The sequence below is a fragment of the Canis aureus genome, chromosome 12 (genome assembly GCF_053574225.1).
Source record: "Canis aureus isolate CA01 chromosome 12, VMU_Caureus_v.1.0, whole genome shotgun sequence".
NCBI lineage: Eukaryota > Metazoa > Chordata > Mammalia > Carnivora > Canidae > Canis > Canis aureus.
This window is the reverse complement of record NC_135622.1, coordinates 16,801,253-16,873,341: the sequence shown is the minus strand read 5'-3', so window position 1 is coordinate 16,873,341 and position 72,089 is coordinate 16,801,253. Positions and strand designations below refer to the sequence as shown.

Below are 72,089 nucleotides of genomic sequence, written 5' to 3'. Positions count from 1 at the left end.
TGTGGTAATGGGGGGAATACATCATTACAAGTGCCTCAAAAATCACCCCTTGCTTTGCAGAGATAAAGCAGCATGGATTTTCTGACACTCACCTGGAGCTTTCCAATCAAGACACAGACCATGGAGGAAAGAGGCCACATTTTTCTCCCTTTATTTATTTATTTTTTATGTTGCCAGCAGTTCTGCTCTATTTCTGATGACAAAGCTTGTGTGGGCTGCCCCATCCAATTCTATTCCTCTAAGATCTTTGTGATAGATTGATTTTCAATTCTAGCTGATGAAATTTTGTCTTTTTTTTCCCCCAGTGTCCTCATAGGCCTTTAAGGAAAGTTGAAATAGGACCGCATTCAGGCCATATCATGTTAAATTGAAACTCCTAGATGTAACTTTCAAAGGGCTGTTTGTTCTCTTTGATTTTCCTCCCCGGTGTTTGTCTATTTAGAGAAGCTCACTTTATGGATTGTAGAACAGAGCTAAGTGGAAGTGGTTATTATGATGGAGAATGAGGAGCTTCATTCAGTATTTATCTTTTCTTTTTTTTAAAAAAAATTAATATGAATGGGAAGCCCAGAAGCTCTTAGCTTTTACATTTATGTACTTGCTGGATTTTGGTGCCAATTTTTCTTTCCTTTGGAAGAGAGGTAGGTAATTTGTAGTTCATTGTACATTTGTAATGCAGTGCCTAATGTCTGATTAGCAACAAAACAATAAATTGCATCACATGTGAGTTAATGACATATCCTCTCCCACAGTGTATGACAATTCTTGAATACTGAGAACTTGTTTTAAAATCTGAAGTGTTTTCTTTTGAAATCTAGCTTCTACCCTATTTCTCTGTTCCCCTTCAGTCTTGAGTTTTGAAATAGATATCTGCACTTGCTGCCACATTCTCACACCCTAGTCAGTCCTTTGGTCCCTGGATTCTGGGCCACCATCTTCCCATGACAGCTCATGTCAAAGATCACCATTGAATTCCTAATGGTCAAATTCAACTTCCAAAATTTTCGGCCTTTTTCTCACCTGATTGTAACATCTGATTTTACAATCAATTTCATAGGGAAAATATATGTGAACCAGACTGAACTTTCTCAACTTACTATTCTAAAATTAAGCCTATCTTTTGTTCAAAGTGCCATTCTTGATACTATTCCCTTCTCTTTCCCCTAGAATGGTATTCAATCAATAGTTCCTCTCTTGTATATCAGTGTTCCTCCATCTACTGGCTCCTTCCAAATCAACATGTTCAAGTGCATCTCATGTTACACACACTTCACCCTTGATCTTGTATTCTCTTTCAATTATTAGACCATGTGCCTTTTCTTGAACAACAAATTGGTTGACATAAAGAGTTTCCACAGAGGAGGGGCAAGATGGCAGAAGAGTAGGGTCCCCAAATCACCTGTCCCCACCAACTTACCTAGATAACCTTCAAATCATCCTGAAAATCTACGAATTCGGCCTGAGATTTAAAGAGAGAACAGCTGGAATGCTAGAGTGAGAAGAGTTCGTGCTTCTATCAAGGTAGGAAGACGGGGGGGAAAAAAATAAAGAAACAAAAGGCCTCCAAGGGGGAGGGGCCCCGCGAGGAGCTGGGCTGAGGCCGGGGCGAGTGTCCCCAGGACAGGAGAGCCCCGTCCCGGAGAAGCAGGAGCTGCACCGACCTTCCCGGGCGGAAAGGGGCTCGCAGGGAGTTGGAGCAGGACCCAGGAGGGCGGGGATGCCCTCGGGCTCCCGGGGACACTAACAGACACCTGCGCCCCGGGAGAGCCCCACACCCCGCGGGCGAGCTCCCTAAAGGGCTGCAGCACCCATGGCGGGACCCGGAGCAGCTCGGAGGGGCTCAGGCGGGGCTCCGCGGAGGGGGCTGCGGGGCAGGAGCGCGGCGCGAATCCAACAGTGCAGGCCCCGGAGCACAGGGCGCCGGGACACAGCCCAGGATCCGGCCTCCCCCAGGGACAGGAAGAGGCCGGGAGGGCCCAGGACAGCGAGGACGCTCCTGCCCTGAGCTGAGCAGATCAGCGGCCCCGCCCCGGAGCCTCCAGGCCCTGCAGACGGAGAGCTCCCGAGCTACTGCGGGGGCTAACTCCAGGGCTCCAGAGCTGGCCCCGCCACTGGGGCTGTTGCTCCTGGGGCCTCACGGGGTAAACAACCCCCACTGAGCCCTGCACCAGGCAGGGGCAGAGCAGCTCCCCCAAGTGCTAACACCTGAAAATCAGCACTACAGGCCCCTCCCCCAGAACACCAGCTAGAAGGACCAGTTCCAGGGGAAGTCAAGGGACTTACAGTATACAGAATCAGAGGATACTACCCCGTGTTCTTTTTTTTTTTTCTTTTTGATTTCTGTTTGCTTCCCACACCCCCTTATTTCCTTTCTTTCTTTTTCTTTCTCTTTTTCTTCTCTCTTTTTTTTCTCTTCCTTTTTTTCTTTTTTCTTTTTCTCTTTTCTTTCCTTCTTTCTCTCCTCTCTTTTTCTTCTTTTCCCAGTACAACTTGTTTTTGGCCACTCTGCACTGAGCAAAATGACTAGAAGGAAAACCTCACCTCAAAAGAATCAGAAACAGTCCTGTCTCTCACAGAGTTACAAAATCTGGATTACAATTCAATGTCAGAAAGCCAATTCAGAAGCACTATTACACAGCTACACAGCTCCTGGTGGCTCTAGAAAAAAAGCATAAAGGACTCAAGAGACTTCATGACTGCAGAATTTAGATCTAATCAGGCAGAAATTAAAAATCAATTGAATGAGATGCAATCCAAACTAGACGTCCTAACGAGGAGGGTTAACGAGGTGGAAGAACGAGTGAGTGACATAGAATACAAGTTGATGGCAAAGAGGGAAACTGAGGAAAAAAGAGACAAACAATTAAAAGACCATGAGGATAGATTAAGGGAAATAAATGACAGCCTGAGGAAGAAAAACCTACGTTTAATTGGAGTTCCCGAGGGCGCTGAAAGGGACAGAGGTCCAGAATATGTATTTGAACAAATCATAGCTGAAAACTTTCCTAATCTGGGAAGGGAAACAGGCATTCAGATCTAGGAAATAGAGAGATCCCCCCCTAAAATCAATAAAACCCGTTCAACACCTCGACATTTAATAGTGAAGCTTGCAAATTCCAAAGATAAAGAGAAGATCCTTAAAGCAGCAAGAGACAAGAAATCCCTGACTTTTATGGGGAGGAGTATTAGGGTAACAGCAGACCTCTCCACAGAGACCTGGCAGGCCACAAAGGGCTGGCAGGATATATTCAGGGTCCTAAATGAGAAAAACATGCAACCCAAGAATACTTTATCCAGCAAGGCTCTCATTCAGAATAGAAGGAGAGATAAAGAGCTTCCAAGACAGGCAGGAACTGAAAGAGTATGTGACCTCTAAAACAGCTCTGCAAGAAATTTTAAGGGGGACTCTTAAAATTCCCCTTTAAGAAAAAGTCCAGTGGAACAATCCACAAAAACAAGGACTGAATAGATATCATGATGACACTAAACTCATACCTTTCAATAGTAACTCTGAACGTGAACAGGCTTAATGACCCCATCAAAAGGTGCAGGGTGTCAGACTGGAAAAAAAGCAGGACCCATCTATTTGCTGTCTACAAGAGGCTCATTTTAGACAGAAGGACACCTACGGCCTGAAAATAAAGGTTGGAAAACCATTTACCATTCAAATGGCCCTCAAAAGAAAGCAGGGGTAGCCATCCTTATATAAGATAACTAAAATTTACCCCGAAGACTGTAGTGAGAGATGAAGAGGGTCACTATGTCATACTTAAAGGATCTATCCAACAAGAAGACTTAACAATCCTCAATATATATGCCCCGAATGTGGGAGCTGCCAAATATATCAATCAATTAATAACCAAAGTTAAGACATACTTAGATAATAATACACTTATACTTGGTGACTTCAATCTAGTGCTTTCTACACTCGATAGATCTTCTAAGCACAACATCTCCAAAGAAACGAGAGCTTTAAATGACACACTGGACCAGATGAATTTCACAGATATCTACAGAACTTTACATCCAAACTCAACTGAATACACATTCTTCTCACGTGCACATGGAACTTTCTCCAGAATACACCACATACTGGGTCACAAATCAGATCTGAACCAATACCAAAAGATTGGGATCGTCCCCTGCATATTCTCAGACCATAATGCCTTGAAATTAGAACTAAATCACAACAAGAAGTTTGGAAGGACTTCAAACATGTGGAGGTTAAGGACCATCCTGCTAAAAGATGAAAGGGTCAACCAGGAAATTAAGGAAGAATTAAAAAGATTCATGGAAACTAATGAGAATGAAGATACAACCGTTCATCTCTTTGGGATGCAGCAAAAGCAGTCCTGAGGGGGAAATACATCGCAATACAAGCATCCATCCAAAAACTGGAAAGAACTCAAATACAAAAGCTAACCTTACACCTAAAGGAGCTAGAGAAAAAACAGCAAATAGATCCTACATCCAGCAGAAGAGAGTTAATAAAGATTCGAGCAGAACTCAACAAAATCAAGACCAGAAAAACTGTGGAACAGATCAACAAAACCGGGAGCTGGTTCTTTGAAAGAATTAATAAGATAGATAAACCATTAGCCAGCCTTATTAAAAAGAAGAGAGAGAAGACTCAAATTAATAAAATCATGAACGAGAGAGGAGGGATCACCACCAACACGAAGGAAATACAAACGATTTTAAAAACATATTATCAGCAGCTATACGCCAATAAATTAGGCAATCTAGAAATCTAGGCAATTCTAGGACGTAGAATCTACATCCTAGAATCTAGGACGTATTTCTGGAAAGCCACAAACTACCAAAACTGGAACAGGAAGAAATAGAAAACCTGAACAGGCCAATAACCAGGGAGGAAATTGAAGCAGTCATCAAAAACCTCCCAAGACACAAAGGTCCAGGGCCACATGGCTTCCCAGGGGAATTCTATCAAACGTTTAAAGAAGAAACCATACCTATTCTCCTAAAGCTGTTTGGAAAGATAGAAAGAGATGGAGTACTTCCAAATTTGTTCTATGAGGCCAGCATCACATTAATTCCAAAACCAGACAAAGACCTCACCAAAAATGAGAATTATAGACCAATATCCCTGATGAACATGGATGCAAAAATTCTCAACAAGATATTAGCCAATAGGATCCAACAGTACATTAAGAAAATTATTCACCATGACCAAGTAGGATTTATTCCCTGGACACGAGGCTGGTTCAACACTCATAAAACAATCAGTGTGATTCATTATATCAGCAAGAGAAAAAACAAGAACCATATGATCCTCTCAATAGATGCAGAGAAGCATTTGACAAAATAGAGCATCCATTCCTGATCAAAACTCTTCAGAGTGTAAGGATAGAGGGAGCATTCCTCAGCATCTGAAAAGCCATCTACGAAAAGCCCACAGCAAATATCATTCTCAATGGGGAAGCAGTGGGAGCTTTTCCCCTAAGATCAGGAACAAGACAGGGATGTCCACTCTCACCACTGCTATTCAACATAGTACTGGAAGTCCTAGCCTCAGCAATCAGACAACAAAAAGACATTAAAGGCATTAGAATTGCCAAAGAAGAAGTCAAACTCTCCCTCTTCGCCTATGACATGATACTCTACATAGAAGACCCAAAAGACTCCACCCCAAGATTGCTAGAACTCATACAGCAATTAGGTAGCGTGGCAGGATACAAAATCAATGCCCAGAAGTCAGTGGCATTTCTATACACTAACAATGAAACTGAAGAAAGAGAAATTAAGGAGTCAATCCCATTTACAATTGCACCCAAAAGCATAAGATACCTAGGAATAAACCTAACCAAAGATGTAAAGGATCTATACCCTAAAAACTACAGAACACTTCTGAAAGAAATCGAGGAAGACACAAAGAGATGGAAAAATATTCCATGCTCATGGATTGGAAGAATTGATATTGTGAAAATGTCAATGTTACCCAGGGCAATGTACACGTTTAATGCAATCCCTATCATAATATCATGGACTTTCTTCAGAGAGTTAGAACAAACTATTTTAAGATTTGTGTGGAATCAGAAAAGACCCCGAATAGCCAGGGGAATTTTAAAAAAGAAAACCATATCTGGGGGCATCACAATGCCAGATTTCAGGTTGTACTACAAAGCTGTAGTCATCAAGACATTGTGGTACTGGCACAAAAACAGACACATAGATCAATGGAACAGAAAAGAGAATCCAGAAGTGGACCCTCAACTTTATGGTCAACTAATATTCAGTAAAGGAGGGAAGACTATCCACTGGAAGAAAGACAGTCTCTTCAATAAATGGTGCTGGGAAAATTGGACATCCACATGCAGAAGAATGAAACTAGACCACTCTCTTTCACCATACACAAAGATAAACTCAAAATGGATGAAAGATCAAATGTGAGACAAGATTCCATCAAAATCTTAGGCCTCAAAAAGGCAACACCCTTTTTGAACTCGGCCACAGTAACTTCTTGCAATATACATCCACGAAGGCAAAAGAAACAAAAGCAAAAATGAACTATTGGGACTTCATCAAGATAAGAAGCTTTTGCACAGCAAAGGATACAGTCAACAAAACTAAAAGACAACCTACAGAATGGGAGAAGATATTTGCAAATGACGTATCAGATAAAGGGCTAGTTTCCAAGATCTATAAAGAACTTCTTAAACTCCACACCAAAGAAACAAACAATCCAATCATGAAATGGGCAAAAGACATGAAGAGAAATCTCACAGAGGAAGACATAGACATGGCCAACACACACATGAGAAAATGTTCTGCATCACTTGCCATCAGGGAAATACAAATCAAAACCATGATGAGATACCACCTCACACCAGTGAGAATGGGGAAAATTAACAAGGCAGGAAACCACAAATGTTGGAGAGGATGCGGAGAAAAGGGAACCCTCTTGCACTGTTGGTGGGAATGTGAACTGGTGCAGCTACTCTGGAAAACCGTGTGGAGGTTCCTCAAAGAGTTAAAATAGACCTGCCCTACGACCCAGCAACTGCACTGTTAGGGATTTACCCCAAAGATTCAGATGCAATGAAACGCCGGGACACCTGCATCCCGATGTTTCCAGCAGCAATGTCCACAATAGCCAAACTGTGGAAGGAGCCTCGGTGTCCATCGAAAGATGAATGGATAAGGAAGATGTGGTTTATGTATACAATGGAATATTACTCAGCCATTAGAAACGACAAATACCCACCATTTGCTTCAACGTGGATGGAACTGGAGGGTATTATGCTGAGTGAAGTAAGCCAGTCGGAGAAGGACAAACATTATATGTTCTCATTCATTTGGGGAATATAAATAATAGTGAACGGGAATAGAAGGGAAGGGAGAAGAAATGGGTAGGAACTATCAGAAAGGGAGACAGAACATAAAGACTCCTAAATCTGGGAAATGAACTAGGGGTGGTGGAAGGGGAGGGTGTCGGGGGGTGCGGGTGATAGGGTGACAGACACTGAGGGGGGCACTTGACGGGATGAGCCCTGGGCGTTATTCTGTATGTTGGCAAATTGAACACGAATAAAAAATAAATTTATTATTAAATAAAAAAAGAGTTTCCACTAGCAAACTCCAAATTCTCACCTATTTTTTTTGAAAGTTTTAAGTGACTTTTTTGGATCTATTTATGGTATTGTTTTTTCCTCATTTGATTCTTAGAGTTTTTTTTTAAAAAAATTCAATTTTGCTAATGTTTACTGACATTTTGCATGTTACAACAACTTACTCATATTTTCTTCTATGTATTTTATAGTTTCAGCTTCTACATTCAGGTTTTTGGCCCTCAATTTATTCTTAAGTCAAAGTTGGAAATTTATATTTTCCTATATAAGTGATTTTGAAAGTATTGTTCCCAGGCCAGCGGCATCAGCACCTACAGAAACTTTTTAGAAATACAATGTGTCAGGCCTCAACCCCAGACCACTGAATCAGAAACTTTGGGAGGGGGACCATATAATCTGTGTTTAACAATCTTTCCAGGAAATTTAGATATGCCCTCAAATTTGAGAATCGTTATTCTAGAAATGCATCTTTTTCATATAAACTTTTAAGTTAATTGGTATAAAGTGTTACTTGTTCTTTTTTGCTAATATTCTTTTTTTTTTTGCTAATATTCTTTGACTATGAAGTTACTTCTCTCTCATTGATTGCTAAACTCATTTTTTTCTCTCCTCCTTGATGTTTATTATATATGCCAAAAGTTTGAATATATTATTGGTTGTTTTAAGGAACACAATTTTTTTTATTGATCATCTTTTCTGTTTTTAAATTTAATATTTGCTCTTTATCTTCATTGCTCCCTTTACTTTGTTTTATCTTGTGGTTCTTATCTAACTTTTTGAATTGAATGCTATATGCTCATTTTTAATCTTTTGTATTTTCTGATATAGTGCATGGTATCCTGTGTTTACACTTTGGACTTATTCTCATAAATTTGACTTGTAATATTTTTATATTATTATTTCTCACTTCTGAATAGTTTGTCATTTCAATTTTGATTTACTTTTTTTATATAGGAATTTCTTTGAGAGATTTAAAATTTTTTGAAGAAAGTTTTCTTTTTCTGAAACAATATATAATATACTATATATATTTGTATAAATGAACATTTGTTTTGTTAGTTGTTCTAATATGGTCAGAGAATTTGGCCCTTTTGGGATTTACTGAGATTTCCTTGTGCCTAACAACTGACCATTTTTTGTGAATATTTAGTGTGTTGGTACAGAATGTGTGCAACACACTAAATATATGTGTATATGTATACATATATATACATGTGTGTATAGTCACACACCTATTTATCGGTTAGATTTAGTTTTTTAAATAGAGTTTAGTTTTTAGTTTGGTTTTAGATTTAAAGAAAAATTGAGAAGATAGTACAGGGAGTTCTCATATACTCTGCACCTAGTTTCTCCTACTGTTAACATCTAATACCATTTTGACATGTTTGTTATTAATGAACCAATATTGATACATTATTATTAATTAAAATCTTGTTTCATACTATTAAAAACAATAGAAAGTCTCCTATATAATTTCCAAAATCTAGCAAATTTATAGTATCAATTGAGATTCTGTTCAGCCTAGTATATACAGTAACTTAAAGAAATTAGGGGCAATAGTGAACAATACTTTCAATATATACTTGAAAATTGCTAAGATAGTAGATCATAAATATTTTATCACAAAAATATAAATGGTAATTATTCGATGTGATGGAAGTGTTAACTAACTCTATCATGGTTGTTATTTTGCAATACATACATATATCAAATCATCACTTTGTAACCTTCAACTTACACAATGTTATATGTCAACCATATCTATCTCAATAAAAGTGGGAAAAAATAAACATTGGTCATAAAAAACATAAGAGCAGCCAAAAAACAAAAGAAAGATGTTTTTAAAAACCCCAAACCAGTAGAAGGGAGGAAATAATAAAGATTAGAGCAGAAATAAATAAAATAGAAACTAAAAAAATAGAACAAATCCATGAAACTAGGAGCTAGTTCTTTGAAAAGATCAACAAAATCAATAAACCATTAGCCAGATTCATCTTAAAAAAAGAGAGAGGGGACCCAAACAAGATTAGAAATGGAAGAAGAGAAGTAACAATCAACAGCACAGAAATAAAAAGGATTATAAGAACATATTATGAAAAATTATATGCCAACAAATTGGACAACCTAGAAGAAATGGAAAAATCTCTAGAAACATATAACCTCTCAAACTTGAATCAGAAAGAAATAGAAAACCTGAACAGACAAATTGCCAACAATGAAATTGAATCAGTAATCAAAAACCTCCCCAAAACAAAAGTCCAGGACCAGCACACTTCACAGGTGAATTATACCAAACATTTAAAGAAGAGTGAATACCTATTCTTCTCAAACTATTCTAAAAAATAAAAGGGGAAAGAAAACTTCCAAATATATTCTATTAGACTGGCATTATCCTGATAGCAAAACCAGAAAAAAACACTACAAAAAAGGAGAATCTATAAGCCAATATTTCTGATTAGCATAGATGCAAAAATCTTCAACAAAATATTAGCACACTGAATCCAACAATCCATTAAAAAAATAAACCATTCACCATGATCAAGTAGGATTTATCCCTGGGATGCAAGTGTGGTTCAATATTCACAAATCAATCAATGTGATACATTACATCAATAAGAGAAAGGATAAAAACCATATGACCATTTCAACAGATGCATAGATAGTATTTGACAAGTACAATATATATTCATGATAAAATTTTTCAACAAAGTGTTTATTTTTTTATTTTTTTAAAAAGATTTTATCTATTTATTCATGAGAGACAAAAAGAGAGAGACAGAGGCAGAGACACAGGCAGAGGGAGAAGCGGGCTCCATGCAGGGAGCCCAACGTGGGACTCAATCCTGGGTCTCCAGGATCAGGCCCTGGGCAGAAGGCTAAACCACTGAGCCACCTGGGCTGCCCAAAAAGTGTGTTTAGAGGGAACATACCTCAACATAATAAAGGCCATATATGACAAAACCCACAGTTAACATCATCCTCAATAGGGAAAAACTGACAGTTTTGCCCCTAAGGTTAGGAACAAGACGATATATCCACTCTCACCACTTTTATTCAACATAGTATAGGAATTAATACTTACAGCAATCAGATAACAAAAAGAAATAAAAGCCATCCAAATCAGTAAGGAAGAAATAAAAATTCCATTATTTTGCAATGATGATGCAATATTTTGCAATGGCATGATACTACACATATAGAAAGCTCCACCAAAAAATGACTAGAACTGATAAATGAATTCAGTAACATCATAGGATATAAAATCAATGTGCAGAAATCTGTTGCATTTCTACATTAAAAATGAAGCAACAGAAAGAGAAATTAAGAAAGAAATCCATTTATAGTTGTACCAAAAACAATATCTAAGAGTAAACTTGACTAAAGAGGTGGAAGACTCTGAAAACTATAAAACATTGATGAAAGAAATTGAAGACAGCACAAACAAATGGAAAGATATTCCATGCCTGTGGATTGGAAGAACAAATATTGTTAAAATGTCTATACAACCCAAAGAAATCTATAGATGTAGTGCAATCCCTATCAAAGTACCAACAGCATTTTTCACAAAATTAGAAGAAATAATCCTAAAATTTGTATAAAAACACAATAGACTCTAAATATTCAAAACAATCTTGAAAAAGAAAAATAAAGTTTGAGGTATCATCACCCTAGATTTCAAGTTACACTACAAAGTTATAGTAATCAAAACAGTATGACATTAGAACAAAACTAGACATATAGATCAGTAGAACAGAATATAAAACACAGAAATAAACCCACAACTATATGGTCAATTAGTCTTTGACAAAGCAGGAAAGAATATTATTGGGAAAAGGACAATCTCTTCAACAAATGGTGTTGGGAAAACTGGTCAGCTACATGCGAAAGAATGAAACTGGAGCACTGTCTTACACACAAATGTAAATTCAAAATGGATTAAAGACCTAAATGTGAAACCTTAAATCATAAAAATCCTAGAAGAGAGCACAGGCAGTAATTTCTCTGACATCAGCCATATCAACATTCTTCTATACTATGTCTCTTGAGGCAAGGAAAACAAAAGTAAAAATAAACCATTTAGGACTATGTCAAAATAAGAAAGCTTCTGCACAGCAAAGGAAACAATCAACAACACTAAAAGGCAACCTATGGAATGGGAGGAGATATTTGCAAATGACTTATCTGATAAAGGGTATCCAAAATATATAAAGAACTTATATAAACCAACATTCAAAAAAGGAATAATACAATTAAAAAATGGGCAGAAGACATGAATAGACATTTATCCAAAGAAGACTTCAGATGGCTAACAGACACATGTAAAGATGCTCATCATCAGGGAAATGCAAATCGAAACTATAATGAGATATCACCTTACACTTGTCAGAATGGTTAAAATCAATAACACAAGAAACAACAGTGTTGGTGAGGATGTGGAGAAGGGTCAACCCTCTTTGCACTGTTGGTGAGAATGCAAACTTTTGTGGCCACTGTGAAGACAGTATGGAGCTTCCTCAGAAAGCTAAAAATAGGACTATCCCATGACCCCGCAATCACACTACTAGGTATTTACCCAAAGGATAATGCCAAAAAATACTAATTTGAAGGGATACATACACCCCGATATTTATAGCAGCATTATCTACAATAGCCAAATTATGGAAACAGCCCAGTGTCCATCAACTGATGAATGAACAATGAAGAGGTGGTATATATACACAATGGAATATTACTCAGCCATAAAAAGAAGGAAATCTTGCCATTTACAATATATGGATGAAGCTAGAAAGTGTTATAATGTTAAGTGAAATAAGCCAGTCAGAGAAAGAAAAATGCCATATGATTTCACTCATATTGGAATTTAAGAGATGAAATAAATGATTAAAGGAAAGAAAAAGAAAGAGAGACAAGCCAAAAAACAGACTCTTAACTATAAGGAACGAACTGATGGTTGCAGAGAGGAGGTAGGCAGGGGATGGGTGAAATCAGTGAAGGAGGTTAAGACTACACATCATGATGAGCACTGAGTAATGTATAGAATTGTTGACTCACTATATTGTACACCTGAAACTAATATAGCACCATGTATTAACTACACTAGAAATAAACAACTTAAAAAAGAAATTAAAAAACAAATGAATAGGTGTCCATATAACTTAAAATTAATTTCTGACAGAAGTCTTTTTAGAAATAAGATGATACGTGTTTTGTTTTTTTATTTTCATTTTTTTTAAAGTGAGAAACATGCACACACTATTGTGAAATAGTGGTAGATTCTCATTAAAGACATGCATAGAAGAAGGATGGCTGTTGTGACCAGTATTGATTAACACTTTTCTGGAAGTTTCATTGAAAACAATGGGCCATTAAAAATAACTAAGTTGGGGTATCTACTGGAAATGACAAACGACATTATAATTCCCATGTGATACTTGTCTAGATAACCAACAGAAATGAACTAATAAAAATTTACTTAGATGAACAGTTAAAAATGGCATATACAACATTCAGGATTTTGCACATATTCAACAATGCAGAATGTAGTATTGTAAAAAGAGCCCATTTATGATAGAATTAGAATATGTAAGATTAAGCTTAATAAGAAATATTCAGGACCTACTAAGATAAAGAAAAAAAAAAGAAAAAGAATTTGAAAGAAAGATATCATGCTTTCTAGATAAAGATTACCCAATATCATAAATGTCTCCAAATAGATTGATACATTTGGTGAAATTAGTAACACAGTTATAGTACATGATACTGACCTTCTAAAGTTCACATGGTAAATAAAGATAAACAGCTAATAAAATTTCAAAACTAATCTTGCTGTAGGAGATCCATAATGTGAGATATTGAAATAGATAAATTTCTAATAATTAGAGTGGAGGCTTTGACTTGCAGCTATGGTGGAAGACCTTGCTATAGACCAATTCTCCAGCCAAGAAAACAAGAAAAGCTCAATAAAATACAAAAAATACCCATTTGATGGCAGATGTAAGCTGCTGAGGCAGAGAGGATAATAGATGACATCTTAAGTGTTGAAAAAAAAAATAACTGGAATTCTATACTGAGAAAATAATTAACAGTAAAAGAACTGAAATAAGCAGATATTTCCATACAGCTGACTAGAAGCCTGAGACCTTTTAATCTACTTAAAGGCTTCCTGACTAGAATTATGATCCGTAGGGCCTCAGGCTTAAACCATTTTCAAAACTCCTCCTCAGGGTTGGGTAAAGAAGGAGATGGGCAGGAGAAATGTGAATATCTCTTCTACATTTTCCCTATAGAAGCCAACATTTCTTCCATTTTTGTTCTTTCCCTAGTTAATCCCAAATACTTTACACTGAAGGTGGTAGTCTCTGGGTTGTGGCCATGTCCCTATTCGGGGACATCCTCAGAGAATCAGGAAAATGCTGCTGGCTCATGTGTCTACTTCCTTAGTTCTTGTCTCTGTGTCTTCATATTCTCCTGGGGTGAATAACAAGAGTACTTCAGTAGCTCAAAGTTTGGAATCACTCTCTACATTTTATTAATTAATTACATTGAATTAATTAATAATTTTAAATTCAATTAGCCAACACATAGTACGTCACTAGTTTCAGATGTAGGGTTCAGTAATTTCATCAGTTACATATAACACCCAGTAAAATAGGTCAGTCAAGGGCATGACTTACCTTTACCCAACTTCTGGCACTAGGTGAGAATTCATTCAGTATTCCTCTTTCTGTCTTGAATGAGGGTCAATGACCTTTACTAGCCAAAGTTACAGACCATCTGATATATATACACTACATAACACTATGGCCCTAATTACACAGCGCCAGAACTATGAAATGCCCCACTTGGGTGGCATCTCTCCAAAGCGGCCTCTATATCTCTCCTCAGGTCCCCTCCACATTCCTCCCACTAAGGATGATTCAAGAACAAGCTGCTCCTTCCACTCACTCTTCAATCTTCAATGGAAGATTTCCCACCCCCAAAGAGAATCAGTTAAAAAGTCTTGCATATTTCAAAGCTCTCTTAATTTAATTTCTTCAAAAAAGTTAATGTCTGAGAAAAAACACTTTGGCTTGAAATGACAGTGCTTCTCCTGGCTGATTGAACATATGCATTTACCCCTTGAGTTGGCAATCTCAACTCTAGGAATCTATCCCAAACATAAAATTGCAAAACTATAAAAACATAAAAGCACAAGGCTATTCCTTTATAGCATTTTTAATGGCAAAAGACTGGAAATGACACAAATGTCTATTAATAAGTGACTGGCTGACTCTTGAGAGGGAATTAATATGGGGAAATTATTACAAGGATATTAGAAGAACTAAAGGACAAATGGGATCATGGGAAACAGAGATAAGCAACAGCAGGCAACTACTACCATGTCCAGGGTTAAGAGGACAAAAAGAAAATATGGCTTTATCTGCTGGAGCTTCCCATGTGGGGCTAGAATGTTGTTGTACGTGATGTAGCCAGACAGCCCAAAGCAGAGGAGATGAGATGCCTCTCCTTCCCTTCCGCCCATCTATCTCCTACAGGTACCTACCCCTGGCTGAACCTGATTGAAGCCAGTTAGTAAGAAAGCCTAGGTTTGCAAAGGTCAGTCAGAGAGAACCAGGAAGGCAGAGAATGCAACTCAGACTATGGTAGTGTGTGTTACACTTTCCTTTTATTTGTATATCTCATAATTTTTTATTGAAAGCTAGAAATTTTATAGTACATTGTATTGTAATACTATAAGACGTTTTATAATATATTGTAGCACCTCTAATATATTGTAGCACTTCTGGGTCATGATTTTTCTCTCCTGATATTTGTTTTTGTTGCTTTGTTTAGTAACTTGCCTGGGCTAGGTCTATGAAATTAATCTCCTTGATGACTGTGTATGTCTGCTCCTTTAAAAAATCATTATTATAGTTGTTTTTATTTTTAAGCCTGACTTGCTAGGGGTTGCTCCTCTTTCTGTGTAGTTTAGTGGTCAGCAGTGATTGGACGGAGGCTGTCCTCCAACTTCTTGAGCCAGTGAGGTTTCTGTTCTCTGCTGATGGATGGTCTGTTTGGAGAGGGCACCACATTCAATGTTCAAGCTGTTTTAAATTCTGATTTTTTAACCCCTCTTGGCCTCTTTTGCATCTATTTTGTGCAGGTACAGTCTCAGTATCGGTCAGGAGTATGTGGAGGGCTTCGGCCCTCCCTGGCCTGAATGTGGATGTATGTTGTCTCAGCTAATTTTAGGCTTGTCTGAAGCACAACCTCAGGCTAGCAGAGGCACTGGCCCTTTCCACTGGCCCACTGCTGAGATTGTCATTTCCTCGGACAATATTGCCTGGGCATGGCCCATCTCCCCGAAACAAGTCTGTCAATATGCCACAATAGCAAAATTGCTCATTGTCACACCTTGTCATAGCATCCATGTCAACCATGCTGGGTGGAGGATGGGAGCAATGCCAGTAATGAACACCATAGGCTTCCACTAGTCTTAAAAACTCTACAGCTTTTCAAACATAAATGCTTCTATAATAATGGCACACCTTTCATAGATTTCCAGAACATGGGAATGGGTGTTTTTGTGATTTTTTGATCCAGTTTTATAACTGTTTTTTGAGGAAAAGATTTGCTAACCTCCTAACCAAGTTATACTCTGAAGTAAGTTCTGCTTCATTCATCCAATAAATATATATGTAGCATTTTCATGTGAGAGATATTTTTCTGGGCACTGAGGATATCTACATAAAAAATACAGATCTAGTTCCTCTTCTTATGGAACTTCTATTTTAGCAGGGAAGATAACAAGTGACTATAAAATGTATTATTTAGTTACAAACGTAGTGAGTGCTACAAAGGAAAAGCACTTATAACCTTTATTTTTGTATCATGCCTCATTGAATAAGTCATAACTTCTACGAAAGCTTTCTTAGTAATGGTGATGATGTATATAATTTTCTTGGTCCTGATTTCAGTAGATATGGCTTTAATATGTAATCACTAAGATATATTTTTTTTAGAAATCATGTTGAAGAATTACATACACTAAAAGTTATCATATACTTTTTAGTGTCTCTTAAAATTTTCATATACATTTCCATATTAGACCTATTTGTATCATACTTTATGTCTCAAGATATTCTAATAGTAAAGTACCTTGCATAATCAAAGTACAATACACTAGATGGAGGTGGGTAATAATTTAAATTTACCTGGACTTAAATTGCTGCTACTTTATCTAGCATTTTATAAAAAATGAGATTGTGTCATTATTTCCACCATTTTTCAGTTTTTGATTATGTTTTTCTATGTTTTGCAGTTGTTAACATGTTTCTTGAAAGTGGAACAATTTAAAACAAAGGGAGAAAAACAAACTAGGCGGTTTTCACATACTGCAGGAATAGGACCTAGACCCTGGACTCACAAAAACCAAAGCATTTTATTAATATATCTTGAAAGGGCATTTTTTAAAATTTAAAAATAAATAATTGTCTCAATTCTCCCCACCAAAAGGAAAGGACTTTAAAGATTTTCTAGTTGAAATTATCAAGTTCTCTAGCCCTTGAAAAACCCTATGTTCTTAGAAGTTACTGGCTGGCTTTTGCTCAGTGACTTTAAATAGAGTTCTCAGTCATAATAATGACAACTTCTTAGGAAGGGAAAAGCAGAGAAGTCCCACTAAGGAGAAAGTTAGATTCCCATAGCACCAGTAAATATCTTTTTTACAGTGTTTACCACATTGAATTAAAATATTTATTTATATGTAGATAATCCCCACTAGCTCACAAAACCATTAAGAGCAATGACAATTTTTTTTTTTGAACCGAGTCTCAGTCTGCATATCCTGGTGGCAGTATCCCAGTACATAGAGCTCTTTTTTTTTTTTTCATACAGCTCTTGATATAAATTTTTATTATATAAAGAAATGAATGGGCTATAGAGGGCACATCTCAATCTAAAAGCCAATTCTCACCGTTCCAATGTCCCAATAAAAGACTTAAGTAAGAGATTTTATAGGGGCACCGAGATGATTTAAAGATAAGGGTAAAAGGAAAAGGACGTGCAAATGTCAAGGACTTTCACCAATGGATGAACACTTATTAAAATATATCCAGTGCTTCTGCTAAGATTTCTTACCAAGAAAAAAGGCTGCCTGTTTTCATGCAGATGTCGGTTAGCTCAGAGACCTGTCACAAACTATGTGTTCTCATTAGGGTCCACATCTAGCTCTGTGAGCTCAAGTGAGCTGGTTTTCTGGAGTTTCTGGACCCCTGTCTTCTTGGCTGTAGCAGATGAGGGTGAGTAGGTCTTTTTAGAGTCTCTTTTATACTGCACATCTTTTGATTCCAACATGAATGAAAAACAAGCAGTTGGTTTTCTGAAAGATTTTTTTTTTAAGTAAAAAAATCTTATCTAAAAATCTTTTCTAAAAATCACATATTTTGCAAGAATAAAGGTGAATTGGAGACTGCCAAGCCACTGAGTTTCCTACTCATTCCCATGAGGAAATTTTTACTAAAGGCAACAGAAACTCAATTCAGTCCCCAAATGTCAAGATTTTATACCTGTCAGGAGGAAAAATTATTGTTTGCTCTTTGTGCTGTCAGACAGTTATCAAGTCAAATAAGTTAAATAGATTTGTCTTCCCAATATTTGAGACATGGATCTTGCTTTCTTATTTCTGCTCTGGGAGTGTTTGATTTGGTGTTTACCAAAGTGGGGGAGAGAAAGAGAGAAAGACTGAGAGAGAGAGAGAGAGAGAGAGAGAAAGAGAAAGAGAGAGAGAGAATGAATAAGCAAATTGCAGCCACTTTTCTTCCACAGCCACAGGCTGTGATGTCAAGACGTAAATGATAGAAGATGTCAGCTCTGCTATCTGTAACCTCATGCTTTGCAATTTCCCTGAGGCCCCCATTCACTCTCACAGTGTCTTAAGCAAGAAGTAGACTGACAAAAAATGTGAATGCATTTTGCATTGGTTATACCACAGACTCACATACAGTAGTTCTAAACAGAAGACTTGACAGAAAATTCTAAATTTTTTTTTTTTTTTTTTTTGGCCAGAAAACAGTGTCTCCTTCAAAAATGTTGACCTCGGGATCATGGATATTCTCCCTAGTAATTCTCTGTTGGAAGGAGAAAACTGGTGCCTTGTTTACACACTCCCCCACCCCATAGCAATTAATAAGGGACAGCATGCCCCACAAACAAGTACAGTTAGAGTGTGGAGTGGGGAGGAGGGAAGAAGGTTAGAGGAGGAGGAGTCAGGGAGGAGAGGTGCAGTAGAGAGACCAGAACAGCCAGGAAGCACTTGAAAGCCCTGGGTCATAGGAGGACCTTCAGGAAGGGCAAGCAGAGGTGATAAGCTCCCAATGAGAAATCCTGCTTACTCCATATCTTTGCCTATTATAGAGAGTTGGGGATTTGTACTAACTGTGTGTTCTCATGGGAATCCAGAGCTGACTGCTCTGAGCATTTTATGGTGCAAATTGTGGGACGTTGACTAATGCTGGCAAAGTTCTTTAATTTCTTCCAAGGAATGGCGTATACAGGAATTTTTTTATTACACAGATCAATCATTAGAAACAGCTTAGATGATATTATTCATGCAGTTAACCTGAAATAAGTATGGTAATAGTTGTAGGAAACAAGCAAGAATTACCCTCATAAACTTGGAGATTAAATTAAATCTTTTTGTTAAACTCATTTGTTGAAAAAATTATCGGTTCTCCCAGTAATAATGCAATTTTGTGAATTGAATTTTATGTTATTTAGGGACTTCAGAGTAAAATTATTCCAAGGCTTATTTCTCTTGGATGAGGGGCGGTGGAATCTCATTTAAGATGTAGAATATCATAATTGCATAAATTACTCAGGCTCATGATATGAGATTTTTAAGACAAACAAATAGATCTTTTGCTTTTAAAAATTCAGGGAGTATGTGGCTCCTTGAAGAGATCACTTTCTTTTCAACCTCAAATTGGCTTTATTTCTTGGCTCTTCCTCCCTGTGCTACAAGTATTTCTAAGGGAAACCATGTCATGTGCTTTCCGATTCTGCCAAGAAAAAGTATTCCATTGCTCACAGATGCATTGATATTATACAGATAGCTCATATAATGAAACATAGCTAAGGGAAGAGGACAATGCTGACTTCTTACTGTTGTGAATCTTAACTCTAGCTGGATTGGTCTTAGAAACAAATAGAGTAGGCAGCCAAATTAATGTCTGAAATTCTTTTTTTTTTTTAAAAGTGGATAAAGTCTCTCATAAGTAGAAATTGTCTTAGTCTAGATGTCCCAAATATGTCAAGTCTAACACAAGATCTTTTATGTCAATAGTTTATTTGGGGAAATGATCCCAAGGATCGAAATAAGAACTGCTTAGAGAGAATTTCTCCTTGTGTGGCTGTACAATTGATGCATTGCCAGAGGAGGAGAACTCAGGAGGCTCCTGTGTACCTTCTTGGTCAACTCTGCCTACTGCTCTATTAAAATTGAAAGGAGAGTCAGCTATTGTCAAATTTTTGAGAAAATCTCTAAATTATCTATTTTTTCTATCTTTTTATTAAAAAATGCCATGATGACAGCAACATTTTTGCTATAAGTCATCTCTTGTCCTGTGAAGTCCCCTTCAAAACATTTGAGTCAGTTTATTGTTGCTCTGGTGTAAGGCCTTGGTCTTTAGTCCCTTAAAAATATTTGTATTCCTTTTACAAGCCAGTCCTCCTCTCCCTGTCTTCCTCAAATCTCCCAAATGACAGGTTTCTTCATTCTGATGTTCATAGAGCCTTGGAACTGCTTCTTGGTTTATGAAAGACCCAATTCTTGCTGTATGTTGCTTGACTTCAGCCTGGTTGTTTCACTGGGTATTTTATAGGGTTGATATTTTTTGTTCCTCTCACATTGTATTCCACTGTTGTCATCTTACTGTGATATATATATATATATATATATATATATATATATATATATACACTTGTTATTTTATTCTCAGAAAAAATTCAATATATATATTAATTATAATTATAATTGAGCTTAAAGTAAGTCAAATCCCTAACCCATTATAGCTAGCTGTATTTTGTTCATTTTATTTCATAGGTACTAAAAACCAGTCGTGACATCTTATCCACTGCCACCTTCTATTAAGGTCAAGAAGACTTGAAAATTTCATGTCACTAGTTTACTTTTGGATGTAATATGGTAGCTGAGAGAATTGGGTTCTTTGATAAATTAAATGTTAATATAATTTTAAAGGCTCAGTAAAGCATATAAATTTGTACCTATTCTAGGCTTTAAGAGAAAAAGAAAACTTTCCACAAACTTCAAAACATTATCAAGAGCTCTTTTTAATGTACATTTAAATGCAGTTAAAAGTTTCAGTTTTCTTTCTTTCTTTCTTTCTTTCTTTCTTTCTTTCTTTCTATTAATTTAATGAAAGAAAGAAAATGGAAGAGGATGTGTGAAAGAGATGCAGCTGGGGGCAGAGCATCACCATAGGAAGGATTTTCCTGCGCCCAAGGATAAGAAAGAAGCCTCATACACTGAAAGCATGTTTTCATCAGACTTATGAACTATAGAACTACTGTTGTATGAGTCTCAAAATATAAATCTTTCTTTATGATGAAGAGGCAGGTAGTAATGAATTGTTGGTACAGAAAAGAGAGGAAGAAACGAAAAGCAACTTCAATATTATGCACATTTATGCAAATTTAACTTCTAAAATGAAAGGGTTTACTCTAAAATGAAAGTGACTGAAATGAATGGGTGAGAGGCAGAGAGATTGTGTAGGTTGTTTAACTCTTTGCCTGTAGAATTCTTTTGAAAGGCTGACTATAGCACAAAAGGCTGATCCATCTTTTACAGGTGCCACACTATTGTGAGTTCAGGCTGACATCCCAGATAGTAAGAATAAAAGGTAGATGTATTTTGTGAAGACCCAAGTGGAATAAAATGTCAAGTTCAGAAGAGAAGCCTCACATGGCTGGGAGTAGGTGATAAATAATCAAGGAATACAATTGGAATGGGCTGTAGGAACCTTTAGTAACCTTGACAACACTCAGAACTCTCCTATAATGTAGAATGCCATCAGGATCCTAGGTGAATTTGAAATGACAAAGCGCAATTATAGCAACTTAGTAAATATATTGCTATGGCAAGGGCAAGGACAAGAGACTCCCGAGGAATGGGTAATGAGAGATCTTAAGTTCATCTCAATGTATCTCATTTTGACCTCGGTTTACATAGACACAAAATCTCAAACACACATTTTAGCTTTTCTGGAGCCAAGGTGATCATCTTCTGCAGATCCTAATGTGTTTAACTTTTCCATAAAATGAAATCTGATATGAGTTTTCATAAGAGCCAAAAGAACACAAGTAAGAGAGATATGGTAATTAATGGGTATTCTACAACAATTATCTAGAAAAATTGTAAAACATAAAAGGAAAACTTACATGCAGATAAGCACTTTAATGATTTTGCCTGAAGATGGTGTTAAAACCCTTGGGGCAAAATGGAGGATGGATAGATGGAATTTGAATATATTTCTGCTTGTTTATATATAGTTTACTTCATTTTATTTTAATAATAATCCTCTAGGGCAGCCTGGGTGGCTCAGCGGTTTAGCACTGCCTTCAGCCCAGGGCGTGATCCTGGAGACCCGGGATTGAGTCTCACGTCAGGCTCCCTGCATGGAGTCTGCTTCTCCCTCTGCCTGTGTCTCTGCTTCTCTCTCTCTCTCTGTCTCTCATGAATAAATAAATAAAATCTTTAAAAAAATAATAATCCTCTATAATTACACTGTATGTAATAGTAACATTTGGAAAACTCAGGGCAGGGCAGGTAGCCAATGAAAAGTAACTTGAATCAAGACAAAGGGAGATTTAAAGAAAGGAAGAAGAAAGGTAGTTTGTTAGATAGAGCTTGTAAGATATACATACTCAAGGGAAAGGGTCATGACCCAAATAAGAAGACTGAAGAGTATGTCCTAGCCTAGTAAAAACAGAAAGTCTATATTTCAAATGAAAGATAGAAACAGAGAGAGAGAGAGAGAGAGACAGAGAAAGAAGAAAGATTCCGGACAGATGGAAGCTCTTTACCTGTCTAGTACAGTAAAATTGTGCAAGCAAATGTGACAATCAGAAGCATCTAAAAAACTGATATTTGATGCCTTAGTGAAAGGGTCATACAGCTTCTCTCTGGGCAGAAATTTCTTTCATCTGTTCTTTTGGGTTTTTAAAAAAGATCTTATTTGTTTATTTATGAGAAACACACACACACACACACACACACACACACACACAGAGGCAGAGACATAGACAGAGGGAGAAACAGGCTCCCTGCAGGGAGCCTGATGAGGGACTGGATCCCAGGACCCCAGGATCATGACCTGAGCCAAAGGCAGATGCTCAACCACTGAGCCACCCAGATACCCCCCTTTCATCTGTTCTGTAGCAATTTCTCCTGCCTTCAGAGACATTGCTTAGTCAGTGATAGACAATCCTTTTGCAAGGATTTTCTTTTTAAAAATTTATTTTTAAAAATTCAACTAGCCAACATACAGTACATCATTAGTTTCAAATATAGAGTTCAATAATTCACCAGTTGGATATAACACTCAGTACTCATGACATCACATGCACATAGATCTTAATAATAAAACATAACAGAGCCTTACCTACTAGTGGATGTCATCCTTTCTTAGGCCCTATAAAACATTTAGTTGTTGTTTTGTATGAAAATATAAAAATGTAGCTATCATTACAATAGTGTTTGCCTTACTAATATCAAATTCATGTTCTGATATACTCTGTCCATACCTGTGTATTTAATAACATTTTGTTTCAATGCCAAATCAGAGTATATTCTTTTTGAGAACATTTGACATGTCAGTTAAATTCAATGCATAGAGGTCCAACAATGCACATAACTCTACTGAAATGATGACACTGTGAACAACTATGTTCAAGTTTATGCATACACAGGTAATGAAGACCATGTCACAATACCTATAGCAATTATATGATTCCATTGATTATAAAATATAGTCTAATTTCATATATATTATTATGTGAATAAAAACTTTAGAACAATTGGAGTATGGCAATATGATATGTAAGATACACTTCCACATTTCATTTCATTATCACTTTTCATGTGTTTAGACAGCTGTAAGGAATTTTGGAAATTTATTTCACTAGGCCAAAAGTTCTATTTGCTTGGAAGCTTGCTTAGTACAATATACAAAGTAACTTCAGTTTTAATGAAGAACCAGTGGAAGGCAGAATTCTCCAAAAAAAAAGGGCAGTCAAGGGTACACTCAGCAGGATAGATAAAAACAGCATGTGCTAATTTAAACCAAGGATTCTGAGGTCTATTTAAAGGAACTTCCATGGATGCGCTTTATGCCACAAAATGGCAGAGAATACCTAGCTGGATGTGGAGATGTAAATATATACCATATATGCAAGAAACCAAACTGTTAGTCACACAGCATGGAACAAAAATGAAAATGTCATGCTTTGCAGATGCTAATTTCTATGCAATGAGGAAAGCAAAACCTAACCATACAAGCCCAACACTATTAATTAAACCAAAACACTGGCTTAGTTGTCTCCCACATGAACTTCCTAATAACTGTTCCAGGAAGATGAGTAATAGTAATAATGAACCCGTATCAGAGCTACAAAAGATATTATAAAATGGTAGGAGAGGAACAAAAAGAATCCTCATGTTGTAAATGAAAATATCACCAAAAGTAAAAATATTAAGAAAATATTATCTTTTGGGACGTGTGGATGGCTCAGTGGTTGAGCGTCTGCCTTTGACTCAGGTGGTGATCCTGGGGTCCTGGGATGGAGTCCCACATCAGACTCCCTTCAGAGAGCCTGCTTCTCCCTCTGCCTATGTCTCTGCTTCTTTCTATGTCTGTCATGAATAAATAAATAAAATCTTTAAAAAAAAAAAGAAAAAATATTATCTTTCTAAAACAAGAGCTAAGAGTAGAAGTAAAAGAGCTCAAAGAAGAAATGAGGAGACAATCAAATAAGATTAAAAATAAGAGCAGAGCTCAGGTGGAAAAGTGGAAGAGACAATCAAAGTATCATAGGTTACAGGCTAAATAAGAAGCAGCACAAAGAAAAAAGCTGAAAGCAATGCTATAGGTTGAACTGTATCTCCCCAAAATTCATATGTTGAAGTCCTAAACCCCTATACCTCAGGATGAAATCTATTTGGAAGTAGTGTTATTGCCATTCAATAAAACTAAATATTAATAGCAAAGCACTGCAAACAAAAGAGAACAACAATATGAGACTTGAAAACTGAAAAAAAAAACCCTTTTAAAGAATACTTGGGTCAAAGAGTTAATCAAAAGCAGAAATAAAGCAGAAATAAAAAATAAATATGAATTAACAACAATAAAATACTACATATCAAAACCTATATATAGCTAAAGATGTTCTTAGAGCAAATTTCATAGACTCAAATCTCCACACTATTAATCAAGAGGATATAAAAATAAATGGCAAGCCAAATGAAGAAATTAGAAAAATAAAGGTAAAATAATTAATGGTGATAGTGCAGAATTACAGATTTAATGAATTTAGTAAGAGGAGGAAGCAGTACATTCAAAATAAAATATAAAAGAAGAGTAACAGCTGTAGAGAAACACTTGCAAAACTACTTAATGCACCATTATTCAAATTAAGCCTAAACTATGTAGTAGGTATTTCTGAGAAAAAAATATAAATGATCAAATTGACTCCAAAGAAGTTATAAAATTAAACAGATTGATTAATATAGAAGACTGAAAAAGAGATGCAAAGATTTTCTTTTTTATTATAACATTAGATACTAAACTGTGATAAAAATAGCACAAAAAAGGGCAGCCTGGTGGCTAGCGGTTTAGCACCGGCCTTCGGCCCAGGGCGTGATCCTGGAGACCCGGAATCGAGTCCCACGTCGGACTCCCTGCATGGGGCCTGCTTCTCCTTCTGCCTGTCTCTCTTTCTGTCTCTCTCTGTCTCTCTCTCTCTCTGTATCTCTTATGAATAAATAAAAATCTTTTAAAAAATAGCACAAAAAGAAAAATACAAATCTCATTAAAGAGTTTAAATGTAAAAATACAAAATAAAATATTGGATCATAGAATCCAGCGGCACATTCAAAACATAAACTGTGGCTTAATGGGACTCATACAAAAAGAGTCCAGGGGTAGTTCATTTTGGGAAAATATGTGAATACTTTGAATTAATTGATCAAAGGATAAAAGTCAAATAATTAGCTTTATAGCTGTTTGTCTTAGCTGTAAGCTACTATAAGAAAATACCACAGAGTGGCTTAAACAACAGAACTTTATTTTCTCACAGTTTTGGAAGCCAGAAGTCCAAATCAGGGTGCCAGCATGGTTGCCTTTGGGTGTAGGCTCTCTTCCTGACTGGTAGACAGCTACCTTCTCTCGGTGTCCTCACATGGCAGGGAGGTCTTGGAGAGAGAGAGAACAAGGTTTCTGATGTCTCTTCACAGAAAGGCTCTAATGCCTCCCTCATGACCTCATCTAAACCTAATTATCTCCCAAAGACCCAAATACCAACACATTAGGGGTTGAGATTTCAACATATGAAATTTGGAGGAGACATAATTCAGTCCATAGCAATTTTGAAAATATATTTTGTGAAGTTCAACATATACTCTTTAATAAATGGAAATAGATAATTATTCCCTCAAGATAATCAAGTATATTTATCTCTAAACTTGTCAGCATTATATGTAATGGAGAAACAATGAAAGACTTCCTATTGAAGATAGGAATAGAAAAGATTTTGTTTTAAAGATTTTATTTATTTATTTATTTGAGTACAAGTGGGGAAAGGGGCAGAGGGAGAGAGAGAATCTCAAACACACTCTGTGCTGAGCTTGGAGCCCAAAGCATGGCTTGATCCCACTACCCTGAGATCATGACCTGAGACAAATCAAGAGAAGGACACTTAGCCAACTGAGCCACCAACATGCCCTGAAAAAGAATTTTAATATCACTTTGATTTTTTTTAAATCAATATAGATGACAGAGAATTTACACACAGTAGAGTGCTTTAATATATATATATATATATAAAAGATTTTATTTATTTATTCATGAGGGACACAGAGAGAGAGAGAGAGAGAGAGAGAGAGGGGGGCACAGACACAGGCAGAGGGAGAAGCAGGCTCCACGCAGGGAGCCTGACATGGGACTCGATCCTGGGTCTTCAGAATCACACCCTGGGCTGAAGGCGGCACTAAACCACTGAGCCACCCAGGCTGCCCGAGTGCTTATATTTTAAATGTAAATGTATACATCTATGTAACCACAGACTCCCCAAAGTTTCCATTACCCTCTAAATTTCCTTTTGCTTATTTTTTTTTAAGATTTTACTTATTTATTTACTTATTTATTTATAGAAAGAGAGGATAAGGGGGAGGGGCAGAGGGAGAGGGAGAGAGAGAATCTTAAGCAGGCTCCAAGCTGTGTGTGGAGCTCCATGCAGGGCTCCATCTCATGACTCTGAGATCATAACCTGAGCTGAAACCAGAGTCGGATGCCTAACCAACTGAGCCACTCAGGTGCCCCTCCTTCTGCTTCTTTTTAATCAATTATAGACTATTTCCTATTTCATGATTTTCCTCTATTGTTTCATGTAATTCTAGGGATACTACCCTAAGTAAGTAGAAAGTATGAAATAAGAAGTATAAAAACTAGAAAGGAAGAGATAAAATAATCATTATTTACAGCTAATATAATTACAGATCATCTGAAAAACAATGTAGATGTTAAGGTGGTTGGGCACAAAATTAATATTCCAAAGTCAACAGTTTTTCCCTAGTCAAATAACAAATAGCTGAGTAACATGATGGCCTTTTTTCCTTTTTCTATCTAACTGGGCTATCCAACAGAGAAACCTTGAAACCGTGGGTTGTGTTGAACATGGCAGAGCTGCTGTCACCCTAGGCCCTTAAACAGGTAGAGTCCTCTTCCCTTATCCCCACTAACCTGAAATATCCTCATTAAGCAGAAAAATAAGAAATGGCTTTCTACTGTATTTGAGAGGAAAATAACCAGCTGTAACAGAACTTATTTACAACTGAGCCAAAGGACTCAATTTTTTTCCTTTCCTGATTAGAATGAGGATACAATATCTGAAAATGCAGCAGCCATATTATAAGCACAAGGACAAAAGCCCCATGATACAGGGTATAGGACTAGTGTGTCAGTCTGGAATTGCCTTCCTCTAGACTTCTTGTTGCTTCAGATTAATAAACTTCTATTTAAGCCATTGTAGTAGATTTTCCTATTATTCACAGTCAAATGTAAGTAACCTAAACATTTCTCCAATCCATTGGGCAAAACATTCCAGCTTTCTTCTTGTTCTCATGCCTCTCTGACCATTTCTTCCCTGACTTTTTTGGGAGCTCTAATATGTCTACATTTTAACAGTGGATGTCATAGGGTTTTGTCCTTACTCCACAGGTCTTTTTACCACCTGGTATTTTTGCAGTGCACCATCTCCATGGTCATATGTGGTGGTTCTACTCCCTATCTACTTCTCTTTGTGATTTAATCTACCATTAGAGGTTGAATTACCTTGTATTAGTTCATCATTCATAGGGCAGATCAAACCCAGTCATCTCTCTTGTGTTCATATGAATGTATCCAGATAATTGTTGGACATTTACACTGGATGCGTCATACATGCCTCAATCTCAACATAACTCAAAAGACTTTATCATCTTTTCTAAATGGAGCCCTTCACTGATATATCCTATTTTAGTTGATATTGCCAAAAGCCAATTGGAGAAACTTGCCACTTTGCTTTATTTCTCCATATCCTTTGCTCCCGTATCTTCAAACACCTAGGGTTGGTGATTTTATCCTTTAAATATCCCTTAAAGTGTCCTCAGTCCTATCCAGATGAACATTGCTGTGTTGGGGACTTCATGATATCTTATGTAGACTACTGAAATACTTGCTAACAGCTCTAGCTGATTCCAATTATATCCCAGTCAAACTCATTCTCCACACAGCTGCCAGCGTGATCTATTTAAAATGCAAATAAGAAAAAAATAAAAATAAAAAAATAAAATGCAAATAAGACCATGTCATCCCCCTGTTGAAAACCATTTCATGGCATTCCATCAGCTGTGGGATAAAGTTCAAGCTCCTTAATATAACATGTAAGATCCTAAATTATCTGTTTTCTGCTGATCCGTCCAGCTTACAGTTTTCTGAATCTTTTGAAATTCATGTTCCATCCACACTCAAATGCCTATAATTCTTCTAACCTAGCATCCTTTTTTGCCTTTTATCTCCTATATTGTGTAGGTGTTAATTTAATCTTTTTTGGACACAGTACAGGCTGTGTCATGCCTTCTTTATCAGCTTGGGTTTTAGGTTCAATCAACGAAAATCAAATGAGAGTTATTTAAGACAAATATTTAATAAATGTCTGGTGTCCTATGGAATCTCCAGAAATCTAAGAAAATCAGATTCAGAGCTACACAGTAAGGAAAACTAGCTAAAACTCTCAAAACTGGCCCATGAGGAAAATACCATTGTTGCAGTGCCTTTGTTTGCTTAAGTTGCCAAAACAAAATGCCAGACTTGGCAGCTGAAACAATAGACATTCATCCTCACAGTTCTGGAGGCTGAGAAGTCCAAGATCATGGTGCCACTGACTTGCTTCTTGTTGAGGACTCTCTTTCTACTTGCAGACAACCACCTTCTCACCGTTTCTATGGTGGAGAGAGAGAACAAGCACTCTGGCTTTTCTTATAAGGGCCCATCATGAGAACTCCATCTTCATGGCTTCATCTAAACCTAATTATTTTCCAAAGGATTCATCTCTGATTATCGTCACTTTGGGGGTTAGAGCTTCAACATATGAATTTCTGGGAGACACAGTTCAGCCCCTACCATGTAGTGAAGGACCAGATGCTGGAGATAGCGCTGCCAAATCCACTGCTGCTTGACCCAGGATCCATCACTATCACCTCTGCCACTCCCAGCAAGGGGACTTGATTTTTCTGCACTCACTATTGCTCCTGCCCTCGAGAAGATCCTTGTGGGACTCTTTTCTTTTCATCATCACCTCCATATTCTAAGCCTGAGCAGAGAGTAACCAAATGGAGGAGTCTGAGTTGTATGTCTATGTCCTAGCTGCAAAGCATGCTGGGAAAATAGTATATAACTTTAAGACATCCATTATTTGTAAGCTAGAATTTCTCAAACATAAGAAAGGGGTACATATGTTGAGTGGTCAAAAAGATTTTTCAAATGCCCACTACATTTCATTTATTTGGCTTTCCAACAACAATTCACATCTTTTTTCCCATTCTGAACACTTAAAAAATGCTCCCATCTGGCATAATGCAATAATCCTTCATTACATTAAAAAAAAAAGCTTGCTTTTTTCCCCCAATGCAGTTAACCCCACACTGCATTCAGTTTCAAGTCTGGGACCTCTGGTTGTGTTTATTACTCCTTTAGGGTTGTCACAATCTTTGACTTAATATTTCATAAGCTATGGATCAGAGTATTAACCACTACTAATATTCTCCTATAAAATATAAAATTATGGGGTAAAGGGAAAGAAATGATATTTTATTTTTTAGTTTTAAAATCAAGTGCTATATTCAAACCATAAAGAAGTTATACAACTCAACACAAAAAAAAATCCCAAATAATCAAATTAAAATCAGGTTACATACAATTTATATATATCAAAATGCACATTTTATTTATTTACTATTTATTTACGCCACATTTTAAGTGCCCATTCAATGCGGTTTGATTAATATAAACCTTGGTTTATAGAAACATAGAATACATTCATTACCTCAGAAAGCTTCCTTAGGATACTTCCTTTACGATCAATCCCATGCCCTCCCTCAGGCAACCAATGATCTGGTTTCTGATTAGTTCTGTCTGTGCTAAAACTTCATATAAATGGTATCATGTAGTGTGTATTCTTTTATGCTTGACTTCTTTGCATCACAATGTTTTTGGGATTCATTTATGTTGTATGCTTCATTAGTTCATATCTTTGTTGATTAACCTTCCATTTGATGAATATACTATAACTTGTTTATCCATTCACCTGTGGATGGACATTAGGTTTTTCACTATTATAAATAAAGCTTCTTGGATAGTCATGTACAATTATTTCTGTGGACATATGCTTTCGCTTCTATTGGGTGATTACCTAGGAGAGGAATTGCTAGATCATAAAAAACTGTCAGGCTATTTTCTAAGATTGTTGTATCATAAGACATTCCAACCAACTATGTGTGAGAATTCTAGTTGATCCAAATCCTCATCAACACATCGACACTTTGTATTGGTAATTTTTTTTGAACGCTAATCATTTTAGTGAGTACCTCATTGTGATTTTAATTTACACTGCAAGACTAAAGATGTAGACCATTTTTTTCATCTACTTATTGATCATTTAAAAAATATCTCTTTTTGTGAAACATCTTTTTGAGCCTTTTGACCATTTAAAATTTAATTATTTTTTAGGGAACTTCCAAGAGTTCTATGTTCTTTCATATTCCTCCCAGTCCCTTTAGTAATAGTTAGGGTTTCTTATGACTTTCTTTTATCTTTTTGCCTAATATCTCAGAACTGTCTGAAGTAATATTGGCTAACCGGATCAGGTTTCCTTCCTTGGGTGCTAAGACCTCTAGAGACCAGAATTACAAAGAGAATGAAAAGAAAAACTTGGTAAGTCTCCCCTTCGGTTATAATGGTGAGAGGTATTGCTTCCCTCTCACTTCCTCTTCTTTAGCCTTGGAACCATATTTTCTGACTATGGCAGAACAAATACCATATAGAACAGTGTGCCAACCTCACTGAGTGTGGTCTCCCACCAACACACTGAGCCTTTAATAGACCATCCTACCATTCATTAAGGCCAGCTGTTTGGGGTTTATTAGGTGGATGGTAAAACCGGTGAATGTTGTGGGTGTCAGTCCACTGACTTCCTTCTGGCTGGAGGAAGTCAACAAGAAGATGTGACCACTGGTTGATCCGTAAGCTATCCCTAGGCTCTTGGAGGCTCTTTACTCACTCCCTTGTCCTTGGAATGTATATTACACCTGCTGTTCTCATAGCTGGAGCCATTTCAAGGATGTAACCTTGAGAGAGGCAGTTGTTGTTGAGACTGGCTGGACTGTGTACATGACTGAATCTCGTTAAGGCCTCTACGTACACTTTCAAGATTCTGATGCACTGTGCGGAGATTTACTCATCTTGTGCCCACCCAAGACAAGCCTCAAAAGTAACTGCCTATTAAAACTGCCATCTACCAATCTGGAGTGGTCTGCCTCTTTCTCTGGTCTCCCTTTGCCCTGAGTATACCACAACCAGTTTTGAATTTCACCCCAGGGGACTCCTAAGGTTTCAAACCAATACCTCCTGATTGAAAAGTGAGTTTTCTTTTCTTTTATTTTTTTTAAAGATTTTATTTATTTATTCATCAGAGACACAGAGAGAGAGAGGCAGAGAGAGAAACAGGCTCCATGCAGGGAACCCGACACGGGACTCGATCCTGGGACTCCAGGATCACACCCCGGGCTGAAGATAGCGCCAAACCACTGAGCCACTGGGGCTGCCCGAAAAGTGAGTTTTCTTATTAGAAGTAATGTTGTGTGGAATCTCACAATGGTGAATAAGATAATCAGTAAGTCCACAGATGGTATAGCTGGCATACAAGAGTGGCAGGCAGAAAAAAATAAATATCAAGAATGAGTGTTTATTCCAGTGAGAAAAAATCATTTTCCACCCTGTGATGGAAAGAGTCCAATGCAATCAACTTACCACCGGGTAGCTGGCTGATACCTCAGTGTATGGCAGCCTATCAAAGTCTAAGGGTTGGTCATTGCTGCTGGCATAATGAGGACTCAGCTGTGGTGATAGCCAGGTCAGCTTTGATGAGGGAAAATCTTGTGACTGAGTCCATGCTTAGCCTCCCTCCCTGCCAGGATGGATATTTTGTTATTGAGTGCAATAGATAAGCACTGAGAGAACTAGGAAAAGGGGAGGCTGACTGACATCTTCAAGACAGTGATTTCACCCACATGATTACTGATAATCTCCAGCATAGTGGGACCTTTTTTTGTATGTTCACATGAGATCCAATGAGGGCCAATTCTGTGAATTTCATTCATATAACTCATCCCCAAATCTCTGCCACCAATCTTTTCCCTTTAATATCTCTGAAAATCTAGCCAGGCCATCAGTCACTTCCTGTGAATTACTACAGCTATGCATACTTCAGGCCATCTTTCTTTTTCATGGATTGATTTCTACCTCCTGAGAGGATTGATTACTCTTAGCCAATATTTTTATAAATCTTTATTACCACTGCATTGTCATCAGAGCACACTAAGTCAGGCTTAAAGTGTTTTCTTCTCTCTTAAGTGATCATAAGAAATTCTCTGGAACACCCTTGGTTTGGGTTGAGGAAGAGATAGCAGTGAGGTTGTGATTCACCCATTTATGTAACTTACTTGAGCTTTCAGGATTTGCTTGACCTTGCTTCTTTATATAACACCTCTGCTTGTTCGTGGGGTGTTGTTGAACATGAGCAATTTTTTGACTCGATGAATCACGTAAAACCCTGTAAATTATGGGCATCTCAGATTGTATGATGACCAAGTGTTTCATGGTTTAGCATTTAGCCTACCAAGGTTTAGTAATAAGCCAGTAGCCATTTCTCAAAAGGAATTTAGTCATTTGTCTAAGAAAGATACATTAACTCATCAGGACACTTTGCTTTCATTTTTCTATTTTATCTTTCCATAGGCTCCGTTTAACACACTAATATCCCACAGATTATCTGCTGGGTCCTTCACACAAACTATCCACCTGGATCAGTTGGAGACCTACCTCTTCCTTTGAGACTTGGTAAATAGAACAATACACACAACTACACTATTAATTTCAAAACCTAGAGATCCAGTACCAATATGCCTTTATATTTGGGATTTGAAGAGGGTGAGGATAAAGAGTACAGCAAGTTGTCTTTCAGTTTGGAAAGGGTGTCCCACAATGTCCTGGACCACTGATTCCTACAAACTTCACTGTAGTGGCTCAAGTTTGTATTTTTATGGGAAATATCTTCTATCTTCTGGCACATATGTATCTCATAACACTACCTAGAATGCCATTATATCTTACTATAGTTCCTACAGACATGACACCATCAATGGAGAGACCAGCTGATGTCCTATGGTGATGTTGAGATAAGCAAGGTAACTGGGACTAAATAGTAGCATAGATCTGAAGAACTGGTGTAGCTCTCAGGTTAGATGGTGAGTGTACTCCTGTCTCTTCCAGGTTATAGCTATGTGCTTCTGTTGTTGTCTTCTTTTTGGGAAAGAGAAAAAAACACTCCTTTTGTGTCTGTGATTCTTTAAATGTACATCAGAATCATCTAGAGGGCTCATGAAAGCACAGGCTATTAGGCAACACCTCCACACAGGCTGTTAGGCAACACCTCCAGAGTTTTTGATTTAGGAGGTCCAGATTAAATAGGGCTATGAAAGGAATCAGCATTCCTAAACCTTTCAGACCATTGATAGTATCACTAATTCCTTTGTTCTCTCAGGGATTAGTATTAGTTTTAGTTTTGTTTTATAATTTTGGCATGGGTCAGATTGCTAAGATGGCACTTCTGCCAATTATCAGGTAAACCTGTTTCTAAGTAAACACTCCAGAACTAGACAATTAGACTCATACTATAATATGGACCCTGGGCAAAACTTATGTATTTATCATCTGACTTATGGCATTCTGGGTCCCCAGGAATCAAGCAGTTAGCTCAAAGTTAAGATTCTAAAATTCTTAAAATATCTGTGTATTTTCCTTTTCCCAGGTACAGGTTTCCTGGTCCATGGCCACAGATCCCTTAGAGAAGGGCAGTGAGAAAATTTTGATACAATTTATGTTATTACTTTAAGTATACTAGGCTTCCATTCAGTCAAGGGACTCTGGGTATCTGAACTGACAGGTCTGAGAATTCAGTGAGGAACTATGTTTCACTATTATCATGGCTCAAATCAGACTTCTGTTGGCCAGATCTAGATGGTTTATTTTATTGTTATTATACAGATTAATTAGTACTTTAGTTCATTTTCCATGTAGTTTAGTCCTAAGACCTCATGATTAATTAGGCATTACCAGAGATCTGTGTGGATGTGTTATTTGGTTATCAATCTAGTACTAGGATCTATGATGATAACCGGTTCCATTTTGTCTTGGTTGGGTAAGTGCTGCTAGTTGGCCTGTTTCTGCTCTAGGATCCCACCATCCCATTGAAATTATGAAGCTTGTTTCAATGATGGTGTCTCCTACCCACATACTTGTTCAACAGGAATCAGCCACTGAGGTTTTTCTTTTTTTCAATTTTGCTTTGTTTTGTGTGTGTGTGTGTGTGTGTGTGAGTGTGTGTGTGTGTGTGTGTTTACTGATGATCTCTTCATCAGTGTATTTCCCTACAAATTTGTGAAGTGAGCATATTCAGGGACCACTTGAAAGTGGGGGTGTGTCCTTGTAAGGGAATGGGTCCCACTTAACCTACATCTATATCTTCATAAGTTATTAGGTTCCTTTCTGTACATCTCAATCTCACTGCTCATTAGAATCAGGTGGAGAGTTCTTGAAAATCCTGTTGCTCAGTCTATATCTCTGTCCAAGACTCTGTAGCAAGTAGGATCCAGGCATACATATTTTTTTTGAGGCATACATATTATTCAAAATTCATTGGCTAATTTCACATTGCAATTACAAAATTAATTTATATAATCCCAACTTTACTAGATGTAAGCCACTATTGAGTCTAACTTTCAGCTTTCAACTGAGCAAATAATTTAAAGGAGTTTTATCTGTTCAAGCCAGCACATTAAATCCAGACTATGCGCTAAGTGCACTTCTGTTGATAAAATTAACCCAATCTGAAATTAAATGTCTTCTCCCTATCCAAATACCCTTAAAATTCATTCCCATATATATTCCCTTATATTTTTCTTTGAGTAAAATTCTTATTTTTAATAAATTAACTTTTTATTGGTGTTCAATTTACCAACATACAGAATAACACCCAGTGCTCATCCCGTCAACTGCCCTCCTCAGTGCCCATCACCCATTCACCCCCACCCCCCACCCTCCTCCCCTTCCACCACCCCTAGTTTGTTTCCCAGAGTTAGGAGTCTTTATGTTCTGTCTCCCTTTCTGATATTTCCCACACATTTCTTCTCCCTTCCCTTATATTCCCGTTCACTATTATTTATATTCCCCAAATGAATGAGAACATACACTGTTTGTCCTTCTCCGATTGACTTACTTCACTCAGCATAATACCCTCCAGTTCCATCCACGTTGAAGCAAATGGTGGGTATTTGTCGTTTCTAATGGCTGAGGAATATTCCATTGTATACATAAACCACAGCTTCTTTATCCATTCATCTTTCGATGGACACCGAGGCTCCTTCCACAGTTTGGCTATTGTGGACATTGCTGCTAGAAACATCGGGGTGCAGGTGTCCCAGCGTTTCATTGCATCTGAATCTTTGGGGTAAATCCCCAACAGTGCAATTGCTGGGTCGTAGGGCAGGTCTATTTTTAACTCTTTGAGGAACCTCCACACGGTTTTCCAGAGTGGCTGCACCAGTTCACATTCCCACCAACAGTGTAAGATGGTTCCCTTTTCTCCGCATCCTCTCCAACATTTGTGGTTTCCTGCCTTGTTAATTTTCCCCATTCTCACTGGTGTGAGGTGGTATCTCATCATGGTTTTGATTTGTATTTCCCTGAAAATACTTGCCCTGATGGCAAGTGATGCAGAGCATTTTCTCATGTGCATGTTGGCCATGTCTATGTCTTCCTCTCTGAGATTTCTCTTCACGTCTTTTGCCCATTTCATGATTGGATTGTTTGTTTCTTTGGTGTGGAGTTTAAGAAGTTCTTTATAGATCTTGGAAACTAACCCTTTATCTGATATGTCATTTGCAAATATCTTCTCCCATTCTGTAGGTTGTCTTTTAGTTTTGTTGACTGTATCCTTTGCTGTGCAAAAGCTTCTTATCTTGATGAAGTCCCAATAGTTCATTCTTGCTTTTGTTTCTTTTGCCTTCGTGGATGTATCTTGCAAGAAGTTACTGGCTGAGTTCATAAAGGGTGTTGCCTATGTTCTCCTCTAGGATTTTGATGGAATCTTATCTCACATTTAGATCTTTCATCCATTTTGAGTTTATCTTTGTGTATGGTGCAAGAGAGTGGTCTAGTTTCATTCTTCTGCATGTGGATGTCCAATTTTCCCAGCACCATTTATTGAAGAGACTGTCTTTCTTCCAATGGATAGTCTTTCCTCCTTTATCGAATATTAGTTGCCCATAAAGTTCAGGGTCCACTTCTGGATTCTCTGTTCTGTTCCATTGATCTATGTGTCTGTTTTTGTGCCAGTACCACACTGTCTTGATGACCACAGCTTTGTAGTACAACCTGAAATCTGGCATTGTGATGCCCCCAGATATGGTTTTCTTTTTTAAAATTCCCCTGGCTATTCGGGGTCTTTTCTGATTCCACACAAATCTTAAAATAGTTTGTTCTAACTCTCTGAAGAAAGTCATGATATTATGATAGGGATTGCATTAAACGTGTAAATTGCCCTGGGTAACATTGATATTTTCACAATATTAATTCTGCCAATCCATGAGCATGGACTATTTTTCCATCTCTTTGTGTCTTCCTCAATTTCTTTTAGAAGTGTTCTGTAGTTTTTAGGGTATAGATCCTTTACCTCTTTGGTGAGGTTTATTCCTAGGTATCTTATGCTTTTGGGTGCAATTGTAAATGGGATTGACTCCTTAATTTCTCTTTCTTCAGTCTCATTGTTAGTGTATAGAAATACCATTGATTTCTGGGTTTGATTTTGTATCCTGCCACTCTACCAAGTCGCTGTATGAGTTCTAGCAATCTTGGGGTGGAGGCTTTTGGGTTTTCTATGTAGAGTATCATGTCATCGGCGAAGAGGGAGAGTTTGACTTCTTCTTTGCCAATTTGAATGCCTTTAATATCTTTTTGTTGTCTGATTGCTGAGGCTAGGACTTCCAGTACTATGTTGAATAGCAATGGTGAGAGTGGACATCCCTGTCTTGTTCCTGATCTTAGGGGAAAGGCGCCCAGTGCTTCCCCACTGAGAATGATATTTGCTGTGGGCTTTTCGTAGATGGCTTTTAAGATGCTGAGGAATGTTCCCTCTATCCCTATACTCTGAAGAGTTTTGATCAGGAATGGATGCTGTATTTTGTCAAATGCTTTCCCTGCATCTAATGAGAGGATCATATGGTTCTTGGTTTTTCTCTTGCTGATATGATGAATCACATTGAGTAAAATTCTAATTGAAGTATAACATACATAGAGAGTAAAATGCAAAATTTGTAAGTGTATAGCTCCATGAATTTTACAAAGTGAACACAGCCTTGCAACCATTACATTAACTGGAACATTAACACCACATTAGAAACCCCTACATTGTCCCTTACACTCATTACACCTTCTGCAAAATTAACTATTTTTAAACTTTCACCACTATAGAGTATTTTGCCCGTTCTTAAACTTTGAATAAAAGGAATCACATGGTGTGTACTCTTTAATACTGCTTTCTTTTGCTTAAGAGTGTGTCTGTGGGATTCATCTTAATTACATATTGCAGTAGTTTGTTCTTTTTCATTGTTGTGTACTAGTTCATTTAGGAAATTTATCATATTTTATTTACTAATTTTATTTTTTATGTTATTTGAGCTATTTACTGCTTTGAAATATTAAAATGTTGCCATTGTGAATGCTCTTGGATATGTTTTTTGGCATACATATGTATTATGCATGTCTGTTATATTCAGTCTTTTTAATATTAGTCATCTCAATGAATGCATTGGGGCATCTCTTTGTGGCTTTAATTTGTATTTATCTGATGATATTGAGCACCTTTCATTGTCTTATTGGATCTTTGGATGCTCTTTTTCTATTGAATAGCCTGCCTTTTTTCTTTTTTTATAGTTAGGAGTCTGGGTCCCCTTAAGGAAGGACCAGGGCACACTACTGAAACTATACTATTAATCTTTCTTCAGCCTTCCCCAAAGGGACTTTGACATTTACCAGGATAACTGAACATTGGGGAAAAGGAAATAATTAGAACTTTCAGAGACTATTATTGTACACTGGGTCTGAAATGACAATAATTCCAGGAGACCTGAAACATTACTGTGGCCCTGCAGTCAGAGTAGGGCCTTCTGGAGGTCAGGTGATCAATGGATATTTAGCCCAAGTCTGTCTCACAGTGGGTCCAGCAGGTCCATGTGGGTCTAGCGGGTCCATGAACCCTTCCTGTGGTATTTCCCCAGTTCCAGAATGCATAATTGGGGCAGTCATACTTAGCAGCTGGTAGAATTCTCACATTGGTTCCCTGACCTGTGGAGTAAGAGCTAATATGGTAGGAGAGGTCAAATGGAAGCCATTAGAACTGCCTCTACCTAGGGAAATAGTAAAGCAACACAGCATCCCTAGAAGAATTGCAGAGATTAGTGTCACCATTAAGGACCTAAAAGACACAAGAGTGCTGATTACCACTACATACCCTTTCTCCTCTCCTATTTGGTCTATGCAGAAGACAGATGGATTTTGGAGAATGACAGTGGATTATCATAAGCTAAGCCAGGTGGTGACTCCAATTGCAGCTGCTGTACCAGATGTGCTTTCATTGCTTGAGAAAATTAACACATCTGCTGGTACTTGGTATGCAGCTATTGATCTGAAAAATGCCCTTTTCTCCCCACTTGTCCATAAGGCCCACGAGAATTACTTTGCTTCAGCTGCCAAGGCCAGCAATATACCTTCACTGTCCTACCTCAGGGATATACTGACTCTCTAACTCTCTATGACGACTCTATGTCATAATTTAGTTTGAAGAGATCTTGATTGCCTTTTCCTTCCACAAGACATCACACTAATTCATTATACTAATACTATTACATGGATTGGGTCTAGTGAGCAAGAAGTAGCAATTACTTTAGAGTTATTGGTAAGACATTTGTATGAGACAGGGTGGGAAATAAGCCTAACTGAAATTCAGGGACCTTCTATCACAGTGAAATTTCTAGGGTCATGGTATGGAGCATGATGAGATGAATTCTAAGAAGAAGGATAAGTTGTTGTTGCATTTGGGCCTCCCCTATAACCAAGAAAGAGACACAGTGTCTAATTTGCCTCTTTGGATTTTGGAAACAACATACTCCTCATGTTACTATGACCCATTTACTGAGTGACCCCAAAAGTTTCTAGTTTTGAGTGGGACTCAGAACAAAAGAAACCCTGGTACAAAACCATAATTTGAATTGGACTAGAAGTTAAGATGGCTACATGGTAACTTTGGCCTCATGCCTCTGAAAAAATAGGCAAATAAGGGAGTTATGGTGTTTGCGAGGGTGATTTGATCCTGACTACCAAGGGAATTTTGGACTACTACTACAAAATGGAGGTAAGGGGAGATATGTCTGGAATACAGGAGATCCCTTAGGGTGTCTTTTAGTATTGCCATGCCCAGTGATTAAAGTCAATAGAGAACTACAATCCAATCCAAGCAGAATTAGTAATAACCCAGACTCGCAGGAAAGAAGATTTGGATCATTCCACCAGGTAAAGAACAACAACCAGCTGAGATGCTTGCCAAAAGCAAAGGGAATACAGAATAGGTAGTAGAAGAAAGAAGGTTGTTATAAATACCACCTATAACCTAGCAGGAGCATCAATTTCAAAATGTGAAGAGAGATTCTAACAGAATCAAAGAGGAACATTTTTCTGAAGGAAGTACAATCTCACAGATAATAATGAAAATGAGCAAATGATGAAAATAATTTATTTAACCAAAATTTATAGTTTTCTAAGATTATTCATGTAAAATGAGAAATCAACATGATCTAAAAGGCAAAAAATAATGAACAAATCTGTTCTCCAAGCTGTTTTAAGGAGAAGAAAAAGACAATGGTTTGGCTTAAGCTATTATACAAAACCATGTAGATAAGATCAAATTTGTTGGATTTCTAATGGAGGAAATATTTTCCTTCTCCCCCCTTTTTAAAGAGTATGTCTGTGTTGGTAGGGGGGATGACCTGGCATATGAACACTTCTGCTACTTGAAAGAATTCACAAATTATATGGGTGGCAGGACACTACTTCCCATTAAAGAAGCTAAAGAGGAGAGATTTCCCCTTTCCTTTCTTCCTCATTATGGGGATGGTCTAGGTTAAGCCAAATGGATGCCCCCACCTGGGACTTGAACCTTGAGCCTGGTGATCCGAAGTGCCTGAAATAATTGGAGATTTTTCAGATTGGTGGTAGCAGAGCAGAGTGATTTCCCTTGCAGACACTCCTGGGGCCTGACCTTAGCGCACTGTCAGCCGCCTGACCCCTCTTCTCCCGCACATTTATCATGTCTGGATCTTCAGGCTTCCTGTCAATTTTGTGAGGTCCAGAAATACATCCAATTTTACAAAATGAAAAGTCAAACGCTATTGATTGTCTGGTATAGCTGGACAGTATTTATTCTAGAATAAGAGATAAGTAGATTTGTTCATACTTGATTTTAAATGCCAAATTGCTATAGTGACTAGAAGAGTTGAATGAAGGGGGGAAACAGGATTCAAAAAAGTTCTAGTTCTCTTAATAAATGAAGACATATTTTCAGCCACTTTGTCCATGCCCAGCAGTTCATGAGAAGTTATGTGCTGGGGGAGATACAGTAGAAAAGTCAGGGCTAGTAGGAACTTTTTCTGACTAAACATATTTCTTCACAATCTGCCATGGCACCTGAAATTCCACCAGTAATAAAGTGATTTTGCATTTAATTATTGCCATGTATAGGAATTCTACATTTAAAAGTAAATCTGGGATCCCTGGGTGGCGCAGCGGTTTGGCGCCTGCCTTTGGCCCAGGGCGCAATCCTGGAGACCCGGGATCGAATCCCACATCGGGCTCCCGGTGCATGGAGCCTGCTTCTCCCTCTGCCTGTGTCTCTGCCTCTCTCTCTCTCTCTCTCTCTGTGACTATCCTAAATAAATAAATAAATAAAAATATTAAAAAAAAATAAAAATAAAAAAAATAAATAAAAGTAAATCTTAAGAAGGATAGCTCATAAAGCTACTGTTACTGGTATAAATTAGGTTAAAAAAATGGGATCAGTTTGGATTGGGTCTCAATTGTTGTTAGAATAGCCTATTCCCAAAAGGCCAAGAGCTAGAAAGTCAGGCTAAGGTAGCCAGATATGAAAGAAATAAAAGGAAGAATAAAAAAAGCCCTGCTTTTCATGGGGAATATACAAACACTAGGCAATCATTTGGAAGAGCATCCAGTATTCAGTGTAAAAGTCAGAAGCTCAAACGTTTTAGAATTGCACAGCTAAACATGAGGCTGGGCCAACAGGTGGAAACTCCTAGTGGGGAGTGAAGGAACTTGGGGAGAGAGTCCCAATCTCTTCCTGAAGAAGAGAAAATCATCTTTCTGATGCCTTGGCAGCACGAGTTGATGTAGAGAGATGAGGAGGACTCAGTAATGTGCAGAAGCCCAGCAGTGACGGTGCTGAGGGAGATGTGCAGGGGGAGCTGAATGATCTGGTCTCTCCCAACAGGAGTTGTAGCTAAACTAGGCAGGACCTGGAGACACTGCTTGGTCCATCTTTGAGAAATGCCTGGCAATTGTGATGCAACACCTCATTATCCCTAGATAAAGGAACCTGTGGCATCTTAACACTGCCACCAACAACGATGACTGCAATTTGTTGAGATTTTACAATGTGCCAGGCTCAGAGTGTAAGTTCTGTTTACTTTATCGCTTTCATATTCTCACAACTTTGAAGTAGGTACAGTTAGTATAGCACTGATATTTCATGGATGAGTAGAGAGAGCACCAGAAAGATGGAGGAACTTCCTTCTGTGATACAGTTAGCAAATAGGGTGCAGTATTGAACATAGGCCATATTCAAAGCTCATGCTCTCAGATTTCATGCTGAAGCTCCTTCCTAAACTGAAAGACAAATGTCATCCAGGACAGGAGAGTTCTTGGACAGGAGCTCCCTCATCTAGGACCAGAGGCTCCTGAGGATGCTGACAACAAACCTCATCAAATGGGAGCACTTGAGGCGTTATATATATCTTGCATATCTATCTACTTAAAAGGCCCCATCCTGGAAAGCCAGCCAAAGTAACCCCGGAGAGAGTGGTACTACGCACATAAACTTTACCAGTTAAGCCAAGGTCAGTCCTGCTCTCATCTCAGTTGAAAATTCCAGAATTTAAAAGCTTGCCTCATTACCATCCTGCCTGATCCTTGGTAGGACCAATGCCATTAACAAGTGTCAGTCTGACTTCCTTTGTTTTGCCGGTCTTTGCTGCAGCTGTTGCATTGGGCTGATCCCCTGTAGTCTGCCCCGTGGATTTTTATTAAATCAGCTTCAGCCGGTTCAGCCTTCTGCCTCGGTGGAGCCTCTTCCCATTCTGTGCAAATTCAGTCCATGAGCCCAGAACAAGCCTAGCACAAGCCTTCAGGGGTTGGTTTGGGGATAGGCCATTTAAAATTTTTCCTAATTAGATATGGGGAAAAATTTAAAAACTTAAAAAAAAATGCTTCTTAAAGAAATACCCTGTGGGCTTTGGGGTTGTGGTTATTATTTTATTTCTCCTTATGGGTACTTTAATGCTGCCTTTGTAGTCCTAATTGTGAGAAATGCTGTTTTCAGGAGTCACCATGGATAGAGCCGTGTGATGACAAGTCCACGTGCCTGCTGCACTTTTGATAAAATCCATTTAAAATGAAATGTCACTCTTCAGAATGGTTTCATGACTGTGAAAATGAGCTGGCTTTTCAAGTCTGCATTGGGAGAGAGAAGGAGGGGGACAGAGAAAGATGTAGATACAGAGAATATGTGTTTATAGATTTCTTCCTTGCCTTCTTTCCTCTCAAACTATTATACACAGGGTTGTGGGAGGTCAGGCAAGCATCAGGGTTCTGTTGCAGTGGGCTGGAGTTCTTGGCAGAGGCCCATTAGGGAACTGGAAACATTATCAGGCAAAGGTGGTCTGCAGCTGGGTTCAGATGCGGCAAGCAGAGCTGATGGAGCAGCACAGAGAGATCCTGTGGGTTCCAGCAGTGACACCACTTACAGCTATGCAGCAAACTTTGATATGGCCTCACTTAAGTTGCTGCTTGATCTCTAACGGTCTTAAGGTTACCACTGATTAGATTTTTTTAAGATTTTATTTATTTATTCATGAGAGACACAGAGAGAGGCAGAGACATAGGCAGAGGGAGAAGCAGGCTCCTTGCAGGGAGCCTGATGTGGGACTTGATCCCTAGACTCTGGGATCATGCCCTGAGCCAAAGGCAGATGCTCAACTGCTGAGCCACCCAGGCGTCCCACCACTGATTAGATTTGAGCCAGTGCCTCCTGCTAACACGCACAGGCCCCCTTTGACCTCAGACTTAGGGACTATTGCATCAGTGTGTTCCAAATACTCATGAATTTCCATTAACAAAAACAGCATCCTCTTTCAAAACCCAAGAGTCAAGGCCTGGAGACTGTCAATATTCCCAATGGAAATAGTCTTTCCATTTTTCAGCCTAAATTCCAGAGCAGGGAAATAGAGGTTTGACAGTTCTTTCAGCAGAAGCAATGGAAAGGATAAAAGATGACTGAGAAAAAGGATTAGAAAGACAGAATCTAGTTGGTGCCCTCATAACATGCTTCTGAGTATTAAAGATGATATGTAGATTCTGAGTTTTTGACTGAAGTCATTAGTGAGGGAACATTCTCCATCTTTCAACTTATTTCTTTAGGTTCCAGGGAAAATAATCAATTTTTTCTTTAATATTTCTCTCTCCCTCTATCTCAAAAGATACATTCAGAACAATTCTTTTGAGTGAGACAAGGGGTTCTATACTGAATAGAATCTCCAGACATACATATTTCTCGTTTTTAATTTGAATGTCACTGTTTCCCTCTGACTCCTTTACGTCATAGGAGATGTCCCTCCTATATTTTACCATCACTTACCCAATTATACTGTTTGCACTTTTAAACACTACAACTGTTTTGCATTTGCCCATTTACTTGTCTGTATCTCCCTCTAAATGTAATCTTGAAGACAGTCACGTCTACTGTGTTTATGGTGGTGTACTTGATGCCTGATCAAAAGCTTGATGTATAGAATGTGCTGAATAAATGATTATTAATATTTTAATGTTTTCATATATCAGCTTTTCAAAAAGACTTTATTTATTCAACAGAGAGAGAGTGCACAAGCAGGGGTAGCAGCAGAGGGAGAGGGAGAAGCAGACTCCCCATTGAGCAGGGAGCCTGATGCAGGGCTTGATCCCAGGACCTCAAGATTGTGACCAAAGGCAGATGCTTAACCGATGGAGCCGCCCAGGTGCCCCTATGTGTCAGCTTTTAAGGTAAGCGGTTATAGCTGTGATCGTGTTGCCAGTGAACTGAGGAACTGGTTCCTGGCTGGTATTCATGAGATGGCCTTAAAATGCAGCTAGAGCTAGTGATATATGCAAGCCACAAAGGCCATGTGTGTGATGCTTACAGCAATGGTTGGGATATTAGGAGGATTGTGAACCACACATCAGGGAAGGAAAAAAGAAGAAATGGGTAGAGATGTTAAAAGACAGAGTCAAAGTACATAGTGAGCTTGAAGCATCATGATTTGTTTTCATCTACTGCTTCTTTTAGAATCTGAGTTCACTAAGTGCTGAAACCAAGTCTTACTCTTATTTACATTCCTGGGCCAACTAAACACAGTGTCTGGCAGGTAACAAAGCTCAATGAATATTGGTTGAATAGGTAAATGAGTAAACATTATATTAGGTTCACTAATTTAGTTCCTACCTCACAGAGAGCTCTTACATCTGTCTCCTCTCCCCAAAGCTGTCCACAGTATTTTGGTTCAGATCCTCATTATTTCCTGCCAGGAGATGCCAATGGGCTTCCAAGTGTTGGAAGTCATGGTGCTTTTGAGATACCTCATGCTGCCTCCAGAAGCAGAATGATACAGTAGTAAGAGGCAGACTTGGATTTAAATCCTAGACCTAAAATCCACTGCTGTGTGACTTGAGGCAAATTGCTTAATCTCTTTGGGCCTCAGTGTCCTCTTGGGTAAAATGGAAGTATCAGTTAATGCCTCAATGGAGTTGTTGTGATGATTTAATGAGATCACATATATAAATAATTGACATAATGCTTATCAAAGAGTAGATACTCAGTAGGTATGGAATACCTTTTTTCCCTTCATATGTGCAACTGGGTTGGTAGCATTGTCACCCTTTGTGGGGTGCTCAGTGCATTCCTCCATTCCTGCCCATGGTTGCCACAGTAGGCTCTCACTTTTTATAGACTTGTGCCTACTTCATCTTCTGCCTGCATCTGTTTGAAATGTGGCTCTACCTGTGGCAGAGTCCTGGCCCAGTTTTCACATGAGAAATGAATGGAAAGTTTAGGCTCCACCAGAAGCTTATCTGCCAACCTAGGTTGTATTCATTCATTTAATCATTCATTCAACAAATGGATGCACAAACATCTATGGAGGTCATGAGCAAGGCTATGAGGACACCATTTTTACCTGCATAGAGCTTGCAGTCAAGCAGAAGATACAAGTAAGTAAGCAGATATTTACAATATCATGTAGTAATGCCACAGTGGGGAAAACCTAGGCAAAAATGGGAGTAGATGGAGGGGGAGCCACCCAGCACTGGAGGGTCGAGGGCAGCCTCTGTGGCTTGAGATGGGACTGAGGAGTATGACTTAAAGCCATCTGGAGAATAAGAGAGGAGAAAGAGAGGACCAGGTAGAGGGAAGCCCATGTACAAAGGTGCAGAGCTGAGAGGGATTAGTTGTGTGCAAGGAGGTGGAAGGGCTCCACAGTAGAAGAGACTGCTGAGCACCAGGAGAGCACCGCACCCTGTGGTGAGGTCAGGGTCCACTTGCACAGGAGAGGGCCCAGAAGGCCATGAAGAAAATAGTAAGATGTGCATTCCAGGGAGATTCTTATCTTTACGCGTGTCTTCCACTTAGGGCTCCCTTACTACCTACCTTTGTCCCTCTCCTCTATCTCTCTTCTCTCTCCTCTGCCCCTCCACTGGCTGGCAGAAAGAAACACTCCAACAACAAAGGTGTATGTCCATCTATGAGGGTTTTTATAAGATGGCTAACTCCCTACAATGGGTAAGGTTGTGTGAGGCCCTGTGGGGGACTGGTCACTGGCATACTCTTTTTGACTGACTTGAACCTGTAGGAAAAAAATACTTTTAAAAATGTTCAAGTCCTACACTCACAATCCATTCTAAATAGCCCTGGAAAGATTGTACATTTAAGAGTGAACACTCTCAAGCCTCATGGATACCTTGAGGGTTGGTTCTGCCAAACTGTCATTGACAAAATATCACCTCAGAATGTTCAGTGCATTCCTGCACTCCTGGTCTAGGTTAATACAACAGGCCCCATTTTTCCTTTTTCTTTCTTTCTTTCTTTCTTTCTTTCTTTCTTTCTTTCTTTCTTCTTTCTTTCTTTCTTTCTTTCTTTCTTTCTTTCTTTCTTTCTTCTTTCTTTCTTTCCTTCTTTCTTTCTTTCTTTCTTCTTTCTTTTTTTTTTTAGAAAAGTAGATAGAAAATTATTTTATGCTAGCCATATTTTGTTTTTCTTCTTTTTCTTCTCATTACCAGTTATTTGGGATGAACATAGCATGGAAACTGGTCCACTTACAGCACCAGTTAATATAGTTAAAGACTACTATTCATTTATCTGTAGTTGTCTTTAAGATGAGTAAACAGTGAGAAGTGTATTTGCACTTTCCCTCTGAGTGACACATATTACCTCATTTGTTCAACATAAATTCATCTACCACGAGTTGAGAGTTTAGTCTGTGCAAAACGGTGTGCCAAGCACAAGAATGAATGTTCCACAGGATTTCACTTCAAAGAGTTTACAGTCTGGTGGGAGAGAGGGATATATATGCTCAACTAACTATTCTCCACATCGTCTTGAGATCACACCGACCTGTTTGTGCTTGTGTTCTCTGAATCCTACCTCTACGTTTTTCTGTCTTCTTCTCTACTCAGGACAGCCTCTGAGCCTCTCCAACTCCCAGTACTACTCTAACATTTCTGCAGCCCTTGCAAGAGTATAAATGGAGGCACACCTATCACACATGTACATATTGATTATAAATCAAGCCAACAAACCGTGATATAAAATGTATTATTCCGTCCTACCTTGACAAATGTATCTTCCTATTGACCTGAAGGCCAGGCTCAACTTCAGAATTTTCAGATTCTTTGGATTTCCACCCTGGACCCTAGCGGTGTAAAGAGGCCAGCTCCTATCCCTGTGCCTTGGACCTCAGCCTGCCCTACTTCTTCCCTCACTCCTACAACAAAGGGCTTCATGTATATGTGTATGGACAGCTTAGTTTACACATCCAAATTGCCATACTCCCCAGAATCACCTCTGGCTACACCTGGAACTAGGAGTGCACACACTGCCAGTACATTCTGCCTTCAAGAGGCTGGACTTGGGGAAGAAGCAGCACAGATGAGGAAGCGGAGTTGATGATGTTAGGCAGGAGATTCAAACTACTAGCTACTTATAACTTGGTCTAGATAGTGGGGTGGGGGGGAGGCATTGGGTAGTAGAGCTGGGGAAGAGCCATATCAGAACCCTGCAAGGATGGGGCACCAGGCAAGGAGTCCTCCAGCCCTACCCTAACAACGGTACTGCCAATTCCCTTCTTTGCTGGTGTGGTGAATTTGTGGTTATTCTTCAAGATCTAACACAAGTATCTCCTCTTGACTAAATTCCTTTCTTTGTGTCATCACTATACCTTGCACACACTTCTGACCTTGGGACTCTGTGGGAGAAGGAACTATTTTTAAATCACATCGTGTTCTTAGCATCTACACAAGGTTTAGCATTGGAAGAGTTCAGTGAGTGTGTGTTGAATGAATCCCATGTGGGTCTACCTGGTAATGTGGAATGAAAAATGTCTATGGACCAAGAGGCCTGGGAAGTCTTCAAAAAGTAGTGTTATTAGAACAGAGCTTTGATAAATGACTAGGATTCTGGGGGGGAAAATCAGGAAAGAGAGCTCTAGGTAGAAGGAAACACATTTTCTATATACACAACTCAAAACAGATTGTGAAGCTCAAGCATTTCTTTGAAATATCTTCCTAATATACACGGAAGAAATAAAATAATCATTTATTGCTTTGCTTAAGACCTTGATTCTGAAAAAAAAAAAAAAAAAAAAAAAAGACCTTGATTCTGTTTAAGTATGTTTTCAGAATCCATGCACTGGAAAAGTAGTTCTGGCCCTTTTATGAGCAAGGATGTTTTGCCAGACGGATATGGGGGGCAGCAGTTGGAAGCTTGCTAAATTGTTAGGAAGGAGATTAATGTTATGTAAATGTAAGTAATTAATCAGTGAGCACCTCTCAAGCCAAATACCTGATGTGAAGAGTCCTCCTTTGAGAGGGGAAGATTGCTCTCCTCTGATTAAAAATGGCCTATCAAACAGCATTTAGATCCATCTTTTGCTTCTAACTTTCTCTAAGGTCTGGAGTGGAACCCTCCCTCCCCCCACCATAAAGAAAAAAAGAGAAGCTATGTAATTGGAGCTGAGATCTAGCTGAAGCACCTTGACTAAAGAAAAGTAGAAAATTCAGGACCAGGGAACTGTTCAGGGAGCTCAGAGTTGGGGATTAATGTCAGGCAAGCATGTCTTAACTGAAATAACAGGATATTCAAAAGTTTAAAAGAAAGAAATGTACATGGCCCAGGCCTGAAATCTCTAAACATTTCACCCTCCTGGCCTCAGGAACTAAGTCCAAAACAGGCTGACTGAGCCCTTCTGGTGGCTTTACTTGGGAGATAAATCTTGATTTCTTTCCTGAGATTGCTACCTGGTAGGTCATGTATGCTTACAGCTGCCATTGGTATCTTTCCCAGCATGTGGACAGAGGCTTAAGAATAAAGCTGACAAATACGCAAGCAAGTAGATACAAAGGATGGAATAAAATGGGGCCCTGATAACATCATTGTAATCCTGGCACATTTGCCTGGACCTACTCAATCCACAGACTCTACCCCAGATCTCTCTATTTTCTCAAATCATTTTAGGTTGAGTTTCTATCACTTGTAACAGCGGCTGCTCTAATATGATATGTTTCCAAAGGCTACCCAGGTTCCTGAAGTTGACAACTATGTTGTCTATTGCCTGCTTTTTGTGTTGAATTAAAACTTATTTAAACTTATGAGCTTGTAGTGCTCAATTTAGCAGCACATATACTAAACTTATGAGCTGAGCTTGTAACTATGCAAGTCCTGGAGAATAAAAAAGATGAACAAAGCTTAGTTTTTTGCCTTCATTGTGGAGGGGAGGAAAATATTTTCCTCAACCCTATTAGGGTCCCTGGCTGGGTCTAAAAATTAAATGGACAAAGACCAATTAACAGGAGAAAGGCATACAGCTTTTAAAATATAAGTTTTACATGACACAGGAACCTTCATAAGGAATTGAAGATCCAAAGAGGTGATGAAACCTGAGTATTTTTATGCTGGGTTTGATGAAGAGTGAACAGTCACAGAGAAATAGGATAGGTCAAACAGTGTGAGGTAAGTGCAGGAGAAACCTGCTTGGATTCTTCTTGTGGCTGCTTATCTTCAATGATAAGGATGCTCCTTTTTTCCTGGTAGAGGCAGGGCACCTTTCATATGAGGGTTTTATGATTTATTTCAGGAGAGGTAAGGTGAGAGAGAAGGTCAGAGTGATCTTCCCGCTTCTCCTGTTTTCTCAAACTCCTTCAGCTTAAAATATTCAATATGCCAATCTGCTGTATTTTGGGGTAGCATGCCCTAAACTCCATCAGTACACAATTAGCTAAAAGTCAGTACACGAGGATAAGGTTCTTAATAATGAAATTTAGGTTGGATATATTCCATTAATTAATATCTGTAGCTTAATTTTAATCTTTTTAACATTAAGCTTTTTAACATTTGAAATTATTATGATCACTGTTATTATTCAAAGCCAGAAGACATATAGGCTCTGTAGAAGAGTTTTTTGCTTGCTTAAAAGTGTCTGATTCTTTTGAGAAATGCAAAATGACTGAATATATATTGTTTGTAACAAAAATATAATATTCACAATTACAGACTTTTTATAAAGTATATATAAAATAGAAAGCAGTGTATATAAAAATGAAAATAGTATATATAAAAATGTATGGGGAGGCATCCAGAGCAGTTATTAAAGATAAATTCACTAATAATTTTATTATTAAGATAAGAACTAATATAGATTAATAAATTTTAAAAAGAAAAATCTAAAGATAGAAAAATTTAAATAATGAGATCAGAAGCTAATATACTTAAAAGTGGGAAAAGCAGAATTGAGATATTTAGAACAAATTCTTTAAATATAAGCAATAGAGGACACAAATATGGCAAGTTTAATCAAAAAGGAAAGAGAGGACACAATTATAAAGTTGAAATTAAAGGAGATCTAAAAATGATAAAAGTTCATTATGCCATTCAACTAATTTGAATAGCTCAATGAAATGGATGAGTCTCCAGGACAAAATACTTACTGCAAATTTAATCAATAGTAAGTAGAAATCCAAATATACCTAATACAGTTTCTGGCAAAGAGTAGGCATTCAATAAATTGAATGAATGGACAGAGAAGACTTGGAACAGGTATCAAAGCACATTTAGGTGACTAAAGCATCTTTTCAAACTTCCAAAGACTTAACATCAGCCACACTATGGGAATTATTTCAGAGTTCAGAGAATGATAGCAATGTATACAGTTTATATTAAGAAACAAGTATTATCTGAGAACAAAATCTATAGGCTGTGAAAAAGAAAATCACAAATCTGGCTTATGAATATAGATTAAATAAACTATATAAATATAATATGCTTATGATTATATCTCTTGAAAATGGATGGATAGATTTATACAAACTGAGAAGCTGTGTTTGGGAGGCTGGGTTATCTGATTTTAAACAGGCTGAGAGACATAAACTTTTGTTCAGTTCTCCCAGGAACGCCTTTGAAGATATGGGCAATATTTTCTACCCAAAGAGAGGCATGGGAGGCAGATGTGAATGTCAAGGAGTAAAAAAATACAATGGGTAATAAAGTGACAGGGAAAGAGGAGCAAAATGCACACACACACACACACACACACACAAAAACAATCAGTCAAATGGTGGTTTCAAATAAATACTCTGTATCAGAACTCTTGGGGAAAACTCTCCAAACTGCAATCCCTAACTTATGGTCAAGCTGCTTCTCACATGTCATCTTATATAGTAATGAAGTGTGAAGAGTAGCAAGATTCATTCATTATGATTAATATTTCTCCTAAGTGATGCTAGCAGTATAATACTAGTAGAATGTTTATTAAAATAAAAGAATAATTCAAATATAATAGTCACAATACTGAGAGATCAACATACTCAGAATTGTTTAGACCCTATATGAATAAAATTAAAAACAAAAATGCAAAAGGTCTTTGAATTAAAAGTACAGCAGAAAAGTAGATAAAAAAGATTTAATTTGGGCAGCCCTGGTGGCTCAGTGGTTTAGTGCTGCCTTCAGCCCAGGGCCTGATCATGGAGACCCAGGATCGAGTCCCATGTCGGGCTCCCCGCATGGAGCCTGCTTCTCCCTCTCCCTCTGCCTGTGTCTCTGCCTCTCTCTCTCTCTCTGTGTCTCTCATGAATAAATAAATAAAATCTTTAAAAAAGTATTCAATTTTATAAAGCTGGCAATGTCCCCCAAATTAATTTATACCTATAATATTTTTCAAAATTGTAAAGGGAGATTTCAGGAATTGGACATATATACTTAGATTTTTCTGAAGGAATAAAAGGGCAAGACTATCCAATAACATTTTGAAAAGACAACTAATAAAATGATTTGCTTTACAAGGTAATAAAAATCTTTCTGAAAATAATTATTTTGGGGCACCTGGGTGGCTCAGTAGTTTAATGTCTGCCTTTGGCTCAGGTTGTGATCCTGGGGCCCTGGAATCAAGTTCTGAATAAAGCTCCCCACAGGAAGTCTGCTTCTCTTTTTGCCTATGTCTCTGTTTTTCTCTGTGTCTCTCATGAATAAATAAATAAAATCTTAAAAAAATAATAAAATAATTATTTTTGTTTCATGTATTTAAAAAACTTTTTTTTAAATTTTAATTTACCAATAATCTATGTGCACTATAGGGATGATCATCCAATATTATTATGATACAAAATATAGAATATTATACATTTTTATTTTTATATCAGTATGATTACTTTAAGTGACATGTTCTTATTTTATTAATAAAAAAAGCCAATCAGTAAGTCTTGAAAATATGTTTAAACTTTCTTATTTTATATTGCATAACAGCAACATACACATTATTATAAGGTTTTCATATTCTGGACCACTTTTTAAAAGTATAATGCAAAACATAGATTCAAGATATACAGATGTATACACACATATATAAATATATGTATATTATATTCATACTACTTTAAAAAGACATATAACATGGGCATCTGGGTGGCTTAGTCAGTTAAGCAATGGACTTGTGATTTTGGCTCAGGTCATGATCTCATGGATCCGGAGATAGAGCCCCACATTGGTCCTGCACTCAGCGGGGTGTGTGCTTGAGTTTCTCTCTTCCTCTGTTCCTCCCCACCCACTCATGCACATGCTCTATCTCTAAAATAAATAAATAAAAATATTTAAAATAAAAAAGGCATAGAACAAAACATACGTTTCTGAACTACTTTAAAAAGGCTTAGAAAAACAGATATGTAATACATATGCACATCTGTATACATATATATTATGTAAGTTTTTTCCAGAAACAATGTACAAACAGAAACCACAACTGTGATTTTGTTAATTTTCTTTTCTGTTGACCAAATTACCTAGTTTCCCCCTGCAATTTAAAGAAATATTGGCAACTCTCTCATGGCTAGTGAGAACTTAGGGGGGACATATTTAGGAGATAAATGTAAGTCATCAGACACACTTTCCAGATGACCTTAAGGTTCGTTTTGCCTGCTGTGAAGGGTTGCACTTTCCATTTCAACTGCATTAAAAAAGTCCATTTAGAAAAATTTAAAAACTCTTTATTTCTGCCTGAGGATGTTGTCCTACTGACTGCCCCTTTGGAGATGCTACAAATCTTCACTTCTTTTTAAGTATGGGGAATGATGTACCAGAGCAAAGCAATAAAGTGTGTTCAGAAGTAACTAAACTCAGCATGCCCTGTTGTTACTGCTTGGCTCTATGATTTCAATCCTATAATTAGATATGTTGTTGGGTTTTGCCAGGCTTTAATGACCTCCATTCTGTTTATGACAAATGCTGGAGAGCCACCCCCTGGGGGAATCCAGGGGGACAGATGAGCCGATAAGAGCTTGTTGTATTTAGTCTTGAGATGCAATTGCCTCATTTTCAGATTGTTCAAAATTCCAGCATGTCAGAAAAATGTATGTACATTGTCTGCGAATGTATATAGGTAGTGTGGGTAGGGTATGTGGGGCAATTTGGAGAGTTGACAATATCAAGGCACTAAACAAGTAAAGGCTGGGTTGAAAGTAATAGCTAGACTGCCCACTGGATGACGCTCTTCATCACTGGTCCTCACGAAGTGGTTAATGAAAAGTTGGGCAAAGAAATGTTTATTTATGATTATTCAATACATTGAAAAACACTTATTGGACGCTTAGTGCATATGAAGTGTTGTACTAGGAACTATGAGGGACACAAGAATGGTTTATAATGAATGTGGGAAGATTATACCCATGTAAACCAACATGATGAAGCAGGCAGTGAAAAGTTCCTCAGGGAAGAATTCCCTGACCTCTCCTGGCAGAATGAAGCCCTGTCCAAGCTCTACTACAATACTTAGTACATTGCAATGTTTGTCTGCACATTTGCTTCATTCACAAGATGGTGAGCTCCTTGGGAACAGAACTATTATCATATTCCATTCCTAGTGTCTTACATGGTCCTAACAAGAGGTGGGTGCTCAGGAAGTGGGAGTGAGTGTGTGAGCTGGTGAGCATGGGACAGGACCACCTGCAGACCGAAGAGGTGGTCCCAGGTTGTTGGTGGAGAGGGTTAGAGAAGGAAACCTCTGAAGGTAGCCTTGGATATACAGGGAGGCTTTATATCCACTCTGGATGATAGGGCACTGACCAAGGAATTGGTTTAGGTGGAATACATTCACGATTATATGAGGGTTATTAGAAAGTATCCTAAAGGGTCCCCCTGCCTCACTAAAAAGAGTATTTCCTCAATTGGCCTTAAACTCCTTTGAGGTAAGCATATTTTTGTTAAAATTGAAATCTGTTGGGAGGTTTCAGGCATCAACTTTTTATAAATAATCACCATATCAGATAACTTTCTTTTAGGAATACATTTCTTCCCACAAAGGATAGAAGGTGATCTGGACGCAAAAAATGGGTATCTGGCTGGGGAAGCAGGTCTGGACAGGAGCCTTAGTCCAAACAGGAATGGCCTAAGAACATCATCAAGTAGTAGATTTCTAGGGCAAGAGCAGAAGGTAGTGATTGGAAAGGACTCCAAATCCAAGAGTGAACAACCATTTTGTCTTGGGCTAATCCTTTGTACTGAACAAATTGGACACAAGGAGTTAGGTTGCCTTTTATATGATTCCTACTTGTATTTTCCTGTGTCAGTGGAAAAGCAGCCTAGAAGTTAGAGCAGCTGGGAGAATTGGCAATTTCAAATCTAACTTAAAAGAGAAGTATTTGGGGAGTAGAGGAAAATTTGCTTCTCTCCATGGCTAGAGGGAATAATTGGTTCCATCTGACAGCAAAGAATCAAAGCACAAGTTTGGAATCCATTTTCAAATTCCTGAGGAAAGTCTATTTAAGCATAAAGTTTTATTACTATTAGTGACTCTTCTTGAGGTTGAAAAATTAGTCTACTGAAAATGGTTGCAAACCTCCATATAAAGTAGCACAAATACCAAACAGCTGGAAGCTACAGGAAAATGAAGACAACAGCTTTATCTTGAGTGTTATTTCCTATATGAAAGAAAAACCAAAATTTTAAAAGAAGGCTCTAACAATGGATCAGCACTTTTTAAAAATGAGGTCTCAAAAATTCAAAAGGGCACACAGACATGCTTAGAAACATGCTTGCACGGGGATCCCTGGGTGGCGCAGCGGTTTAGCGCCTGCCTTTGGCCCAGGGCACGATCCTGGAGACCCGGGATCGAATTCCACGTCGGGCTCCCGGTGCCTGGAGCCTGCTTCTCCCTCTGCCTGTGTCTCTGCCTCTCTCTCTCTCTCTCTCTCTCTCTCTCTCTGTGACTATCATAAATAAAAAAAATAAAAATAAAAAGAAACTTGCTTGCAGTACAACAAAAATGCATGAGGCAACCTATGACTGGGTTTGAAGATGGCAGACAAAAAGTCTGTGACCTTTGGTCAGAGATATCCCGGGGCCTTAACATTTTAGGGGTTTGTACTTAACTCCTGCCCAAGCCCAGAGACATGGGAAACTATCTCTGATGGACTTTTGCAGTAAGTCTCTGCTCCCATCCCATCCTTACAGGCAACTGATACAACTTAATAAAAGGGGAAACAGCTTAATTAAATAAAGAAAACATCAGTGTAAATAATAAATCAGTAATAACCCTTTACCCTAGTCTCACAAATGTTCCAGTCTCTTGGGTCATAGAGCTCCTCAGAGACACAAAAGAAACTTGTGTTCAAAGATTTTTTTTTCTTCACCTCTTGTTCCTCCCATCTACCTGCCACAGTATGCTTCAGGAAGCAGGAAGTAGGCCATTAGGTTAATGAGTCTAAGTGTCTGCTAGAGGTGGGAGGAACCAAATCACACGGGAGTGAGGAGAAGGCACACAGAGAATAGGGTCTAAGCTTTTTTTTTTTTTTTTTCTTTTTCGGGGGGGGGGTCTAAGCTTTTTAAACCGAGTAGAATTCACACACTAGCACATGCCCAGCATTTCTGACACCAGATGTGGGAAGGTTTTCCCCAACAGCATCTGGGCAACGTACAGTTTAACTCAATACCGACACCATCTATCCAGAGACAGCATCAGATCCTACAGGTTATAGGCTCAGGCCCACAGGAGTGCACCCACTTCAGATGCCAGTTACAAATAATAGGTGCCCACCACCTCCCCCCAGTGTTACCCACAACTTCTGTCCAATTTGACTACAAATCAGAGGTTCCAATGACCCCCTCTCCTTGGGTCTAATAAATTTGCTCACAGAACTCAGGAAAACATGTACATTTACCAATTCACTAAAGGATCTGAAAGAGGATCCAGATGAACAGCTAAATGGAGAGATACATAGGATGAGGTCTGGGAGAGTCTCAAGTGCACAAGCTCTATCCTTGGGGAGCTGGGGGTGTGTCACCCTCCTGTATGAGGATGTGTTCCCACCTGGAGGCTCTCAAAACCCCATACTATTGGGATATTATGAAAGCTTCCTCATGTAGGCCTGATCTATTATTAACTATTTCCAGCCCCTCTTTCTAGTCAGGAAGATGGGGCATAAGCTTGGAGCTGAAAATTCCAAGCTTCTAATCATGGCTTGGTTTTCTGGTGACCAGTTCCATCTGGGAGCCCACCCACAGTCACTTCATTAGCAAAAAAGATGCTTCTAGTGCTCTTATCACTTAGGAAGTTACAAGGGTTTTCAGAACTTTGTGCCAGGAACTAAGGGCAGAAACCAATATATAAATAAATAAATATATTCTATTATCTCATATTAGCCCAGATCACAGTTAGACAATGCATAGGGTGCCCCAGGTGGGTTAATAATTTGATACCCCTTCAAACAGATATGCTTGCATTAGCTCTCCCAGATGAAACATAATCCATTATGACTGAACTTATTAGCTACTGATAATACTTCAACAAATTACTCTTAATATATATTATTTATAGTATACAGTGAAATTATATATTTATTATTATATATAAATTATAATATATATTATTATATAAATATATAATTTCACTATATACTCAAGGAACATCCTGTTTTTCTGTTACAACTCCTTTTTTTTTTTTTTAAAGATTTTATTTATTTTTTTATTCATGAGAGACGCAGAAACCCAGGCAAAGGGAGAAGGAGGCTCCATGCAGGGAGCCCAATGTGGGACTCGATCCCAGGACTCCAGGATCACACCCTGGGCCAAAGGCAGGTGCTAAACCTGCCAAGCCACCCAGGGATCCCTCTCAGTTATAACTCCTAAGGAAGCCAATGAGAATACCTGAAAAAGCCCTACAGAGTGGACAGCTAATTAAAAGGTTTCAGCAAATTTCTTCAAAAGTCTCTTTGTGACTTGATTATTGGAAAAGCTAGGCAAATAGAAAACTGATTTCTTTTGAATAAGAAAAACATATCTGTTTCAGATTTTGAAGTGTGAACTTCACGTTAACAGAACATTCTCAAATTTCACATCAGCACTTGCTCTTCCAGCAATCTTTTTTGTTTGCTCTTCTGTGTTGATTATAGCTTGTTGACTAATCATATCTGGTTCTCTTTTTGATTAGACCTACCATGTTTGGTGATTCTTCTCAGTTTCAATTGTTCTTTAGGGGCTTCATTCTTAGACTGAGCTAGCTTAGACTAGCTAATCTATTTGATCTCTTCCCTACCATTTTTATTCTAATCTATTTGATCTCTGCCCTACGGTTTCATAAGCATTTCCCCCTCACAGTTTCTAAACGTTCTTACACATAGTCTTTTCATTTTTAGACCTATTAAAGTTTAAGCCTTTAATTAAATCAATGGTCATAAGCACTTAATTCTAAAAATTGCCATCTCCTCTTCTTCATTGGCTCATCATTTTTTAGTACTTAGTAATGAACAGGCATGAGTATTAAAAGTTTGCCTATTATTGGCTCCAGGGGTCATGTAAAACCATGTCCAATTAAACTTTGAGGAAACAAACCAAATTATTTCCAATGAACAGGTATTTATTCATTTTTTAAAAAATGAAGATGAGAAACTAATTTACTACTTACAAAGATTTTATACTCCATATTTATTTTTAGAATAAAAAATTTCCTACATGTCATTTTTCAAACCAGGCAACTCCTGGGTGAAGCATATTAAACCAGTTGAGAATTTAGCTAATACAATTTACCACCTTTGCAGGTAATCAGCCTTTTGTTACGTACCACTTAGTTTCAGGATGGTAGCTCACCTGACTTCTGGCTTTATTGGTCTCAGTTCGTGGTCCAGCCTTGGGTTCCATGCAGCATAAATACCTGTGTTACAGAAATAGAAAAGAAAAAAAAAAATGAAGAGATGCTGTTTAAGAATGCTTTTCCAAGACTTTTCATGAAGGCTGATGGAGAGAAATTCCAATTTATATTTCACTACTTGGGAATCTTAATTAATTAATACCATTATTCAGATTTGCCTCAGTGATTTTTAGAAAAGATATTACCTGTCAAAGTATTGCTTAAGTGAATCAACCATTTTAACCAAAATATCAATTTTAATCAAGTGCTCCACCAAAAAATATTAATCTCAGTAAGCCTTCCAAGTCTTACAGCCCACTTTTGCTTGACTCTGACTCTGAAAATACTAGAAATCTTCAGTAATTTCTAAAAACATCCCTTGTAGAAAGATTTTGTTAAAATATTTAAGAACTTTCCACTCCTCCTTTCTGATTCCCCAAATCAACAAAACCCCAATCCTGACCCAAATATGAGTCCAGTGATTCCAAATAGAACTGAAAACTTTTGGAAATGTAAAATCTTTTTTTTCTTTAATTTAATAAAGAATTAGAAACTGCTGATTCTGTATCCATTTTAAATTAAAATTAAAATACAAACAGTTTAGCTACCTCAGTTAGTGCTTAAAAGAGACTAGTCACTTTCCAATCCCATACTTTCTGCTACAAAGATTACCTAACCACTGGGATTTGTGAATTAAAAAGGACAAAAGGGAAAGGAAAGAGAGATTATGCTCATCATTGAAAAGGAGGCTATGAGTGGATCTGGTTGACATCTTTGTTTTCTGGTGACATACTGAGCAAAGTTGAAATCTACTATGAAAATAATCAACTATGAATGGAAATGGGGGTTGAGTGGGGTTGATGTGGTCCTGTTCTTAGCGTGTATTTGTTTGGGGAACATACTGATGCTCCTGGCAAGAACTGGATCCTGTGCTAACATTGTGTTTACAAGTAATGCTATAATGCCAAGGTTGCAAACTCTGTCTAGCCCATCGGGGCTTATTTCTTTGATCTTCACAGTTAAAAAAAACATTGAGCCAACATTTAAAGATCAGGTGATTTCCTATAAACAGGTGATTTCATATAAACACTCTCAGTTCTGAGTAGCAGCTGTCCACCCCCAGTCTGTCTATCATTTAGAGCTCCTTTCTTGACAGTGAGTTTCATTTGCCATTTAGCATCATCACACTCAAGCTGTTTCTTAGTAATAGTGAAAATACTGTATCTTGAAAGTAAAAAATGAAAGGCAGGCTGAAAACTTTCTTCCCCCAAGATAAATGACAGACCATGTTTATTTATACAAGTGAAAAAAATCCATATGTTTAAGAAGCAAACAAGTTGGGTCTTTGTCAAAAGAAGACAACTTACAACATCCAGCCATCCCACTAATTTATGTTACTTTCATGGCCCATGTAGGCACTGAAGTTTGCAGTCCCCAAATTATTACATTCTTTGCACCAGTGATTCTCAACAAAGGGGTGTAGAGGAGTATCAGAATCATCAAGGGGCTTTTTCAAAGTATGCTTCCTTCCACATGGACAATTCTGGGATACATGCCCCTCTGGAAGCTTTGTCTGATTATGGAAGCTGTCTAGGAGATTCTGATATAATTATGTGGTGGAGAACTCTATATCTGTTCTTTAGATGGGAACTATTGAAAGGCATCCTGATGTCTTCTTTCTAATTTTTCTCCCCTGTCCCATCCCCAGATAAAACGCCTAACAGCCTAAGAATTCAGACATCATGCCAACCACCCATAATGGAGCTATAGTTAGGTGTATAAATGGTGAGAAGCTGCCAATGAGCCCCTTTCAACTATGAAGTTCTTGCTTCAAATAGTGTGTGTGGGTCAGAGTTAGGGTAAAAGCTACTTAACATCTTTGAATGTCTCCAGATGGGTGGAGGATGTCTCCAGATGGATGGTTCACAAATTTGGGAATCTGTAGAGCTCATTAAAATATCAGTGTCCAGGGCAGCCTGGGTGGCTGGCTCAGTGGCTTAGCACCGCCTTCAGCCCAGGGCATGATCCTGAAGACCCAGGATCGAGTCCCGCATTGGGCTCCCTGCATGGAGCCTGCTTCTCCCTCTGCCTGTGTCTCTGCCTCTCTTTCTCTCTCTGTTTCTCATGAATAAATAAATAAAATCTAAATATATATCAATGTCCAAGCCTTGCCATTGTTCTATTTAGTAATTCTGGTGTGGGTGCTTAGAGACTCAAACCAACAAACTGACCATGGCCAGAGGACATATATAAAAATAGAATTCTGACCACAGCCTCTGCAGCAACCAGTCCATGAAGCCAAACCACAGCCTCCACAACAATCAGCCCCAAACAGCCATGATCTGATCAATTAACTGCCAGCTTCCCTAATTTTTGTCCCTGCTCCTAATTTAGCACAAACCAGAGAAATCTAAATGTGTTCTCCTAACCAATCACATATGATGCCCCACTTCCAGTTAGTTCCTCCCGCTTTCCCATGCCAACAACCTCTGATCACAGCACACCAGAATCCTTCCCTTTTCCACAGAACCTTTTTCACTCCCTATACCTGCCTTTGTGTTCCTGCAAAATCCAGTGATGGTGGCCAACTCCCTTGTAACAGCAAGTTCTGAATAAATAGACTTTGCCTATTCTCATTTGGGTAGTCATTATTTATTCTTACGGGTTCTAGGAAACAATATTTTCAGCAGGCTCTCCAGATAATTCTGCTGCACATTAACATTTAAGAGCCATTGCTAGAAATCACTCTTAATGTTTTCCAAATCTTGCAAGAATTACTGTGTTTGTCTATGCATGGGGAATGGATACAGATTCTCACGTACTACCCCAAGCTCCAATTGAAACAGAATCTCTGGGAAGTGGGTTTGAATTTTTTTTGTAATGAGTTTATTCCTCCAGGTGATGCTTATCATCCATCAAAGGAATTTGGAAGCCACTGGACTATGCTTCTATTCACAGGCTTGTGCCAGGTTGACAGAATACAAAGCACCTAGAAAGCTTATTATAAACCAAGATTTCTAGGCTCCACCTCTGGAGATGCTGATGTTGTTAGTCTGGGCTTTCCCAGTGATTCTGAAGAGTAGCCTGTTTTGGGAAGCAGTGCTATACCTATGTGATTCTCAAACAGCAATGTGCATGCAAAGTCTCTGGAGATCTTATGAAAATGCAAGTTCTGGGGTGCCTGGGTAGCTCAGACAGTTGACCAGCCAACTCTTGGTTTTGGCTCAGGTCATGATCTTGGGATTGTGAGATTGAGCCCCATGTCTGACTCTGCGCTTGGTGGGGAACCTACTTGAGATTCTTGCTCTCTCTATGCCCCTCCCCCTGTTCTCTCTCTCTCTCTCTCTCTCTCAAATAAATGTATAAATCTTTTTTAAAAATGCAAGTTCTGAGTCAGTGGTCTGGAGTAGGGCTGAGATTCTGCATATCTGATGAACTCTCATATGATGTTTCCCTGGCTGGCCTATTAACAACACTCGGAGCAGTCAATATTGGCTGCACAGTAAAACCAAATGGGGAAACAGTCTCAGGAGTGAGACTCAGGCACCAGGAGGTCTCACCACACAACCAAGATCACTGGTTCATCTGCCCACTGCTTAGCCACATGACTGGAGCAGTGTTTTTATAGGAAATGCAACATAAGCCATCTGATTAGAACTCTACCAAAATTGGCCTTGACATGTCACTCACTCCTCAGCATGACTTTGTAGCTCTAGCACTTTTCTGGGGGTCTGAGGATGCCTAGAGGCCCACTAAATACCCTCGAGAGACCTTGTTCTATTGAATTCCTGTTGAACCACCTCGTTGTCAGTTTTCAGGGGCTTCCTGCTGAGGAAGAGGTGTAATGATAACCCAGAATATCCCATGTGCCCAGCAGCTGGGAAAGCGAATGCTAAGAGATAATGGTCTTCAATGACTGATGGAATTTCCATAAGGTAAATGTGTTTTTACCTCGGGGGTGAGTGTGAGAGTATGATTGGGTTCCACCAGCTAAGAAAAAACAAAATAAAAAACAAGACACCAAAACTCCCCTAGTGGTCAGATCTGCTTATTTTTCATCTTTCTTCTCTAGGGTTTCATGACTGATTATACGGGTAAGGGAGATGATACTGTTGTTGTTGATGAGAAGGCAGATTTGGATGGGTTATAATTACAATTCACCCTTCACCAGATGGCTTCATCCCGTTGCCAGGCATTTGATGAGCTATTTCACGAAGACTGTATGGGGATGGGTTAATGTCTGAAAGCCTGTGGATTTGAATGGACCAACGTGAAGGTGCTTAACAGATCCTGGGATGCTTGACTCATTTTTGCTTAGCGGATGAATAACCTAGTACATAATAAAATCTAAGAGAGCTATTCCAGGAGAAAACTATCTCATACGCAAGGACTATGTGGGTTTCAGGCAAGCAAGGATGATAGCAGAACTGAGCAAATTTATAATAACAGGCCTGAAACCATTTTATCATGAGGTCATGGATGCAAGTTTTCAAAAACCATCTATCCAAAATGCATCATAATAAGTCAATCATAAAATTCTCCTGGCTGATCAACATTTCAATCTGCCTATGCTCTGTAATTATCCATAGCAAAACATCCTCTGTATAATGGATGGCTGTTGTCTTCAACCATGTCTTAGTATATAAACAAAATGTATTTCTAAGAAATATTCGAACATCTAAAGCCTGGGTCATGTTAGCAATAGAAGCTCTATGGTGAGCCAGAGACTGTTTGTAATTATCATGATGTAAAGTCTTATGCCCAGGCAGAGGTTTGCAGGTTAACAAGGGAAGGCAGCAGAATGCCCATGGGAAAAAAATTCTTGATATCATCTACAAGTGCACATCTGGTTTCAAATGAACAATAATTCTAATAGGCAAAGGTGGGCCTAATGGACATGCATCACATGTATACATATATAATTATAATGTCATATAATATCATATTATGATATAATATAGAATAACATATATAATTTATACATTGATAATATATGTATAATATACCATGCACCTTTAGTTAAACAACAAATTTGATGAGTTCAAAGGTTTTTGAACAGAGAGGTCTAAAAGATAAAATGGATAACCAATTGGCTGAACTTTATAAAAACATTTATATAAACTTTATGTAAACATTTAGCAGATGATGATAGAGACACTCCAGACCAAAGAAAACAAAATTTAAATGCGAGTCTTGCTTTATTGCATAGTAGTAGATCAATGCTGCTTTCTTCATCTTGTCTCACCATGATATTTTAATACCCTAGGAGATATATAACAAGGGAAATATCTAGCAAAGACAACTGAATATAAAGATAAGAAAAACAGTCTGGGGAATTTCCAATGAATGGGGAATTTCCAATGACTGCCTTATCAGTGGGTATTAAATTGAGAAACACAATATTGGACTGCACCTACCTTGCCCTACCTCATCCCCAACATTAGCCCCTATGGGCAGATACCCACGGAACCCAACACCTACCATGTGATGGGAACTTCCTTTTGAGTGGTTGGGTCTGCTGCTCCCTGTATCAACCACAGAGCAGTGTGTCTCTTTCCATTCAGACTCAACTTTGAGAAAAGGCACAGATGTGAGTGAGAACTGGCCAGGCCACACTGTGTTCTGGGATATGTGGTCACCCTAGAAAAAGCCTGGGAACTGTGAAGACTGGGGTACCACAAACATAAACATGAGAGCTGCAGATTAGAGGTGACTCCTTTCTGTCTTCAGAGAGCAGATGAAAAAGCTTATTTCAGTTCAGCAAGTCCTTCAGGAGATGTCTGGCCAAGCCCAAGAACTTGGGGCGGGAGCAGTCAGATATGCCTCTAAGTCCAAGTTGGAAGAGGGGAGCTAGCAGCACCCAGTAGCCAGGTACTCCCAAAGTGATAACCTCTTAAAATTCTGTGGATAGATCTCAGGCCTGGATAGCTCCTCTCTAAAGTATTAGTTGACTAAAAAATAATAATGTAATAAAATTTACAAACAAAGGCCCTAAGGAAAAATTCAAGTGAAGCAAAATATTTGAAGACTCAGAAAGGGTATACATTTGCAAATTAGTTGCTATAGGAAATAGAATTAAAAAAGAAAAGACACTTCTCTGAGCATTCATTGACAAACCAAAAGCTCTCAGGGGTCAGAACACTGTGCTTCATCTCTTAACATCAGCACTGATTTAACACTCTGAGGGAGCCTAGAGGCCCCTGCTGGGCTCCTGTGAGTAGACCTGTCTACCCCAGAAGCTGGCAGACAGAAAGAAGGCAGCAGCCAGCAGGGAAATCAGATGCAGTTGTGGGGAGCCAGGGACAGTAAAAGCAGAGGAAGGAGGCTGAGATGTTTACCCAGGAAGCAATTTCTTATCTCCTCACACTTGTCATACTTTTTGATACATTTTTATTGACCTTGGATCGCATAGAATATTAAACTTCCCGAATCTATTTTTGAATGGTTTCTTTTTTTTTTTAATTTATTTTTTATTGGTGTTCAATTTATTTTTTTTTAATTTATTTTTTTATTGGTGTTCAATTTACTATCATACAGAATAACACCCAGTGCCCGTCACCCATTCACTCCCACCCCCCGCCCTCCTCCCCTTCTACCACCCCTAGTTCGTTTCCCAGAGTTAGCAGTCTTTACGTTCTAACTCTGGGAATGGTTTCGTATCTGGAGATTCCTTATGCTATTACGTTGGTATGTAGCATTAGCATTTCCTCCATTCGTCTTTTCTCAGGGATAGATTTAAGAATAAATTAACACTCATTCATTTCTGGCACTAAGGGTGAGACAATAGTATTATTATTTCTTTATGATTTATTAAGGATTGCACCAGGTTTTTAAAATAAGGATTCGCATGTAGGTCTCACAACAACCCACTGGTAGGTGTGAAAATCCCTACCTTGTGGCTTACGCAACTGGGTTCCAGGAAAATTATGTAACTTGATTAAGGTCATATGGAGAAGTCCAGATTTGAACTCAGGTGTACTTTACTCCAAGCCCTTTCTGCCATAACCATGCTCTCTCGAAAGAACACACTGCCAGGAGTTGATGGTTTTCTCTACAGCTCCCCTATCTTCTGATTAAATTGGTCTGTTGGGCAGAATTATGGTTCTCAGTCATTTCCCTTGATGGTTCCCTTCTCTAACTCTCTTGGGTCAGTTTGCTGCACCTCCTTGAGCCTGAATTTTACTTTGACTCTGAAATTTACTTTTCCCTTGGCACACATTCTCTCTTTTGGGCTAGTGGTTGGTGATTGTCAGCCAATTATTAGCTAATTACTGCCTAGAAATTCACTAGGTAAAGAGAGGAGGAACCTTAGGTAATATTAAGGAGAGAATAATTTACCCTTACTTTTCAATCTCTGTCACAAAAAAAAAAAAAAAACTAAAAAAAAAAAAAAATCATTACCCAAACCAGTATTACTTACCTTGATAAGTTACCTCATTCACTAGATGTGATCTCAAATGATTTTCTAAGAAAATCAAATCTACTTTCAAAGGGCAAAAATTTGATTTAATTCAGATATTCAAAAGAATGAGCTGTAGGTTCTAAAGGCAATTTGAAGTTAGTCCAAAAATAAAGTCTGAGATGGTTGGAATAAATATGAATTTTTTCACAGTGAGTATTTTGAAAGTGAACATTCTTCTGCATACAGATTTTCTGTATGTTATTAAAAACTTGGTCATTTTATTTCCAATAAATACTGTTTTATGCCTAAGTTGGACAGAGTTGTCTTATGTAACTTAAATTTTAAAATACTAATTAATACAAAATTTCAAACCTGAAGTGAGGTGTTCAAATAACAGAACTTAAAATATTATCTTAAACATAAAACTTGGTTTACTCATGCTTGGAAGGAAGCATGCACTGTAGTTCATTCTGTCCTGGCTCAGACCCATTTAATGCATTACACACAAAAAAATGGTTAAACAGTAACTGTTTATTAGGATTGAGATCATATACCTTACATGGAACTTCAGGGGACTTAGCAGAAAATGTCAGATTATTCAAGGATATTGGCTACCTCTTGTAGTTCTCAGCAAGGGTGATACTCAAAATATGGTTTACAACTGGGTAAATCCCAAGGGCCCTCCAATCATGGCGGATGCCAGGTGTGGACCTGAGCTCTGAAATCCTGCTGCCCCTTTAGTTGTTGGTTGTAGTGTCCTCTAGGATGCCCTGGGGAAGGGAGAAGGGTAGCGAAGGGATTGGAAAGAGGCAAAAGGCTGTAGTTCTTTCAGTTTTGGTCCTACAGCGACTGACTAAATTATTACTCTTGAAGGATCAAGAAGATCCTTCAAGAAAAGGCTCTTGTCCAAGTTGACCTATGTAATAGAAGCAGAAAGAGAGCCAAATGCAGCTGATCTTTCTCCTGTGACCAGTAATCCAGGACCTATGAGGGTGAGTTGAATTCTCAGTGTGAGTAGAAGCAGGGTGATGATGGAAACCGAGTGAAGGATTGTCCTCACAAATGGGGAGAGTCTGCTCCCTGGCCCTTTTCCCACCACATAGGGCTCCTTTGTGCCTTTTCTTCCTGATACCTGATATAAGACTAGAATCTCTCTGCTCTACAGAAAAAAGGGAACTTAACCCCAACTCCCTAAACATGTCCTGCTGTGCATGTAACACCTATTAGAAGTGATCATTTTCCCACCATTAACTACTCCTCAGTGACACATTGGGATGGTGAAGAGAGGGCTCTGCCTCCCTGCCTGACCTATTGCCTTTAGGCTGTGCCATGGCAGTGTGGAGGCTGAAGTTTGGTCAAGTGGGCAGAGCCGCTAGGCCTGTTGCAAAGAGATGGAAACTGTAAGAGAATGAAGTTAGCCTAGAGTTAAAGATGATTTTTAAATATATTGCTTTGGTTACTGGCTAGAAATTTCTCCAGGAATTGAAAAGACTGGCAGCTAAATAGGGTTTTAGGGCAGTTAAGCTAACAAAGAAAATCTAGTTTAGAAAAAAGCCTATGATACTGAACTCCTAAAACAATTCCCAGGCTCCAAAATCACCAGGAAGGGGACTGCCAAAGCAGCAACTTGAAGAGAACTTATCCCTACACGCTTCTTAGCCATGGTCCTGCAGCTGAAACAGATATATGAAATCTCACAAGGAGGAGACCCAGGAAGCCACACTGGCCAACCAGTCACAGAAGCAGAGGACATGCTATGGATGAGGATGGGGTATCTTATGCATTTTCAGCTTCCCCCTTTATAGATGGGTGCTCCTGTTGTGGTTTTCCTGCTTTTCTTCTACTACTGATTATTCAGCATGTTGGGGATGCTTAAATTTATCAATTAGCTATAAATTGACAGGTTAAAAGAAGCCATAACAAGATTATATCCATTACCCAGGGGTCCTGGTCTTGAAGCTAGATTGGATATGATTTGGGGTGATCTTCCTTTCAGGAGGTGGTGGTGAATACATACATGATTTCACATGGAACAGTTACACTAGGAATGCTACACTGATTGTAAGTACTGGAATAGAGGATAATGTAATCCCTCAGCAACCACAAGGTGGAATGTAATAAACTATGGTAGTTATATTTATCAGCCCAGTAAATTTTCCTTCCTCCTTTTGTACTAAGAGCTTCTGCTCTGCTGGCTAACAAAGTGACCAGAGAGACATTTGTCCTTGATCACCCCTATCTAGTGTGGCTGTGCTTATCCTGTCCAGCCACTCTTGCCCCAGGCCTGGCCAATCATGAGCCCCCATTGCCCTGTGAAATGATTTGTTCTAGTGTGGTCACATGACCTAAGCAAACAAGGAGAGAAATAAGCTTTACCTGCTGATGGTAGTTTGCTGACGGTGGTGCCCAACACATGGAGAAGAGATAAAAACTGGACAATGACAATACCAGCAAGTGCTGAATACCTAGTTTTAGATCCCTAGGCTCCAGTTCTTAGTTTTCATAGCTTTTCTAAAGGTTTTGTGAGCTACTTCTGTATCTTTCTTTATATATATATACTCTATGTATTTGAATATCCATAGTTATATACCTATTATACATGTAATTTTCTATATAATATATGTTTAGTTTCCTTCACTTGCAACCAAAAATACCATGTAAATAAACTTGAATTCTATAACTAGTAATAGAACAATGAAAATGACTCCCAAAATGTGCAACCCTCCTGTAACATGTATTATTTAGATAAATCTGCCACTATATTTAGAAAAGTTATACACAGAATGCCATGAGAGAGTAAAAGCTGTGTAAAAGCTACTTTTCTATATGTGAAAAGTAGGAAAATATTTTAGAATTTATCTAGCAATTTATTAAAAGCACTTTTAAAAAAAGATTTTATTTATTTATTCATGAGAGACAGAGAGAGAGAGAGAGAGGCAGAGACACAGGCAGAGGGAGAAGCAGGCTCCATGCAGGGAGCCCAACGTGAGACTTGATCCCAGGTCTCCAGGATCAGGCCCTGGGCTGAAGGCGGCGCTAAACCGCTGAGCCACCCAGGCTGCCCCTAAAAGCACTTTCACACCTCAATTAATTTTCACCAAAAAAAGGAACCTAATACAAGTCAGCTAGTGATAATAATAATAGCAATTATTTATTAAGCACCTACTAAGTGCCAGGTGTTACTAGACACTTTGCATGTGTTATCTCTAACACAGTGGCTCTGCATTGTAAGGATTTGTGTCCTGGTTTACAAATAGAGAACTGAGGTTCAGTAATTTTACCAAGCTCACAGTCGGTGGGTGGCAGGGCAAGGTCTGAAGTCCAAATTTGATGCTTCTAAAATTTGTGTGCTTTACCCAATACCACATGGCATTTCCTCTCTACATACTGGGATCCCATCTTTTAAACAAGAAGCAAGAGTAATTACTTGCCCTGTTGGACCTGGCACCTTAGAAACAGAAAGATCTGGGAAGAGAAGGAGACTGAGACAGAACTCAGGACAATAGAAAGCACTGCACGTTGTAAGGAAATGTTCATTGATCCCTACAGCGGAGCAGCTTTTCAGTTTGCAAAGCTTTTCCATGCTGCTTCAGTACAAAGGCATCTGAGAACAGATTGTGTACAGCAAAGAGAGTTTTCTCTAGAAATCAGGAAAAGATAAAACTAAATAGTGGTGAGGGCCAGGAAGGGGGCAGTGCATAATCACAAGTGTGTGCTGTCTATGAGCAGCAGCTTCCTGGGGCAGGAGTGGCAGGACGGGCCAGCAGGGCCACAATAGACTGGGGCGATCAAGGGCAGATGCCTCCTGTCCTTAGCGGGAGCGCTGCCTTGATTGGTGCTGCCAAATGCTCACAGGGTCTGGAGGACCACCCGTGAGGCCTGCTGGCTGCTACTAATTATCTGCTGAGTTGTCTTGCCTGCTGCAGAGCAAAGAAAGGCTGCAAGGAGGCAGAGGGAGCAAGGCAGCTTCCCCCTTCCATTGGTGGCAAGCCAGGCAGCCTTTAACCAGAAATCCAAATGCCTTAGACTTGAGGAAGCTGCAAATTCTTTGCTAATTTCCTTACTTGCACTGCTCTGCACTTTGTTCTTGCTCAAAACTAATCTGAGAAGTGACATATACTTACATTTACATATTTACCAGCCTGATCACACCCTAAAGGCTGGGGAAATAAAGGCCCCCAAGATAAAGAGGCTTCCTCCTTTCTTCTGGATTATATCCAGAGTGTTATTAAGAAACTTGGCATCTCTGCCAAACCTTGCTTTTAGAAACAAGATGCACTTTGGCTAATTATTTTTACCTAATGAAAAATGTCTGCTTGAACCGGACTCATTTCCCCCAGGGGTTCTGGTCTCTCTAGGAAATAAAGGAAAACTCTTGACATTTTTTTTTTTCCTTTCACAGGCCGGAGATATATTTATTTTGCAATTGACACAAAAGGATCCCTTGTGACATTCTTGCTTGAGGACACATTTCCAGCTCTAACTGTGTTATTAGCCATACCCTTTGGAGAATTAGTAACACATAGCTAGGAAAGGAATAAAAACAATGATTCAATAAGTTGAGCTCAGGAAACATGACGGAGTCGGATATAAGAAGGAATATATAATGTTGGGCTCTGGACAAGATCATCAAGAGAAACTGGTAAGCTGGAGGGAAATCATACTCTGTCAGACCCAACCAGCCTCTGATGTCAGCACTGAGCCCCAAGAAATGACTGGCTTTGATGAGTAGTGGTGAATAAGCTCAGTGGAAGAATCCAGTGGCCTCAGCTTCCAGTTCAAAATGGCAGTGAACAGCAGTTTATGACTCTCAAACTTTGTTTTAAAAGACCCAAGAAGGAAACTTAGAGAAATATACAATAGCAGAAAATCCAAATCAGCAGGCAGATTAGTGCCAGAATCTTGAAGGAATTTTTACAAATTGCAAGGCAAATTACAATAAATTAGTTTTGAAAACAAAGCAGAAACAAAGACTTCATTTCATCAAACACACACACCCTGAAGATAGATAAGCAAATGCTTTGTACCACCCTCACTATCTGTCTCTGGTCTCAGAACCAGAGTCTGTAACCCATGAATGTGGATTTTGAGGTAGCTCAAGCACTCTTGTCCTTCCCACCCTTTACCCTCCCATCATGATACTCAACTTTCCATAGTCAGCAATTGCTAGAAAATGAGTAAGCACAAATGGGAGGGGTATTGGTTGGTTCAAATAATTCTGGGAAGCACAGCCCCATTCATACACCATCTTGTAAGAGATGGGCTCACCTCTAATAGATGGGCTCACCCATGAGTCTAGGGTGTCAGGGACCTACGTGGCAATTGAAGAAACCACTTTGGTTCAGTAGAAGCTACTTTAGTGATACGAGATCACTCTTTTATTGAGATTTAAAAATGTATTAACATAGAGGATGTTTTTTCTTTTGTGTGTTGTGTAGGTGTTATATTTCTCAAGTTTTACTAGCAGAAATTTGCCCATCTTAATACAATGAATTAAGTATCTTTCATCTGAGTATCTGTTTGAGGATATATTATATATAGCATGGGAACTGCTGTTTCTTGAAAGGGTTGAAAGGATAAAAGAAATTACTGGCTCAGAATTTTTGGTATGATTCTCAAATTTCAAAGATTTCTTCTATCACCATTACTCATGTAATTCAAATTTTAACTACTTCTTAGCTAATTATTATAATTTACACTTAATTATGAT

The 72,089-nt window shown here is 38.4% G+C and overlaps 1 long non-coding RNA gene across 1 annotated transcript; it reads left to right on the top strand.

The window, feature by feature from the left end:
* The first annotated feature begins 31,979 nt into the window (after positions 1-31,979).
* On the top strand, positions 31,980-71,301 carry LOC144324634 (uncharacterized). The gene is made up of 5 exons (XR_013390065.1): positions 31,980-32,227; positions 33,413-33,514; positions 44,942-45,109; positions 68,376-68,440; positions 70,782-71,301. It is a non-coding gene; the product is annotated as an uncharacterized LOC144324634 (long non-coding RNA).
* Positions 71,302-72,089: the final 788 nt, after the last annotated feature.